Source organism: Leopardus geoffroyi, chromosome X, assembly GCF_018350155.1.
Source record: "Leopardus geoffroyi isolate Oge1 chromosome X, O.geoffroyi_Oge1_pat1.0, whole genome shotgun sequence".
NCBI lineage: Eukaryota > Metazoa > Chordata > Mammalia > Carnivora > Felidae > Leopardus > Leopardus geoffroyi.
In genome coordinates, this window is record NC_059343.1 from 45,822,533 (window position 1) to 45,894,621 (window position 72,089).

Consider the following 72,089-nt stretch of genomic DNA (forward strand, 5'->3'; position numbering starts at 1 on the left):
AGTTTTCTTCCATGAATCTGTTAACGTAATGAGTTTCATACATATTTTCCTATGTTTAATTTTTTTTAATGTTTATTTAGTTTTGAGAGAGAGAGAGAGAGAGAGCGTCAGCCGAGAAGTTGCAGGGACACAGTGAGACACAGAATCTGAAGCAGGCTCCAGGCTCTGAGCTGTCAGCACAGAGTCTGACGTGGGGTTCAAACCCACAAACCGTGAGATCGTGACCTGAGTTGAAGTCTGGCGCTTAACCGACTGAACCACTTAGGCGCCCTAATATTTTCCTATGTTTAAATCAACCATACGCTACTGGGAGGGAATGTTCATGATCTATGATCTTTCTGAATAACCTACATCATATTAATTAGGTTAGAATTTGTATTAATATCTTCATGAGTGACATTAACATCTACTTTTATTTCGTATACACTCTTGGATTTTAGTATCAAGGATATACTGGCTTCATAAAATTTATTGGTATGTAAGACCTCTTTTTCTATCCTCTGGCTCTGAAGACCCTGAAAGGCTGTGAGTAATGTTGGACTAGAGTTTCCCATGTTCAGCTGTCTCTGGATTGCATCTTTCTTGGAAATTGGACCCTACCTAAATGGCGGGGAACCTCCAGATCCGCATCATTTCAAATTTGGTGAGGTGCCCATCTTCCCTGCAAGATGCCTCTAATGATGCCATCACTCCGAAAGCTACCTCCTCCAGTTTCTACGCTGTTATTAATCTTCTATTCCCAGAAAGTTAAAAGTCATGGCTCTGTTAACTAGATAATTTTGATCTGTGCTCTATAATTGTGAATAGCTGGCCATCCACTGATTGTGTGCACTTAGGACAATAGATCCATTTATTGAGTTTTTAAAGAATGAGTTACTATAAAAACTCCTCTATTGATAGCATGTATACTATATGTCAGTGTCTTCTTCCTCCTAGGTTCCGTACATGTATAACTTCATTTAATCTTCACAAAAAGGTGTGTCAGAGTGTATCCACAACTTACTTTTGACTCTAATAAGCAGTAGATTTCTGGATTCAGTTCTAAGAAGCCCTTGGTCATCCTCAAAGTAAATACATCTGGAAATGTTGGCCAGGAAAACTGATGGTGTACATGATGACGATACTGGCAATCTGACGTTTTCATAAAAATTTATAGTAATTTTATAATGTTTGACATGAAGGGCTTTGTCCTTTTGAAGGAAAGGTTTCACAAAATGTGGCACACAGACTTCACATGGTTTTCCAGATGATTTCATTGATACAAAAAAAAAAAAACATTTAAAATTTTAAAATAAGAGCATACTTATTTTACTGTGCTGTAATATAATAACTACAACACCAAAGCTATTTGGAACAGTTTATCCAAAGTCAAAGAATGATGTCACAGGCCCCATGGCAAAAAAAAACACAGATCTGCAAAACTTCTTTCTTCAAAAGTTATTTAATGGCAGGGATATTAGCCATTCTTACAGGTGTGAGGTGATATCTCATTATAGTTTTGTATTTTGTATTTGTATAGACTTGTATTTGACGAGTGATGTTGAGCGTCTTTTCGTGTGTCTGTTGGCAATTTGGAGGTCTTCTTTACAAAAGTGTCTATTCATGTCTTCTGCCCATGTTTTAAATTGGGTTATATGTTTTTTTGGGTGTTGAGTTTTATAAATTCTTTCTATATTTTGGATACTAACCCATTATCAGAAATGTCATTGGCAAATATCTTCTCCCATTCTGTAGGTTGCCTTTTAGTTTTGTTAATGGTTTCCTTCCCTGTGCAGAAGGTGTTTATTTTGATGAAGTCCCAGTGGTTTATTTTTGCTTTTGTTTCCCTTGCCTCAGGAGACATAATCTAGAAAGAAGTTGCTACAGCAGATGTCAAAGAGGTTACTGCCTGTGTTCTCCTCTAGGATGTTGATGGTTTGGGGTCTCACATTTAGGCCTTTGATCCATTTTGAATTAATTTTTTTAATTTATTTAAATACAAGCTAGATAACATACAGTATAGTCTTGGCTTCAGGAGTAGAACCCAGTGATTCATCTCCCCCATGTGACAGCCAGTGCTCATCCTGAGAAGTGCCCTCCTTAATGCCCATCACCCATTTAACCCATCCTCCCACCCACCCACCCCTCCAGCAACCCTGTTTATTCTCTGTATTTAAGAGTCCCTATGGTTTGCCTCCCTCTCTGTTTGCATTTCATTTTTGTGTATGGTGTAAGAAACTGGTCCAGTTTCATTCTTCTGCATGCTGTTGTCCAGCTTTCCTAACCATTTGTTAAGGAGCCTGTCTTTTTCCTTGTGGATATTCTTTCCTGCCTTATCAAAAATGAATTGACCATATATTTGTGGGTTCCTTTGTGACCATATATTCGTGGGTATTTTATTCCGTTCCATTGATCTATGTGTCTATTTTGGTGGCAGTACCATACTGTTTTGATCACTACAGCTTTGTGATACAATTTTATGTCCCAAATAGTGATGCCTCCAGGTTTGCTTTGCTTTTTCAAGGTTGCTTTGGCTATTCTGGGTCTTTTGTGGCTCCCTACCAGTTTTAGGTCTGTGACAAATGCTGGCAGTATGTCGATAGGGATCGCATTAAATACATTTTCCCAGGGTGTCTGGGTGGCACAGTCAGTTGAGCATCTCACTTCGGCTCAGGTCACGATCTTACACTCCGTGAGTTCGAGCCCCGCATCAGGCTCTGTGCTGACAGCTCAGAGCTTGGAGCCTGCTTCGGATTCTGTGTCTCCCTCACTCTCTGCCCCTCCCCTGCTCATGCTCTGTCTCTCTCTGTCTCAAAAATAAATAAAAACATTAAAAAAATTAATTAGAATACGTTTTCCAAATCCTGATATTCTACTTTCAGGGTGAAGTATGAGTGGATGTGTAAGATCAAGATCTAAGTCTAAACAAAGAAAAGGTGATCGAGAGTCTAACCAGCCAGCTGCACCTATGGCTGTGAGTACTTTGGTATTTGATATTTTCTATACCATCAGTTTATTTCTCTGAAAATGTTGTTGAACTACAAACATACAGATACAGCGATAAAAGTTTCTTTGCTGATAAGGGATGGGAAACATTGAACCAGAAGGATTACATACTTGTGTTCCCTGTGGAAATATACCCTATGACTCCTTTGTTATGCTTATTAACAACAGGATATACATATCTATCCCAGCATAGTTTAAAATAGCCTCCCAAGTGCTTGTGGGTACCTCTTCTTAGAGTAGCCACAATATGAGAAAAGTAATTTTTTAAAGTTTAAAGACATTTTTCTTTTTAAAAAAAAAATATTTTTATTTTATTTTTGAGAGAGGGAGGAGGAGAGAGAGAGGCAGAGAGAATCCCTGAAACAGGATTCAGTCTCACAATCCTTGATTGTGACCTGAGCTGAAATCAAGTGTCAGATGTTTAACCATCTGAGCCATCCAGGCGCCCCAGAAGAGTAACTTTTAAGTATAAATATATGGAATCATGTTTTATGTGTGTGTTTATACTTATTTATTATATGATATAAAAATCTGTAATATTTATATTGTTGGCATGTATTAACAATACAACTGTTTATTTGCACACGCGCACACACATACCCGTAGGGCCAGCAGCCCAGTGATAAGCAACCTCAACAAGAGGAGACACCAACTGGAAGTCAGAATATTATACCTGATCAAAAGAAAGAAGTTAAAGAAGCACCTGTGGATCCAGGTGAAGGGAAAGGGGGAAGGAATGTCTATGGGGTCCAGGGTATATGTGTGCATCGTGCATTTTGACATACCATAACAAGATGAAACAAAACATTACAAGAGAATCTCAGTCAATTCCTGAAATTTGGTTGAAAATATGAAGACAGAATAGGTTGCAGCTTCATATGCTCCTTCACTCTAATGAATTTCCCCTTTTTCTTCAAGATTTAATCTGTGTGCTTGAACATGCAATCTTTTTTAAATCAGAGGAAACTGTTAACTACAAAAGTATGCACTGTTGGGGCGCCTGGGTGGCGCAGTCGGTTAAGCGTCCGACTTCAGCCAGGTCACGATCTCGCGGTCCGTGAGTTCGAGCCCCGCGTCGGGCTCTGGGCTGATGGCTCAGAGCCTGGAGCCTGTTTCCGATTCTGTGTCTCCCTCTCTCTCTGCCCCTCCCCCGTTCATGCTCTGTCTCTCTCTGTCCCAAAAATAAATAAACGTTGAAAAAAAAAATTAAAAAAAAAAAAAGTATGCACTGTTTACTAGTTTAATTTTTTCTTAGAATATTCTTGTGTGGCCTTTTCATTCATCTCCTACAAAGTGTAAACAATTTTTAACAGCACATGCAGAGTGCCAAGTGAACATACCATGTAACATCTGGAATAAAGACGATTTGCATAGGGATGGTAGTCTTGTTCTCTCATATAAAGGAGTTTTGTTCTTCCTACCATCTGTGTTGTACAAAAAAGTGAATGGTCTTGTACAAACTGCTTAATACTCAAATTTGTACTTTAAAGAGGCTTAGTACTGGCATAGGAATAATTGAAGTTCAATGGAACAAGAGAGAGACTCCAGAAAAGGGTTCAATGAGTGATAGCCACTGTTTCCATTGATTAATCATTTGATATGGTACATTTAGGGAAAGCTGGATAATTCAGGAAACTGGCATATAGGTAACTATATTAGTATGATTTTTAAGTGGCTTTAAAGGTGTTTAAATACTTTTTTAATGTTTATTTTGAGAGAGAGAGAGATGGGGGGAGGGACAGAGAGAGAGAGAGAATCCCAAGCAGGTTCCGTGTTCAGCACGGAGCCTGACTTGGGGCTCAATCCCACAACCGTGAGACAATGACCTAAGCCGAAATCAAGAGTCAGATGCTTAACCAACTGAGCCAAACAGGTGCCCCAAATGCTTTTATGATTTGGAAAATCAAAAGTATCTTAAAATGATCATGAAATGGAAATTAACAGCTTCCAAATACAGTATTTTCATCAAATACTTGTAATGAATTATTGGCATCATTCAGGTCATGGATTATTTTAGGAATTCACTGTTAAGAGGTTTCTCTAACATGACTGACAACAAAGTCCATTAATTTCTTTCCACCCTACTCTCTTTATTCTCACTGTAAGACAGAAGCTTGACTTTCAGTTACTAACGTTTTGCTGTTATTTTTGTTACTTTGTTCTCTACATGACTTATTTATCAAAAGTGACATAGAGGGATATCGCACCTAAATCTAACTAGTTAATTTTGACAAAATAACCTTCAGGCTGTCCCAGTAGGGGATGCATCTCACTAGTATAGAATTTGTCGTAGGCCCATAAATGTACTCAGCTAATCCTTCAGGAAATTACATTTTAATTTTAATTAAAATCCTATCTATGGTGTATGGATTTCTTAGCTGATGATCTCTACTCTTAGTACACTGTGGTATTACTTGGATTATTATTTGAAATAAGGTTTCATAATACAGAAAAAGATGTGAAGTCCATCTTTCCATCACTATTTTTTATATAAAAACCCTGAACCTACAGGCTTTTATTTCATATAACTGAAATTATGAATATTATCACTTCTTTATTTATATTTTATGTTCACTCTTTAATTGATAACCTCTCTTTTTTAAGAGCCTGAAATTAAAACCGATATCCAGGAACTGGCTCAGCCACAACCTGCAGGTAAAAAGGAAGGTGGTCCTGTTAGGAGGCAGGTGAATTTTTCAGATCTAGAGCCCGTTAAAATGCCAGAAGCAGATATGTTATCCATTAAGAATGTAAATTACATGGTTTCTGTTTTGTTGAATATTATATCTTTGATAATATAGGTTTAATTTTACTTACTTTAATAACAGAATTCACATACAAAGATATTTTGACAAATAGTTTAGACCCTACATACATGACTGACTGACTTATAGACTGTCAGATACAGAAACAAATTGCATCAAAGCCATATTGAATTATAAAGATGGAAACACTTTCTTATTTTTGAGTATCAGTACTTTAACCAACAGGTAATAATTTTCAGAGGTTTTTTTTATAATTTCTCCCTTTTAACCAATACACAATGTATTTGGAATAAATATCAATTTGTATGAAATATGCTAAGGCACTGAAGTAAGTTCTAGTACTAGCTTTAACATAATTTGTGTGATTCTGGGAAAACCCCTTAATTCTAAATCCCATCCTTTATCTTATATAATTAGTGAATTCAAATCAGATATATTACAGCCACTTTTAATACTGATTTTTTCATTCTGTGGTTTTGTTCAAAGAATAACAAAACACTCCATTTTTTAATTTTTTTTTTTTTTTTTTTTTTGAGAGAGAGAAGGAGCAAGCAAGGTGGGGCAAAGAGAGGGTGAGAGAGGATCCGAAGCCAGCTCCTCGCTGACAGCAGAGAGCCAGATATGGGACTCTCAAACTCAAGAACCATGAGATCATGACCTGAGCTGAAGTCAGACGTTTAACCTAGTTACCCAGGTGCTCCACAAAGTACTCCATTTTATATTACTAATTTCTTACAAATAACATCTTGAGTCATATTTTAACATCTGAATGAGATTTCATTGCCACTAAGATAATGAATAAATGCTATGTTTGTTGTTTGTTTTTCTATATGGAGACCTAGATACCCGTTCTTAGGTTCTGTCAAATTCTGGATTATTCTGGCTCTTCAAAAAAACTATTGCATTTTTAAGTTCTGTCCCCATAGAAGGCTCAATAACTGAATAATAAAATGGCGAGAGACAGTCAAGTTTCTAGTTTCTGGGGTTGATCGAGTATAGAGAGTGCATGTAGGGGCACCTGGCTGTCTCAGTTACGCATCTGACCCTCGATTTCAGCTCAGGTCATGATCTCACAGTTTGTGAGTTCAAGCCCCACGCCAGGTTCTGCACTGACAATGTGGACTCTGCTTACCATTCTCTCACTCTCTCTGCCTCTCCCCCATATCTCTCTCAAAAATAAATAAACTTTAATAAAAGAGTGCATGTAGTCACTAATGCTCAAGCCAGCTATAAGATACTTATACTAAGCACACTCCTTGTCTCCACTTTCAGAATTCATGAGCTATGGATGCTATGATATAATCACCTCTAACCATCTCAAACATGGCATATTACAAATTTTCGCATTGAGACATAAATGGACAAGATTTGAAGTCCAAAGACTAGAACCCTAATAATTCCTGACTAATCATCTTAAGTATGTTTTACATGCATATTCTATTAGCTGGGGTGGGTAGGCAAGGTGCACGGGGGCGGGAGGGGCAGGCTTAGCTTGCTTCTCCTTAGGTGATCCACTTCAGGAGGGGCCCTGTGGCAGCGGGAGGGAGTCAGACCCGCTGCCGGAGGGGTGGCTCCGCAGAAGCACAGCCTTGGGTGTTTGCGCGGAGCGAGCAAGTTCCCTGGCAGGAACTGGTTCCCTGTGGGATTTTGGCTGGGGGATGGGCGGGGGAGATGGCTCTGGCGAGCGCCTTTGTTCCCCGCCAAACTGAGCTCTGTCGTCCCGGGGCTCAGCAACTCTCCCTCCCTTTGTCCTCCAGCCTTCCCGCTTTCCGAGCAGAGCTGTTAACTTATGACCTCCCAGATGCTAAGTCGCGCTTCCTGTCGGAACACACTCCGTCCGGCCCCTCCGCTTTTGCAAGCCAGATTCGGGGGCTCTGCTTGGCCGGCAGGCTGCCCCTCCGCCCCGGCTCCCTCCCGCCAGTCCGTGCAGCGCGCACCGCCTCTCCGCCCTTCCTACCCTCTTCCGTGGGCCTCTCGTCTGCGCTTGGCTCAGAGACTCCGTTCTGCTAGTCTTCTGGTGGTTTTCTGGGTTAGGCAGGTGTAGGTGGAATCTAAGTGATCAGCAGGGTGCGCGGTGAGCCCAGCGTCCTCCTAAGCCGCCATCTTCCCCCTACATGCATAGTCTAAATTGTTGACCATTAATTACAAGAGCTTCTGAATTTAAAGGAAGCACTTGATGCTTAGGGTATAAATTACCTTATATTAGTGGACTAACCTTTTTTCTCTACACTGCTGAAGCATTCCTTTAGACTATTTACATTAGGAGATGGTTTTCAGACTGCTTCCGGGAGCCTATTTTACATGGCTGGAATGTACACAGCCTTTAAATGCATGGTTTTAAATAGGTAGTACATTGCATGACCATCCAATATAAAAGATAAGAAAAAAAAGAGCAACGGAACAAACCTAAGGGAAAAAGAAAGAGGTACTTAATAAAAAGTATGAATCATTAGTAAAACAAAAAGTAATGCAACTAATAAATCAGAAAGATTGTGCTTTTTAAAAATACTTATGAAGAGTATCCACTAGTTTACATAATCTTGAGGAAAATGAAAAAAGTCCAAATACATACACCCAAGCATACACAACATTGAAAATGAACAAGACACTGACGGACATTGAGTATTTTTATGTAATTGAAAGTGAATACTATCTTGAACTCTACTATTGTCAAAATACAGATTAAATGGTTGATTTTTTAGGAAAACAGAAATGAATATATTCCGGTAGCACCTAATTATCTGCAGATACCATAGGAAAACTTAATGAAACATGTCAGAGTTGTCCCTCAAAAGTATTTACTTTTAGTAAATAAGATGGTATCGTATACTTGAAAGGTTATGAGAGTACATCTTCAGCGTTCTCACCACAAAAAGAGTTAACTGTGTGTGTGATGCATATGTTAATTACAGCATACATGGAGCACATCATGTACACTTTAAATATATAGTTATATTTGTGAGTTATTCCTTACTAAAATTTTAAAAAAGCACTGACTTTTAGAAACAAATGTGTGACTTTTCTGGGTATCTTACCCCCTGTTTCTTCTCCCTCCCTGTCTCCATTCATTTCTTCCTTTTTTTTTTTCTTGATACCATTTTCTAAAACATGGTATATGTCAGCTTCACATTTTGATGTCAGAAAGGAAGGTAATGACTCAAAACTAGTGTGACCATCTAATTTACTATACAAACTCAACCCTGTCAAGTGTGAAAAAAGGCATTATTCATAATCACACTAGGACTACAGGTGGAAATGGGGACAAATGGTTACCCTACTTTAGCAATCACATTAGCACTAAACTAAACCAAAGAAACATTTTTGCACCTCTGCATGATAGAGAAAAAACTATTGTAGTACTGGAATTTCTATTTACTTCAGCAGTAACAAATGTGACATTGTTTTAATATCTTATATTCAGAATATTTTTTCAAATTATTTTATTTAAATAATACTGATGTGTAAATTTCTTTTGTTTCTTAGGTTGTTTTGTATGTTGTTTGGATTTTTAATAAAAGTACACACAATTTTTCCTTTTGTTTAAAACTAAATTTTATTTTTATTTATTTTTCTGAGAGAGAGAGAGAGAGCATGTTCATGCTTGCCCAAGAGTCGGGGAGGGGCAGAGGGAGAGGGAAAGAATCCTAAGCAGGCTCCATACCCAATGTGAAGCCCAACATGGAGCTTGATCTCACGACCCTGAAATCATGACCTGAGCCTAAATCAAGAGTCAGACGCTTAGCCAGCTGATCCACCCAGGCGCCCCAAAACTACCTTTTTAATAGGTTCATTTCATTTAATATGTTATGAACATGAACAGACTTTTTGTTTCCTTATACCAATAGAAAGAGTGGTGTGTTTAAAATACATTGGTAAATTTAAAATACATTGGTAAAATATGTTTGGAAGTCTATCTTCTAAAAAACTGCGGTGTCCTTTGTATACCATGAATGTCATTAAATAAAATTTTGCTAAATAATGTTCCCAACTATTATTTTATCTTACAGGTGAAGGGCAATCCGGTTTTAAACAAAGACAAGCTGAAACTCTGCAAAATGTTCTTATGTTAGCTACTTGACTATTAAGATTCTCTTAATAAAGTTTTAAAATATCATCAAAAAATCTTGTAATTCTTTTGTTAAACTTATAAGTACTTGATGCTATTAAAAATTATATCACTTTTTTGTATTCTGTTTTTGAAATTTTATATTTTTTTATTTAAAAAAATTGTGTTTATTTATTTTTGAGAAAGAGACAGAGCATGATCAGGGAAGGGGCAGAGAGAGAGGAAGACACAATCCAAAGCAGGCTTCAGGCTCTGAGCTGTCAGCACAGAGCCTGACATGGGGCTCAAACCCACAAACCATGAGATTATGACTTGAGCCAAGGTCGGACGCATAACCAACTGAGCCACTCAGGTGCCCCTGAAATTTTATATTCTGACTGAGGTGGTATATACAAATATATTTGTGCATTCACATTCTTTCCAGCAACCTTGCTAAATGGAGCTTAATTCTAAAAGTTTATGTCTGCGTGTTTTTTGATTTCAGCATACACAATCTTATTATCATTGAATACTAATAGTTTATTTCTGCTATTTTAAACATTATACCTTTTTTTCTCATTTTACATCATTGAACAGACCCACCCAGGACAACGTTGAATAGAATGTGTAATAATGGACATCTTTGTGAAATTCCTGATAGGAATTGGAAAATATTTCATATTTCCCACTGTTGAATGTGAAGTAAAGTAGTTCCATTCTAATTCTAGTTTGCTAAGTGTTTATATCTTCCGTATACATTGAGTTTCATTAAATACCTGTAGTGCATTTGTTGAGATGATTATAGGATTTTTCCTCTGTTAATCTGTTAATGGGGTGAATTACATAGTTAAGTTCCTATGTCTAAACCAAGCTTGCATTACTAGAGACAAAAAATGGTCTTGATATATGATCCTTCTGAATAATCTACCTCTTAATAATTTGTTTAGGATTTTTATGTGTCCTTATTTTTTTATTTTTAATATGAAATTTATTGTCAAATTGGTTTCCATACAACACCCAGTGCTCATCCCAGCAGGTGCCCTCCTCAATACCAATCACCCACCCTCCCCTCCCTCCCACCCCCCATCAACCCTCAGTTTGTTCTCAGTTTTTAAGAGTCTCTTATGCTTTGGCTCCCTCCCTCTCTAAATTTTTTTTCCTTCCCCTCCCCCATGGTGTTCTGTTGTTTCTCAGCATCCACATAACAGTGAAAAAATATGGTATCTGTCTTTCTCTGTATGACTTATTTCACTTAGCATAACACTCTCCAGTTCCATCCACATTGCTACAAAAGGCCAGATTTCATTCTTTCTCATTGCCACGTAGTATTCCATTGTGTATATAAACCACAATTTCTTTATCCATTCATCAGTTGCTGGACATTTAGGCTCTTTCCATATTAGCCTGTACTTTTTATTTCATGTACTCTCTTTATTCAATATGGGTATCAAGGTTATGCTAGCTTTACAAAATTAGTTATGTAAAACTTCTTTTCTCTGGAACTGAAGTCCCTGAAAGGCTGTGAGTAATGTAGGGCTAGACTTTCCCATGTTCAGCTGTTTGGGGGTTGTATCTCTTTTTACAAAGACTACCTAAAGGGTAGTACCTTTGGATAGTACCTAAAGGGCAGTAACAGAAGGGCAGATCCAGGTTCCCATCACTTTAAACTTTGTAAGGCACCAATCTTCCCTGTGAGATCCCATTAATGATGCTGTCATTCTGAGAGCTACCAGTTCATGTTTCTTTGCTGATATTAATCTTCATTACATGGAAAATTAAAAGTTAGGTTCTGTTAACTTGTCTAGATAAATTTGATCTGTACTGTATGGTCATCAATGGCTGACCATTCCAGAGCTGTGTAGTTATGACAATAGTTCCATTTGTTGAATTCTTTAATAATAATGAGTTATTATAAAAATTCATATTTGTAGGGTGTGTACTAACTGTTAGCTACTTTTTTGTCCTAGGATCTACACATTTATGACCTCATTTAATCCTCACCAAAAAAGGTGGGTCAGAGTGTACCCAAAACCTACATCTAATTCCAGTGAGCAGCAGATTTGGGGACACAAGTTCTAAGTTAGAAGCCCTTGCTTTTTCTCAAAGTACATACTTGTGAAAATGTTGAATCCAGGAAAACACAGTGTACATGATGACTATTTCGGCAATCTGATGTTTTCATAAAAACTTAACTAATTTTTTTCAATGTTTGACCTAAAACACTTTGTTCTTGTCTTTAAGGAGAGGTTTCCCAAATTGTGACACAGACATCACATAGTGCCCCTGATGAAATAATTGGTACAGAAATAAACATTTATATTTTTAAAATAATATATTTATTTTACTGTGCTACAGATAAGTATAACTAGTTGAAGCCATTTGGAGTAATTTGTAGGGGAAAAGAAAAAGAAACTGATGTCACACGCCCCATGGCAAAAGGCCACACCATCTGCAAAGCTGCTGGCCTTTCTTCAAAATGTACTTAAAAACAGGGAGGGAAAAACCACAAATCTCTTTCCCTCTACATACACTTCCATCAGCCTGACAATCACCACATCTCAGATGTGCCTCCAGAGGCCTGGCTCTAACCTTATACCCCTATTACTCTATACAAGAATTACATCTCTTAAGATCACATCTGCATCCTCACACCCCAAAAAGTACTTCTGCAACGAAGGGCCCTACTCAGAATTTACCCTGCCTAGGGAATGGCAGAGGATTGCAAGCAACAACTGTTTGCTCCCTTACAGGAAATTTAAAATACTTCCTGGTCAAAAAGACTGAAAATCTAAGGTTCAAATTAAGAGTGAGACTAAAGGGAGGTGTCACAAATATGTGGGCAGTCCCTAGGTTTACAGCCAGATGAAAATATTAGGGTCTAGGTTTAAAAAAAAAAAAAAAAAAAAAACACAGAACAGGCACTTGGGTGGCTTTAGTCAGTTAAGTGTCTGATTCTTTTTTTTTTTTTTTTTTTCAACGTTTATTTATTTTTGGGACAGAGAGAGACAGAGCATGAATGGGGGAGGGGCAGAGAGAGAGGGAGACACAGAACCGGAAACAGGCTCCAGGCTCTGAGCCATCAGCCCAGAGCCTGACGTGGGGCTCGAACTCACGGACCGCGAGATCGTGACCTGGCTGAAGTCGGACGCTTAACCGACTGCGCCACCCAGGCGCCCCTAAGTGTCTGATTCTTGATTTCAGCTCAGGTCACGATCTCACTATCTGTAAGATCATGCCCCACATCAGACTCTGCTGAGAGCAAGGAGCCTGCTTGGGATTCTCTCTCTACCTCTTTGCTCCTCCCCTGCTCTGTTGCCAGTGCGCGTGCGCTCTCTCTCTCTCTCTCTCTCTCGCTCTCGCTCTCGCTCTCTCTCTCTGTCTCTCAAAATAAACATTTTTTTAAAAAACAGGAAAGAAGGGCCGCCTGTGTGGCTCAATCAGTTGAGTGTCTGACTTCAGCTGGGGCCATGATCTTGCAGTTCATGGGTTCAACGCCCACATCCAGCTCTGTGCTGACAGCCCAGAGCCTGGAGCCTGCCTTGAATACTGGGTCTCCCTCTCTCTCTGTCCCTCCCTCGCTCATGCTTGCTCTCTCTCTCTCCCTCTCTCTCTCTCAAAAATAAACATGAAAAAAAATTAAAAACAAAAACAGGAAAGGAACAAGGGGGGCTGACTGAAGCAAAATGAGCTGGGTCCTACTTTGTCTCCTTATAGACAATTGCATGAAATAGCCATGGGTTTCAATCCTGCCTGTGACCCACACTGACTCTGATGGTGGGAAAAGGTATTTGCATCCTTTGGGACTGCCTCTGAATTTCTAAAATAGGAATTATAATATTTACACTAAATGATTGCTATGAAGAATAACAGTATAAAGTAGGCATTACATTACAAATGGATTTGACTTTTTCCTTTTTTAATTTCATCTTTCAAGTAATTTTTATTTCATTTACTATTACAATTTTAACTCTAACAAGTGATACTGATCTTGAATCTCAAGTATGAATGTAAAGCTAACTTTAATGATTTGAGTTTAGAAACTTACCTGATTAAAATAAATAGGTTGATGAAATAGCACTGTAGCTGGTGTCATTCATGGTGCCTGTTATAAATTGGGTTTGTTAATAACTGAGGTCTGTCTAGGCTGATCTAAGTCATGGTATGTGCTGAATATTTCTTGCTGTGTGTGATGTCAAAGAAAACAAGTCAATATCCTGGTCATGCAATCCGCACACTTTGACACCAGAGTCTGTCTGTCAAGCAGTCAGGCAGGCCTTAAGTAACACTGCAAATGATAGTAGGACCATATCATTAACTACAGAAGGTGTTCTTTTTGCTTATTACACTTAACATAGATTTGGCCTGTCAGGGGACAATGAGATCAAATGGTTTCAAATAGTTTATAACTTAAAGACAGCAAAAACAAGATGAGTATGGTGACAGTTCCTTGCGTATGTAATCCACAGTTTGATATGAATTGGAGATGCTGAAGGGCACACACCACAGGTGGTGGGTCTCTGCCAGTGAGAAGTCAAGAGCAGTACCCTAACGCAGTGAGCAGTTCTGTAGTCAATAGCTGGGAGGAGCATTCTTTACTCAAATGAAACCAGCAATGGATGAGTATTGATCTTCTGTCAGCTGCCAGCTAAATATGAAGGCAGGTGAGAAACTACCTGGTGGCAGCTCCTCATCAGGCTTCCTATTAACACCTCCAAGAGGAATCACAGGGTGCTCTGCCAAGGATAAGACCAGCCTGCACTGTAGCTTTGCCTACACAGCCTAAGTGGGGACATGCAAAGTCACCAGAGCACCAAGGCAGAGCTGGTCCTCTGCAGTGTCTGGCACAAGACAAATGGCCATATGCATGGTCCCTAAAAAATAATATCTATCATATTGACTCCCAAATGGAGGAGATGCTTTTCCCGTAAGGATCATTACAAATGGTTAACTAATTCAATACATATACATTGATTCCCAGCATGTTTCAGGAAATATTTGGATGCTAGAACTGAAAGGACTAATGACCTGCAGTACTTATTATAGGGGATATCACACTAATGAGGCAGAAAGACACATAAATAGAAAAGTGGTTGAAATGCAAAATGGAAACAGGGAAAGGACCCAGAAAAAACATCGAGTGGGGTGGCCAGGAAGCAAGAGGAAAACCAGGAAAGGAGAGTCATTGTCAGGGTAAAACACATCGACTTGACTCTGGGTTTACATACATGATCCTGCTGATATGAGGTTATAACTATAGTAATAACTATAACTATAGCTGGGTGACATCTGTGCTTCACATTTAAAACTAAAATAACCAGATTGACCTCAGCATAAAAACAAAATAAAATTGACCCTTGAACCATGCAAAGGTTAGGGGTACTGACACCATGCATAGACAAAAATCTGAATATAACTTTTGACTCTACCAAAATTTAGCTATTAATAGACTACTTTTGACCAGAATCTTTATCAACAGTCTTTAACATAAACAGTCAAGGGGCGCCTGGGTGGCGCAGTCGGTTAAGCGTCCGACTTCAGCCAGGTCACGATCTCGCGGTCCGTGAGTTCGAGCCCCGCGTCGGGCTCTGGGCTGATGGCTCAGAGCCTGGAGCCTGCTTCTGATTCTGTGTCTCCCTCTCTCTCTGCCCCTCCCCCGTTCATGCTCTGTCTCTCTCTGTCCCCAAAAACATAAATAAACGTTGAAAAAAAAAATTAAAAAAAAAAAACATAAACAGTCAATACATATTTTGTTTTCTTATGTACTATGTACAATATTCTTAGAATAAAATATTCTACAGAAAAAATGTTATTAAGGAAATCATAAGGAGGAAAAAATACATTTACTGTATTTTTTAAAAATACAGTATTATTGAAAAAAATGCTATATAAATGGACCCAGACAGTTCAAATCCATGCTGGTCAAGGGTCAGCTGTAATCATAATGGATCATTTTTGTTAAAAAATATATCTATCTATTCAGTTAGTTCCCTTTTATTAAGGATATAACTGAAGATAAAAGAAGATAGGATCTTATTCAAGACCAACACATTAGTCTTTTTAATTCCTTAACCAGTGCTATGATTTTCACTGTATAGTATTTTGCCTCCTTGGTTAAATTTATTTTATTTTATTTTTACAGTATTTTATTCTTTTGATGCTACTTTGAATGGTATACTTTTATTCCCTATCAAATGTTTCATTATTAGTGTGTAGAAATAAAACTGATTTCTATATGTTTTTTTACATCCCGCAACTTTACTGAAATCATTGATTAGTTACAACAGTGTTTGTTTCAGTCTTTGGGGTTCTCTCTATATAAAATCATATCATCTCCAAATAGCAACAGTTTTACTTCTTCCTTTCTGATGTTGATACCTTGTATTACTTTGTCTTGCTTCATTGCCCTAACAGGGATTTCCAGTAATACACTGAATAACATTGGTAGGAGTGGGAATTGTTGCTGATCTTAGTAGAAAAGTTTTCAACTTGTCTCTGTTGAGGATAATATTAGCTGTGTGGGTCTGTTGTAGATGGCCTGGATTGATGTTATTGATTGTTGAGTTATATTCCTTCTATTCCCAGTGTGGTAAAGGCTTTTTATTGTGAAAGGATGTTGAATTTTTCTAATCTTTTCTGCATCTATTACAATAATAACATAATTTTTATTTTTCATTCTATTAATGCCAATATTACATTGGTTAATATATATAAATTGGTTAATAATACATAAATTGATTAGTGTGTGTTGAACCATCCTGGGATGCCAGGAATAAATTCCATTGGTCATGGTATATAATCCTTTTAATGTGTTCTTCAATTCAGAGGGATAATATTTTGTTGAGAAATTTTACATTTATATTCATCAGAAATATTGGTCTACAGTTTGGGGGTTTTTTCTCATGTAGTGTCTTTATTTGGCTTTGGTACAGGATAATTCTGCCATGAAAAATGAGTTTGGAAGTGGACCCTCTTCTTCAAATATTTGGCAGAATTTGAGAAGGATTAGCATTAATTCTTCTTTAAATATTTGGTAGAATAGGGGCACCTGGGTGGCTCGGTCGGTTAAGCATCCAACTTCAGCTCAGGTCATGATCTCACAGTTCGTGAGTTCAAGCCCCACATTGAGCTCTGTGCTGACAGCTCAGAGCCTGGAGCCTGCTTCGGATTCTGTGTCTCCCTCTTTCTCTGCCCCTACCGTACTTGCACTTTATTTCTTTCTCTCTCTCTCTCTCTCTCTCTCTCTCTCTCTCTCTCAAAAATAAATAGACATTTTTAAAAATTAATAAATACATACTTGGTAGAATTCACCAGTGAAGCATCTGGTCGTGGGCTTTCCTTGGGGAATGTTTTTGATTTCTAATTCAACCTCCTAATTCATTTATTGGTGTGTTCATAATTTCTAATTCTTCATGATTCATTCTTGGTAGACAGTATGTTTTGAGAAATTTTTTTATTCATTCTAGGTTATCCAATTTCTTGGAATATAAATGTTCATAGTTTCTCTTTTGGTCCTTTGTATTTCTGTGTCATCCATTATAATGTCTCCTCTCTAGTTTCTAAATTTAATTCAATCTTCTTTACTTCTGCTAAAATTTTATGTAAATGCAAAGAATATTAAACCAAATTTTGAAGAACAAAGTTGTTTATATTATACTATCAGTTATCAAGCATTAGTATAATTCTGTAGTAATTCAGATAGTTGTCTATCAACATAGGAATAAACAAATAGGACAGTGCAACAGAATGAAAAGTCCAGAAACACTTCTTTTTTAAAGTATTTGAATTCCAGTTAGGTAACATACAGTGTAATATTACTTTCAGGTATACAATATATTCATTCAACAATTCCATACAACACCCAATGTTCATCACAAGTGAACTCCTTAATCCCCATCACCTATTTAACCTATCACCCCCACCCTTCTCCCCTCTAGAAACCATCCCATTGTCCTGTATAATTAACAGTCTGTTTCTTGATTTGTCTCTCAATTTTCTTCTCTGTCCCCATTTCTTTCTTTCTTAATTCCACATATGAATGAAATCATATGGTATTTGTTTCTCTGACTGACTTATTTCACTTAGCATGATACTCTCTACTTCCATCCACATAACTGCAAATGGCAAGATTTGGTTCCTTTTTACAGCAGTGCAATATTCCATTCTCTCTATATATACCACATGTTCTTTATGCACTTATCAGTTGATAGACATTACACCTGTTTCTATTATTTGGCTAGTGTAGATAATGCTGCTATAAACATCAAAGTGCATGTACACATTTCAGTTAGTATTTTTATATTCTTGCGGTAAATACCTAGTAGTGTGATTGCTGGATCATAGGGTAGTTCTATTTTTAGTTTCTTTAGGAACCTCCATACCATTCTCCAGAGTGGCTGCACCAGTTTGCATTCCCACCAACAGGGTTGCCCTTTCCCCAAATCCTCACCAACACCTGCTGTTTCTTGTGTTGTTGCTTTAAGCCATTCTGACAGGTGTGAGGTGATACCTCATTGTGCCTTTGATTTGCATTTCCCTTATAATGAGTAATGTTGAGCATCTTTTCATGTGTTTGTTGGCTCTCTGGATCTTCTTCAGAAAAATATCTATTCATGTCTTCTGCCTATTTTTCATTGGATTATTCCTTTTTTGGGTGTTGAGTTTTAAAAGTAATTTATATATATTGTGGATATTAAACCTTTATCAGTTATGTTATTTGCAAATATGTTCTCACATTCCATAGGTTTCCCTTGAGTTTTATTGATTGTTTCCTTGACTGTGCAGAATTTTTTTGTTTTGATTTAGTCCCAAAAGTTTATTTTTCCATTTGTTTCCCTAAGGAGACATCTAGAAATACGTTGCTATGACCAATTTCAAAGAGGTTACTGCCTGTGTTCTCTTCTAGGATTTTTATGGTTTCGGGTCTCACATTTAAGTCTTTAATCCACTTTGAGTTTGTTTTTATGTATGGTGTAAGAAAGCGGTATAGTTTCATTCTTTTGTATGTAGCTGTCTAGTTTTCTCAATGCCATTTGTTGAAAAGACTGTCTTTTTCCCATCAGATATTCTTTCCTGCTTTTTCGAAGATTAATTCACCATATAATTGTGGGCTCATTGCTGGGACTTCTGTTCTATTGACCCATGTGTATATTTTTGTGCCAGTACAACACTCTTTTGCTTATTACAGCTTTGTAATGTAACTTGAAGTCCAGAATTGTGATGCCTCCAGGTTTGCGTTTCTTTTTCAAGATTGGTTTGGCTGTTCATGGTCTTTTGGTTGCATACGAATTTTAGGATTGTTTGTACTAACTCTGAAAAATGCTGTTTGTATTTTGATAGGGATTACACTGAATGTGTAGATTGATTTAGGTAATATAGACATTTTAACAATATTTGTTCTTCCAATCCATGATCATGGAATGTCTGTTTCTTTATGTCCTCTTTGATTTCTTTAATCAGCATTTAATAGTTTTCAGAGTACAGGTCTTTCACCTTTTTGGATAGGTTTATTCCTAATTATATTATTGTTCTTGGTGCAATTCTAAATGGAATTGATTCCTTAATTTCTGTTTCTGTTGCTCCGTTATTGGTGTATAGAAATACAACAAATTTTTGTGCATTGATTTTGTATTCTGCAATATTACTGAATTCACTTATCAGTGCTAGGAGATTTTTGGTGGACTCTTTCAGGGTTTCCACATATAGTATCATATTATATGCATATAGTGAAAGCTTGACTTCTTCCTTGCTGATTTGGAAGTTTTATTTATATTTTTGTCTGATTTCTGTGGCTAGGGCTTCCTGTAATATGTTAAATAGCACTGGTAACAATGGACATCCCTGTCTTGTTCTTGACGATAAAGGAAAATGCTCTCAGTTTTTCCCAAATGAGGATGATATTAGTCCAGAGTTTTTCACAAATGGCCTCTATTATGTTGAGGTATGTTCCCTCTAAACCTACTTTGTTGAGGGTTTTTATCATGAATAGATGTTGTACTTTGTCAAATGCTTTCCATGCACGTATTGAAAAGATCATATGGTTCTTATGCTTTCTTTATTAATATGTTGGATCTTTTTTTTTAAATTTTTTAATGTTTATTTATTTTTGAAGGAGAGACAGAGTGTGAGTGGGGGAGGAACAGAGAGAAGGGGAGACACAGAATCTGAAGCAGGCTCCAGGCTCTGAGCTGTCAGCACAGAGCATGACACAGGGCTGGAACTCACAAGCTGTGAGATCACGACCTGAGCTGAAGTCAGGTGCTTAACCGATTGAGGAACCCCAATATGGTGCATCATTTTGACTGACTTATTGAATATTGAACCACCCTTTCAACCCAGGAATAAATCCCACTTGATTGTGGTAAGTGATTCTTGTAATATACTGTTGGATTTGATTTGCTAGGATTTTATTGAGAATTTTTGCAAAGCAATGGAAAGTACCTGAAATAGTAACTGCATGGGTAGAGGTATAAGATTTTCTTCTTACTATTTAAACTCTTTGAAAGATATTCATGACTCTTCATGAAAAAAATAACAATGTAATGTAGGGATTTAAACATATGTAAAAGTAGGGGCACCTGGGTGGCTGAGTCGGTTAAGCATCTGACTTTGGCTCAGGTCATGATCTCATGGTTCATGGGTTTGAGACCCGTGTCGGGTTCTGTGCTGACAGCTCAGAGCCTGGAGCCTGCTTTGGATTCTGTGTCTCCCTCTCTCTCTGCCCCTCCCCTGCTCGTGTTCTGTCTCTATCTCTCTCAAAAATAAATAAACATTGGGGCGCCTGGATGGCGCAGTCGGTTAAGCGTCCGACTTCAGCCAGGTCACGATCTCGCGGTCCGTGAGTTCAAGCCCCGCGTCGGGCTCTGGGCTGATGGCTCAGAGCCTGGAGCCTGTTTCCGATTCTGTGTCTCCCTCTCTCTCTGACCCTCCCCGTTCATGCTCTGTCTCTCTCTGTCCCAAAAATAAATAAATGTTGAAAAAAAATTAAAAAAAAAACATTAAAATTGTTTTAAACATGTGTAAAAGTAAAATGTATGGAGAAAAACCCACAAAGGTTGGGAGGAGGGAAATGAAATATTAATGTAATGTTCTCATTAAGTTAAATAAAAATAGCTTTATTTAAAAGTATACTGTGACAAAATAAAAGTACATTTTAAGCTCAAGATCAAACCCTCAAATAGCAACCAAAGTTATTGCTAATAAGCCAACAAAAGATAAAATAGAACCAGAAAATATTACCAAAAAGGCAGAAAAAGGCAGAAAAGGAATAAAGTGCATATGGAACAGAAACAAAATCTGCCTCCCAGGAATAGTCTTATCTTATTATCACTGCCACACTCAGTCATGGACTGAGAGCAGCCTGTGGGAAATGTGGTCTAATAAAAATGTGGAGATGGATTTCAGAATGCAACAGCTGGTGGCCTAAGACAATTACCTTCCCTACAGGCAGAGTTATGAGATGTACTTCCTAATGGCAGTCACGCTAATGCCTCTGTCTGGATAACTCTTTCCCTCATCCTGATTAACTTCTATCCCTTCAGTTCTGAGGTTCAGGGCACTTCTTCAGGCAAGCACATCTGACTTCTCTAAAAGGCAAATGCTGACAAAGTCCCCTTTATTCTCTCTAACTTAGGTTAAGTACTTACAAATTTGTTGTAACTGCTCATACAATTATGTATCTCTCCCAAGCCCACTAGAGTGTGACTTCAGAGTTGTAACAGCAGTGCCCAGCTCAGTGTTCTTGGGATTCATAGAATACACACTCCCTCTTCAGGAGTGTGTAGGGTTCTTCTCAATGCCTGCAGCATTGTTCCTCTACATACCCTTGTTCTCTGATCCCTCACCGTCTTCAAGTATCTGCTTAATGTCACCTTCTCAACAAGACTGGCCATGAACACACCATTTAAAACTGCATACCCACCAATCAGCACTCCCATTCCTCCTTTCTTTCACTACTTTTCTAACAGCACATTACCTTTGACTGCATTTCATCGTTTGTTGATTTATTTATATTGCTTATCATTGTCTCTCCCACTAGAATATAAACTCAACAAGGGCAGGCATTTTAGATTGCTTAGTTCACTGGTGCATCCCCTGCTCCAACAACACTGCCTGGCACATAGATTATTCTTAATCAATATTTGTGGCTGAAATGAATTAAGTGCCCAATGCTAAGTAGGTGTTCAGCAAATGGTAGGCTTTATTAACGCTGCTTTCCTGGTTGAGTGATACTGGACAGGAGGTAGTCAGAGAACAGTGCAAATTGCTAAACACAGAGGGAGGAAATTGCTTGGATGTGGTCACCACCATCCACCTAGTGCTACCCAGAGCACAGTCCTGACAGGTGTTTTGGACTAAGTGGGTGCCTCTCACTTCCCCAGAGTACAGGCTGTCCTTATTAGTCAGCCACCCACACCCAGCATGGAGAGGGACGCTGAGGCAGAAAGCAGGAGCTGGATTGTTTGGTAGTTTCCTCTATGACATCACGTCAAACCTCACATTTACATTTGAAGTGCTTAAAATTCCTAGTCATACCATGTTCAACAGTCAATATCAACAACGGATATGTTGCCATGAGAAAGAGAAATGTTTTCACTGCAACCTGATGTGTTTGTTCTGTTAAAGAACAATTAGGAGTACTAAGAATGATTATTATTGACAATCACCAAGTGTCGAACACATAAAACTATAATAAGATTTATTAGGCTTATTTAACTGAGGAGGAACAGACTTAGCAAAGGAACATAACTAGACTAAGGTTAATAGAGTCAATAAGAGGCAATGCACTGATTACCAGATCAACTCGTGAGCTTTCTCTCACACATTTCCAATATTCACGTTTTTAGGAAAACTGTATTATAGATAAACTTCAAAGGATGGGGTTGGGTTCACAGGCAGATATGAATACTTAGCTAGTTTTTTTATTCAACAAACAGAGGTTAAAGCTGCTTGAGAATTCACAGAGCTTCACTGGATAGAATACGATGGAAGCTCAAAAACACTGAATAAAAAATAGTCTAATTTTGGCTCATATGAAGGTAATTAGATAGAATTTTCACATAATTGATATACACAACCTAAGACACAGCATATGAATCTTTAATTTTCTACCAAATAGTATACATTCTATCCTATAAAATAATAAAGGTAGAATATTCAGAGAGTCATATAACTCCAAACACACAGAAAAGAAAATAGATCACGGGCAAACACTAACATTTTTACATATCTCTATCCAACCATTTTGTTTCTATGTGTAGGTATGGATATATGTATATATACTTTACAACATTAAAATGTACTTTATATACATTTTTTGGCCCAGCATGTTTTGTTAAATTGTTTTATTTTTTTTTAAGTTTTAAATGTTTATTTATTATCAAGAGAGAAAGAGAGACACGGTGTGCGAGTGGGGGAGGGGCAGAGAGAGAGGGAGACAGAATCTTAGTCAGACTCCAGGCTCCGAGCTGTCAGCACAGAGCCCGAGGTGAGGCTTGAACTCACAAACTGCGAGATCATGACCTCAGCCATAGTCAGATGCCTAACCAACTGAGCCACCCAGGCGCCCCTAAATTGTTTTATTGTTAAATTGATTTATTTTCTTTTAAAATTCAATAACGTTAAAAGCAAATATTGGGGCGCCTGGGTGGCTCAGTCGGTTAAGCGTCCGACTTCGGCTCAGGTCATGATCTCGCGGTCCGTGAGTTTGAGCCCCGCGTCGGGCTCTGTGCTGACAGCTCAGAGATTGGAGCCTGTTTCGGATTCTGTGTCTCCCTCTCTCTCTGACCCTCCCCCGTTCATGCTCTGTCTCTCCCTGTCTCAAAAATAAATAAACGTTAAAAAAAAAATTAAAAAAAGCAAATATCGAACAGTGGACATGTAGAAAAGGAGAACAATATGGGGAAAATCTGAGATAGTACAAATCTCATATTAAAATCGATGTGAAATAAACAGAGTCACTGGTTGATTGAAAAGACATGATTTTTGTGTATCAATATTATATGCCCACAAAAGCAAGAGAATCACTTGGGAAATATCTTAAAATGAAATACTGAGAAAATCCAAAATGAAATTCGTAGTGTGTCATAGAAGGAAATAATAAAACTTTACTTACCACTCAAAATAGAATTTAAGTGAATGAAGAGAACTTCAAGATAGCTTGGTGGTGAGGATGGTAGTTAGCTGAGCTGGGGATGAAGGGTGATAGTCACCCTGGTCCTCCACCCTTATGAATCCTCTAGGACACAGTGACATCATGGATCTACCTCACAATTACAAGGCTGTGTTGCTATGGCACACTAGGGGTGCCATTTTTGGGACCACATCCTATTACCTCTCTTCCATCCTAATGCCTCCACTTTTACTTTAGTTTACTTCTTTACTTTACTTTACTTTACTTTACTTTACTTTACTTTACTTTTGGGGGAGGGTGGAATAAAAATATCATAGTACATAACAAGGAGTTATGGTATATTCCAACCCCAAATACTATTGACAGAGACTGGACATGTGTCTGGATCAGATGACCCATAAATTATTAATATGTTCACCCTTTAGTGCTTCTGAGGGAATAAGATTTTGGGGACACGGGGATATTTGTCTATTTTGTGTACTGCTGTAACCCAAACATCTAGAACTTTTTTTGGCACATTGTAGGCACTTAATAAATCTTCCTAGATTGAACAGATTGGTCTGGCTCCCCCATGAAACTATAAGGACCTCCAGGGCAAGGACCCTGATCTTTGGAAACCAATTCTCCAGGACACTGCTAAACTCCTGCTAGGTATCACTGAATATTGACTCAATCAAGCAAATAAATTCCCAAACACAGTCAATAAGTGTTTGAATTTTTACTTTAGAGTTATTATTTTCTCTGTAGTGCACCTGAACTGTGACTTAATAATTTTCTTTAAATAAAAAGCACCAGTTAGTTAAAAAAAAAAAAAAAAAACAAGTACGCAACTAATTAAATATAGGAAAAAGAAAATAAAACTATGAAATTTTTACAAATAAGGTTCAGATTGGGTAGTAAAAATGCTATAATTCCCTAAATTTCATAGAGACAGAGTAGAGTGGTTGTTTCAGGGGCTGGGAGAAAGATGAACAAGGAGTTAATTGATAAAGAGTTTCAGTTTTGCAAATGAAAAGGGTTCTGAAGATTGAGTGGGTGACAATATGAATGTACCTAAACTTCCCCTAGAAGTTGAGGGACCAGATGACAGAAGCTTGTGGCAGGAATGATTTAAGAAGAGATTTGGGAAGAAGTCTGGAGAAGATGGCGGCATAGGTGGACACAGGGCTCACCTCATCCTGCTGACCCGCTTAGATTCCACCCACATCTGCCTAAATAACCCAGAAAACTGCCAGAAGACTAGCAGAATGGACTCTCTGGAGCCAAGTGTAGACAAAAGGCCCACGGAAGAGGGTAGGAAGGGCAGAAAGACGGTAGGTGCTATGTGGACTGGCGGGAGGGAGCTGAGGCGGTGGAGGGGCAGCCCGCCCTGCAAAGCAGAGCCCCTGAAGTGTGGCTCACAAAAGCAGAGGGGCCGGATGGAGTGAGTTCTGACAGCCAATGGGACTTAACATCTGGAAGGTTAAAAGTCAACAGCTCTGCTCTCAGAGAGCAGGTAGGCCAAGAGGACACCGGGAGGCAGAGTTGTTGAGCCCCGGGAGACAGAGCTCAGCTTGGCAGGGGAAAAAAGCCCCCTGGGAAGCACCATCTCCCTCTCCCATCCCCCAGGCAATATTCCAAAGGGAACCAGTTCCCGTCACAGAACTTGCTATCACCACGCAAATGCCCAACGTTGTGCTTCCGTGGATCCATCCCTCCACTGGGCCTGCCTCCCTCCTGGTGCTGCAGGGCCCCTCCTGCAGGGGACCACCCATGGAAAAGTGAGCTAAGCCTACACCTCCCGCCCCTATGAACCTTGGATCCACCCTGGCTAATACACCAGGTCCCATTGAAGCAGCACCACAGGCTTGGCAGTGTGCAAGCAGCCCAGACAGGGGCCACATCACTCCACAGTGAGTCCTGCCCCTGGGAGAGGGGAACATAAGGTACACACCAGTTTGACTGTGGCCCCAGCGGTGGGCTGGGGGCAGACATCGGGTCCGACTTCAGCCCCGCCCACCAACACAAGTTACTCCAGACAGCACAGGGGAAGTGCCCTGCAGTTTGGAGCTACCACAGGGACTACGCAAAATGATGAAATGGAAGAATTCTCCTCAAAAGAAACTCCAGGAAGTAGCGACAGATAACGAGGTGATCAAATCCGATTTAAGCAATATAATGGAACAAGAATTTAGAATAATCATCATAAAATTAATCTCCGGGCTTGAAAAAAGCATAGAGGACAGCAGAGAATCTATTGCTACAGAGATCAAGGGGCTAAGAAATAGTCATGAGGAGCTGAAAAATGCTATAAATGAGGTGCAAAATAAAATGGAGGTGGCCATAGCATGGATTGAAAAGGCAGAGGAGAGAATAGGTGAATTAGAAGATAAAATTATGGAAAAAGAGGAAGCTGAGAAAAAGAGAGATAAAAAATCCAGGAGTATGAGGAGAGAATTAGAGAACTAAGTGATGCAACCAAGCGCAACAATATCTGTATCATAGGAATTCCAGGAAAGGAAGAGAGACAGAAAGGGGCTGAAGGAGTACATGAACAAATCATAGCTGAGAACTTCCCTGATCTGGGGAAGGAAACAGACATTGAAATCCAAGAGGCACAGAGAACTCCCTTCAGACGTCACCTGAATCTATCTTCTGCACGACATATCATAGTGAAACTGGCAAATTACACGGATAAAGAGAGAATTCTGAAAGCAGCTAGGGATAAATGGGCCCTAACATACAAAGGTAGACACATAAAGGTAGTAGCAGATCTATCTACTGAAACTTGGCAGGACAGACAGGAATGGCAGGAAATCTTCAATGTGATGAACAGAAAAAATATGCAGCCAAGAATCCTTTATCTGGCAAGTCTGTCATTCAGAATAGAAGGAGAGATAAAGGTTTTCCCAAACAAACAAAAACTGAAGGAATTAATCACCACTAAACCAGCCCTACAAGAGATCCTAAGGGGGATTCTGTAAGTGAAATGTTGCAAGGACCACCAAGTACCAGAGACATCACTACACGCATGAAACCTACAGATATCACAATGACTCTAAACCCATATCTTTCAATAATAACACTGAATATAAATGGACTAAATGCTCCAACCAAAAGACATAGGGCATCAGAATGGATAAAAAAAAAAACAAAACAAAACCAAGACCCATCTATTTGCTGTCTACAAGAGACTCATTTTAGACCTGAGGACACCTTCAGATTGAAGTGAGGGGATGGAGAACTATCTATCATGCTACTGGAAGTCAAAAGAAAGCTGGAGTAGCTATACTTATATCAGACAAACTAGACTTTATTTATTTATTTATTTATTTATTTATTTATTTATTTATTCAATATCTGAAGTTTATTGTCAAATTGGTTTCCATACAAAACCCAGTGCTCATCCCAAAAGCTGCCCTCCTCAATACCCATCACCCACCCTCTCCTCCCTCCCACCCCCCATCAACCCTCAGTTTGTTCTCAGTTTTTAAGAGTCTCTTATGCTTTGGCTCTCTCCCAATCTAACCTCTTTTTTTTTTCCCTTCCCCTCCCCCATGGGTTTCTGTTAAGTTTCTCAGGATCCACATAAGAGTGAAACCATATGGTATCTGTCTTTCTCTGTATGGCTTATTTCACTTAGCATAACACTCTCCAGTTCCATCCACGTTGCTACAAAGGGCCATATTTCATTCTTTCTCATTGCCACGTAGTACTCCATTGTGTATATAAACCACAATTCCTTTATCCATTCATCCAAACTACACTTTAAATTAAAGGCTGTAACAAGAGATAAAGAAGGGCATTATATAATAATTACAGGGTCTATCCATCAGGAAGAGCTAACAATTAAAAGTGTCTATGCGCCGAATACGGGAGCCCTCAAATATATAAAAGAATTCATCACAAATGTAAGCAACCTTATTGATAAGAATGTAGTAATCTCAGGGGACTTTAATACCGCACTAACAACAATGGATAGATCATCTAGATGCAGGATCAACAAAGAAACAAGGGCCCTGAATGATACATTGGATCAGATGGACTTGACAGATATGTTTAGAACTCTGCATCCCAAAGCAAGAGAACATACTTTCCTCTCGAGCGCACATGGGACATTCTCCAAGATAGATCACATACCGGGTCACAAAAAGGCCCTTCATAAGTATACAAGAATTGAGATCATACCATGCACACTTTCAGACCACAATGCTATGAAACTTGAAATCAACCAAAGGAAAAAGTCTGGAAAACCTCCAAAAGCATGGAGATTAAAGAACACCTTACTAAAGAAGGAGTGGGTCAACCAGGCAATTAGAGAAGACATTAAAAAATATATGGAAACAAATGAAGATGAAAAGACAACAATCCAAACGCTTTGGGAAGCAGCGAAGGCAGTCCTGAGAAGAGAATACATTGCAGCCCAGGCCTATCTCAAGAAACAAGAAAAATCCCAAATACAAAATCTAACAGCACGCCTAAAGGAAATACAAGCAGAACAGCAAAGGCACCCCAAACCCAGCAGAAGAAGAGAAATAATAAAGATCAGAGCGGAAATAAACAATAGAGAATCTAAAAAAAAACTGTAGAGCAGAACAATGAAACCAAGAGTTGTTTTTTCGAAAAAATAAACAAAATTGACAAACCTCTAGCCAGGCTTCTCAAAAAGAAAAGTGAGATGATCCAAATAGATAAAATCATGAATGAAAGCGGAATTATTCCAATTAATCCCTCAGAAATACAAGCAATTATCAGGGAATACGATGAAAAATTATATGCCAACAAACTGGACAACCCGGAAGAAATGGACAAATTCCTAAGCACTCACACACTTCCAAAACTCAAACAGGAAGAAATAGAAAACGTGAACAGACCCATAACCAGCGAAGAAATTGAATCAGTTATCAAAAATCTCCCAACAGGGGCGCCTGGGTGGCTCAGTCGGTTAAGCGTCTGACTTCGGCTCAGGTCATGATCTCGCGGTCTGTGAGTTCAAGCCCCGCGTCGGGATCTGGGCTGACAGCTCAGAGCCTGGAGCCTGTTTCAGATTCTGTGTCTCCCTCTCTCTCTGACCCTCCCCCGTTCATGCTCTGTCTCTCCCTGTCTCAAAAATAAATAAACATTAAAAAAAAATTAAAAAAAATAATCTCCCAACAAATAAGAGTCCAGGACCACATGGCTTCCCAGGGGAATTCTACCAAACATCTAAAGCAGAGATAATACCTAACCTTCTCAAGCTGTTCCAAAAAATAGAAAGGGAAGAAAAACTTCCAGACTCATTCTATGAAGCCAGTAGTACTTTGATTCCTAAACCAGACAGAGACCCAGCAAAAAAAGAGAACTACAGGCCAATATCCCTGATGAATATGGATGCAAAAATTCTCAATAAGGTACTAGCAAGTCGAATTCAACAACATATAAAAAGAATTATTCACCATGATCAAGTGGGATTCATTCCTGGGCTGCAGGCTGGTTCCACATTCTCAAATCAATCAGTGTGATACATCACATTAATAAAAGAAAAGAAAAGAACCATATGATCCTATTGATCGATGCAGAAAAAGCAATTGCAAAATTCAGCATCCTTTCTTCATAAAAACCCTCGAGAAAGTCGGGATAGAAGGAACGTACTTAAACATCATAAAAGCCATTTATGAAAAGCCCACAGCTAACATCATCCTCAATGGGGAAAAACTGAGAGCTTTCTCCCTGAGATCAGGAACACAACAATGATGTCCACTCTCACCGCTGTTGTGTAACATAGTGTTGGAAGTTCTAGCATCAGTAATCAGACATGAGAAGGAAATCAAAGGCATCAAAATTGGCAAAGATGAAGCGAAGCTTTCACTTTTTGCAGATGACATGATATTATACATGGAAAACCCGATAGACTCCACCAAAAGTCTGCTAGAACTGATACAGGAATTCAGCAAAGTCGCAGGATGCAAAATCAATGTACAGAAATCACTTGCATTCTTATACACTAACAATGAAGGAACAGAAAGACAAATAAAGAAACTGATCCCATTCACAATTGCACCAAGAAGCATAAAATACCTAGGGATAAATCTAACCAAAGATGTACAAGATCTGTATCCTGAAAACTATAGAAACCTTACGAAGGAAATTGAGGAAGATACAAACAAATGGAAAAATATTCTGTGCTCATGGATTGGAAGAATAAATATTGTTAAAATGTCAATACTACCCAAAGCTATCTACACATTCAATGCAATCTCAATCAAAATTACACCAGCATTCTTCTCGAAGCTAGAACAAGCAATCCTAAAATTCATATGGAACCACAAAAGGCCCCGAATAGCCAAAGTAATTTTGAAGAAGACCAAAGCGGGAGGCATCACAATCCCAGACTTTAGCCTCTACTACAAAGCTGTAATCATCAAGACAGCATGGTAATGGCACAAAAGCAGACACATAGACCAATGGAATAGAATAGAAACCCCAGAATTAGACCCACAAAAGTATGGCCAAGTAATCTTTGACGAAGCAGGAATGAATATCCAATGGAAAAAAGACAGTCTCTTTAACAAATGGTGCTGGGAGAACTGGACAGCAACATGCAGAAGATTGAAACTAGACCACTTTCTTACACCATTCACAAAAATAAACTCAAAATGGATGAAGGACCTGAATGTGAGACAGGAAGCCATCAAAACCCTAGAGGAGAAAGCAGGACAAAACCTCTCTGACCTCAGCCGCAGCAATTTCTTACTTGACACATCTCCAAAGGCAAGGGAATTAATTAAAAGCAAAAATGAACTATTGGGACCTCATGAAGATAAAAAGCTTCTGCACTGCAAAGGAAACAATCAACAAAACGAAAAGGCAACCAACGGAATGGGAAAAAGATATTTGCAAATATCGGACAAAGGGCTAGTATCCAAAATCTATAAAGAGCTCACCAAACTCCACACCTGAAAAACAAATAATCCAGTGAAGAAATGGGCAGAAGACATGAATAGACACTTCTCTAAAGAAGACATCCAGATGGCCAACAGGCACATGAAGAGATGCTCAATGTCACTCCTCATCAGGGAAATACAAATCAAAACCTGGTTTATCTGGTTTTGATCCATATTTTTAAAAATACACTGAGATACCACCGCTTGCCAGTCAGAGTAGCTAAAATGAACAAATCAGGAGACTACAGAGATGCTGGAGACGATTTGGAGAAATGGGAACCCTCTTACACTTTTGGTGGGAATGCAAACTGGTGCAGCCACTCTGGAAAATAGTGTGGAGGTTCCTCAAAAAATTAAAATAGATCTACCCTATGGCCCAGTAATAGCACTGCTAGGAATTTATCCGTGGGATACAGGAGTGCTGACGCATAGTGGCTCTTGTACCCCGGTGTTTATAGCAGCACTGTCAACAATAGCCAAATTATGGAAAGAGCCTAAATGTCCATCGATTGATGAATGGATAAAGAAGTTGTGGTTTATATACACAATGGAATACTACTTGGCAATGAGAAAGAATGAAATATGGCCGTCTGTAGCAACGTGGATGGAACTGGAGAGTGTTATGCTAGGTGAAATAAGTCATACAGAGAAAGACAGATACCATATGTTTTCACTCTTATGTGGATCCTGAGAAACTTAACAAAAGTCCATGGGGGAGGGGAAGAAAAAAAAAAAAGAGGTTAGAGAGGGAGGGAGCCAAAGCATAAGAGACTGTTAAAAACTGAGAACAAACTGAGGGTTGATGGGGGGTGAGAGGGAGGGGAAAGTGGGTGATGGGCATTGAGGAGGGCACCTGTTGGGATGAACACTGGTGTTGTATGGAAACCAATTGGACAGTAAATTTCATATTTAAAGAAATAAAATAAGTAAAACATAATAAAATAATCTCAGCCTCAGGGGTGTCAAGGGAGATAGCCATATATTTAATGAGGGTCTCCTTCAACCTCTGTAGGAAGGCTATTGGGCTCTCATTCTGTGTTTGTAAAATAGTGGCTAATTTTGTATAATTTAGGGGCTGAGTCTTAGATATTTTAATGTTTTTTTAAATACAAGCTTGGAAGTGGCAGCAATACCATTCCCCAATCAGATGGTCATATTCCCAATTAGGATTTTGAGGTGGAACTGCCTGAGTTCTAGTTAGGGAGTTGCAAGTTCCCTATAGGACCTCCAGTCCCATGGTAATTAATGAGTTGCCCATCCCCATATCTCTTAGCTGCTGCCTGAACCCCACAATTTTCTGTCTCATTAAGAGTCTGATTTAACAAACGCATTATATCTTTCCAGGTCAACTCAAAAACATACGTAATATTCTGAAAAACCTCTATATACTTATCCAATGAGAAAATTTATCTACTTCTCCTTTTATCTGTCTTAAACTTCGTAATGTAAAAGGTTTCTCCTTCTGGCATTCTAGCTTCTCATAAGGGAAACATGTCTGTTATATTACAGGGCGGGCCCAGATGAGGTGGGCAGTAGGGAGCAGAACTGCACTTTTTATATAGATTGAGGACCCAAGGAGGTGGAGGTGGAAGACTTCCTTTCCTCCTTCTCTAGGTCTGCTTTGGATACAGGTAAGGGGCCCTTAATTGTTTCCCCTCCAGAAAGGGTTGCCATTAAATCAGGATCCACCTTACAGTACTTACATGTATCTCGATTTTTTAAAAATCTTAAACCAGTGTATATTTAAAATCCATTTAATATAAAATTTCCTTTTAAAGATTTCCCTCATGAACCTTCTAAACTTTCCTTTGTATTCAGATTTTGTCCCAAGCCATTTGTCTCCAAATAGCCAGTCTCATTGAGGACAAAATTACTTTCTTTTACCTTTCACAAAAATGTATTTCCATTCCTTATATTTTTCTTACATACCCATCTTTTTTTACATACGGAGTTGTTTTTTCATTTCCATCAGTCTTAATTACATTTAACAGAATTTTAACTCTTAGAAACCTTAGTCTCCAGGGAAAACTCAGTAGTAATCAATTGTGAACTGTCTGTTACATCAGGATTCCTTAGATGTCAAACTTATGAATCAATTAAGCACAAAACATGTTTTTTTTTAACAGACCCAAATATCCTTAGTTTTTCTGCAACAAGTCAAAAGCACAAACCCACATCTAGTAATTAGTGCTTTTGCCTTTTATCTCATTAGACATACAATGAATTTCATCTTAATTAATCATGCAAGTAAAACTTTAACGTTTTAGGTCACCAAAGACTTTGAAAGCTATTTTAACAATTACCCATGAAAACTATGAGACAGACAACATTAACCATTATTTAAGTTATTCTTTTGCTAACACACTGGAACAGAGATAACATGAGCTTATCTGACCTTCAGCAAATCTAGATAGAATAAAAGTTTTGTTTTGTTTTCCACTAGTGGAATTAGGCAGTCCATGTCAGTCTGGAGCAGACAGGGAATTTCCCTGAAACAGTGAGTTTGGGCAGCTGCTGGGGAATATTTCTTAAGGTCCCCGTTCTGAGGTAGACTGACCAGAGACCGTTGGCTCTAACAGTTGGTTTTGAGGAATTCTCCCCATCCTGGTATCCTACATGGGTCCCTCCCAATGAACACTGTCGCAGGACAAGCATGAGGGAAGAGGTCATTTTGTCCACCTGGCCTCTCCTCTCATGGGGATTTAGACACTTCTTAGCATTGGCAGGTCAGTATAAACCCCAGACTTGTATCAGGCCTCTGCAGACCTGATTCTGCCTTGAGCCATATGAGGTCTTCACGGAATCTCAGGGTAGGACCCACTCAGGCTCCATAGCCGAAAACGTGGAGCACAGGCACTCACACACATATTTAGACAGATTACAGATTTCCACCCAGGATTTCCCTGTCCTATGTGGAGACTATATCACCAGGGAGGTGATCAAGCTCCCCTTCCGCCTCTAGGGCAGGCCTGAATTCCGTCCTAGGTCCCCGGGGACATTTACCCAATCTGATGTCCCATCCTGGCAGAATTTTCCTATTCCCCCTGGAGTCCGTTCAGCGAAGTGGTGGCCAAATATTGTCGGGCCCTGCGAGGGGTGGGGGTGGGGGGATCCAGTGAAATCACCGGTGGCATGCCTTCCTTTCTGTCACAGGGGCCCAAGAAGAGTGGCCTTTTTGCTGGCATCCGACAATGGTGACTCAAGGGGCAAGCGCGGCTGTGGGCTTCCTGACCAATGCACCAAAAATGTTACAGCAGATACTTGGTGGCCAGGAAGAGACAAGCGACACACACTCGGAGGATTGGAAAAGACTATTTATTCTGCACCAGTGCCGGCCCAGTGGAATCAGGTCAGAAGGCTTAGCCCTGAACCCTAGGTCTGGCCTTCTTTTATGTGTGGGATTGTAGGGGTTTAAGGGGAAAAAAGGGGGGTGCACTTATTGATTGTGCTACACAGGAACTTGACAGATGCAGGAGGTAAGCAAGATGACAGAAGACAAAAGCATGCAAGGGAAAATCTGGTCTTGGACATCTAGCTGGCCCCCTTTTTTTATCTGCCCTTCCCAGATTTCCTTCTCACCATGAGCTACATCAACATAACGTTGCTGTCACAAAAATCTCTTGCCTAGGAAGACAAAAGGTGAAAATAACATTACTGTCCCTTCCAGGAACTAACTGAAAGATCCATCAACTCTTCAGTAAAAAGTGCCAAATGACATTTTTCAACCATAAGGAATTTGAAACTTTCGACTTAATATTCTTGCCTTGCTGTGTCCACCAAACCTACACCATTTTAGCCCTATTTTTACTCAGTCTTCATCACAACCTCCCCCAACGTTGAAAGAATTGTTCCACTCCGACTTCACAATTTGAGTACGTATCTCTCCTGTCCGGCCACCTCAAAGACTCTGCTAAGACCCTGTCCAGGTAGTGTTTTCCCTGACAGAGTTATCCAGTAAAGTCAGCTTTACTTATCAAGTCGAGCATAGTCACCATTACTGAACGTAATGAACCAGTGGACTGAGCTTAAACCCCAGGACCAATATCGATAGAAACTTCTGAAATGTGCACTGATTGAAGGACCACAGGTACTTAGAGAAATCAGTTACCAAACCACAGGTTTCAATGTGCAGTAACACAAGCAAAAAAGGTAAAGAAAACAGTTGTTAATGTATTTATTATACAGAGGAGAGCAAATTCACTCAAGTATGACAGCAAATCCAGAAGCATGGAAGGGAATGATTGATCAAAGCATGTATAAAAATAGTATTAAAGTACTTAGTATCTATTTTTGTTACAGATACCTTTCTGAGAAACATTCAGCACTAACGGTGACTTGTAACCGTCTGGCCCCAAAGTATCTGGTTGCAAAAGAGAGCTCGGGCAGGAGGAAAAAGGCCACTCTTCAAGCACCATGTCGGGAACTCTGCGGACACTGCCTTCCCACGCCTTGGCTGCAGGCGTGGGAAGAAGTCCACCAACATTGCATACACCCAGTCAGTACGCACATATCCACGTCAGTACGCACACACGTTGTACCAGGCCTTTCCTGCGCATGCCCGTTGTTAAGAAAGACCGTTGCTGAGCATGCGCCCTGCTGCCCACGCGTCCTGTGAGCAGAGCCGAGGAAGAAGCGGTGGTGTGGACGGTTTCGTGATCTTTCTGGCTGCCTGCCCTCAACCGGTAGGTCCACAAATCAGTCCTTCCAGGACTTTAAGTGTGAGTGACTGTGAGGAGAGTGCCAGTGGGCCTCGGGCGGGTCGGGACGGTAGATCTGTGGCCTCGGAGGAGGAAGTTGCTAGGAGTTAGCGTTCTTCTCCTCACGGGCGTCGCGGCCGCCATGGCCCTCGTCCTCGTGGTGGTGGGACGGGGACAAGTGAGGACAGCTGGCGGCCGAGGACGGGGGAGATGAAGACAGGGTGGGTCTTGGGGGGCGTTCTTTGAGGTATCTGAGTCCTGCAAGCACCTGGAACTGCCGGCGGAGCACTGAAGCCAGAGTGAGTCCTCAGTGGGACCCTGGGTGGGAGGCGGGCCAGGCGGTACAGAACAGGTCTGGAAGGGGCGCCTGTGGGCGGGGGTGGGGGTGGGGGTGGGGGAGGGGGTGCGGTCAGTAGGCAAAGTGGCTGGCTGATGCTGGATCTCAGGTCAGGTCTAGATCTCAGGGTGGTGAGTTCGAGCCCCACCTGGGCTCCGGGATGGCCGTGAAGTCTACTTAAAACAAAAACCAAAAAACGGTGTGTGGGGCTGGAAACGGGGAACGATGTGGGGTTGGAGCTGCGTCCCGGAGATTTGTATCGCACTGTGCAGGGTGTCAAGGGAGGAGCCGGCTCACTGGTCAATATCGAAACTAGACACCTTGAGCCCTTGTAGTGGGAAGACAGCCATAGGCAGTACGCAAACGATTAAGACTTCTCTGTGTTCCAAGGAAACCTTATTTAAGAGGGTAAAATGGGCCCAGTAACTGGGAATGTGAAAACAATGGCGACTCAGGTTTAAATATCCAGCATTGTTTTCTCACATGCCTTTATGATGGGGAATCTAGCTGTGAAACTAAGCCTCGCGTTTTCTCCTGTCCTTAAGGTGATTTGACTGCCAGTTTGGCCGATGTGAATGATCTTGCAGCCCGTTTATTTGGTGTGACCACAGCATGTACACTATCCTTACGCAAGGTTGATTTTGAAAGTATTTTCAAAGTAAAAAAAAAATTAAAATGTTATGCCTTGGAGGTGGTGTACCTAGCCTTTAGAATACATTTTCCAAATCCTGATATTCTACTTTCAGGGTGAAAAATGAGTGGGCGTGTGAGAACAAGATCTAAATCTAAACAAAGAAAGGATGATGGCAAGGCTAACCAGCCAGCTGCACCTGTGGCTGTGAGTACTTCAGCAATTGATGTTCTATACCATCAGTTTATTTCTCTGAAAATGTTGTTGAACTACAAATGTACAGATACAGTGATAAAAGTTTCTTTGCTGGGAAGGGGCAGAAAACATTGAACTAGAAGGATTCCATACTTGTGTTCCCTGGGTAAATATACCCTATGACTCCTTTGTCATGCTTACTAACAACGAGTTGTACGTATCCATCCCAGCATAGTTTAAAATAGCCTCCAAAGTGCTTGTGGGTACCTCTTCTGGGTAGCCACTCTGTGGGAAGAGTAACTCTTTTTTAATTTAAATTTTACTTAGCGTACAGTGCAATATTGGCTTCAGGAGTAGACTTCAGTGATTCATCACTTACGTACAACACCCAGCGCTCATCACAAGTGCCCTCCTTATCACCTGTCACCCATCTGTGCCATCCTCCACCCACCTACCTCCATCAAGCCTCACTTTGTTCTCTATCCTTAAGAGTCTCTTGTGATTTGTTTCCCCCTCTCCTTTATTTTTACTTCCCTTCCCATATGTTCCTCTGTTTTATTATTAAATTCCACATATGAGTGAAATCATAGGGTACTTGCTTTCCTCTGATTGACTTCTTTCACTTAGCATAATACATTCTAGCCCCATCCCCATTGTTGCAAATGGCAAGATTTTAATACCTTTGGATGACTAATATTCCATTATATGTATGTGTATATAAATGGCCATATAACTTTTAGGAATACAATATAGAATTATATTTTATAAGTGTTTTTATGCTTATTTATTATTTGACATCAAATGCGTAACATAGGTTTATATTATTGGCATGCATTAATGCAATTTTTTGTTTACACACACACGCACACCCTAGGCCCAGCAGCCCAGTGATGAGCAACCTCAACAAAAGGAGGCACCCACTGAGTGTCAGGATATTATGCCGGAGCGAGAGAAAGCAGTTGAAGAAGCACCTCTGGATGAAGGTGAAGGGAAAGGGAAAAAGAATGTTTATGGGGGCACAGGGTATATTTTTGCATCACGCATTATGACGTAACAGGACAAAACAAAACCTTAGAAGAGAATCTCAGCCATTTCCTGAAAATTGTTTCAAAATGTGAATAGAGTTTTCAGCTGTATTCACTCTAATGAATTTCCCCTTTTTCTCCAAGATTTAATCTGCTTGAACATGCAGTCTGTTCTAAAGCAGAGGAAACTGTTTACTACAAAAGTATACATTTTTTCACTAGTTGAATTTGTTCTTCTTAGAACATTTTTGCGTGGCCTTTTCCTTCCCTGCATCAAAAGTGTAAGCTGGTTTTAACAGTGTGTGCAGAGTGCCGAGACAGCATATCTTATTACATCAGGAATAAAGAAGATTTGCATAGGGATGGTAGCCTCATTTTATAAATAAGAAAACTAAGGTTCAGGGATTGTGGCTTGCCAAAGACTGCTTGACACATGGAGACATAACTCATATTTCATTACACGGTTTTTGTACTTCCTACCATCTGTGTTGTTATACCAAAATGTGAATGCTTTTGTATAAAATGCTTAATACTCAAATGTGTCTGTACTGTAAAATAGCGTAGTACAGGCACAGGAATAAATGAAGTTCAGTGGAGCAAGAGATAGACTCCAGAAAAAGGCTCAAGGAATGAGAGCCACCATTTCCTTTCCTTAATCATTTGATATGGTACATTTGGGAAACGCTGTATAATTTGGGAGACTGGCATATAGGTAAACTATATTAGTGTGATTTTTAAGTGGCTTTAGGAGGTGTTTAACAACTTATGATTAGGAAAATCAAAAGTATCTTAAAATGATCATGAAACGGAAATTACCAGCTTCCAAAGAAAGTATTTTCATCAGATACTTGTATGGAATTATTGACATCATTCAGGCCATGGATTATTTTAGGAATTCGCTGGTAAGAGGTTTCTACAATAGGACTGATGACAAAGTCCATTAATTTCTTTCCTCCCTGCTCCCTTTATTCTCACTGTAAGACAGAAGTTTGACTATAAGTCACTAATATTTTGCTGTTATTTTTGATACTTGGTTCTCTGCATGATTCATTTATCATAAGTTATAGAGAGAGACTTTGCCCCTAAATCTAACTAGTTAAATTTCACAAAATAGCTTTCAGGTTGCTCCAATAGGAGATGTATGTCACTAGTGTAGGATTTGTCATAGGCCCACAAATGCACTCAGCTAATTGTTCAGGAAATTAAATTTTAATTTTCATTAAAATCCTATCCATGGTGCAGGGTGCCTGGGTGGTTCACTCAGTCAGGTGTCACACTCTAGATTTTGCCTCAGGTCATGATATCGGGGTTCGTGAGCTTGAGCCCCGCATCCAGCTGTGCACTAGGAGTGCAGAGCCTGTTTGTGATACTCTTCTGTCTCCCTCTGTGTGCCCCTCCCCTGATCATTCTCTCTCTAAATAAATAAATAAACTTAAAAAAAAACCCTGTGCATGGTGTACATTTTAGATTTCTTAGCTGATGCTCTCTATTCTTAGTACACTGTGGTAATATAATGCAAATGTACATTTAGTGTGGTTTCTCTTTAAATTGTTATTTGAAGTAAGGTTTCATATTACAGAAAAACAAAGATGGGAAGTCCGTCTTTCCATCGCTTTTTTTGTTACCCTAAGTCTACAGGCTTGTATTTCATATAATGGCAAGAATACATATTATCACTTCTTTCTTTATATTTTATGTTTACTCCTTAAGTTGATTATCTTTTTTTTTTTTTTTTTTTTTTTTTTTTTTGGTAAGACCCTGACCTGGAATCTGGTATCCAGGAACTGCCTGTGCCAAAGACTGGGGGCAAAAGTGAAGATGACAGTGATGTGAAGGGGGCGGATGTCCCAACACTGGAGCCCATGAAGATGCCTGAAGCAGATATGTTATCCATTGAGAATGAAAAGTATGCAGATATTTTCCTGAATATTATATCTTTACTTATGTAGATATGACTTTATTGATACTTTAATGACAGAGTTTACACATAAAGGTAACTTTCATAAGTAGTTCAGACCCTAATTTCCTGACTACCTGACTTATACCCTATCAGATGTAGACTTAAATTGGGTCAGAGCCTTCTTAAATAATAAAAAATGAAACCATTTCCTTTTTTATAAAGTGTAAATACTGGGGCGCCTGGGTGGCTCAGTCAGTTAAGCATCTGACTCTTAATTTGGCTCAGGTCATGGACTCACAGTTTGTGAGATTGAGCCCCACGTTGGGCTCTGTGCGGACAGCATGGAGCCTGCTTGGGACTCTCTCTCTTCCTCTCTCTCTGTCCCTCTCCCATTTGTGCTGTCTCTCTCTCTCACTCTCTCAAAATAAGGAAATAAACTTTAAAAAATAAATAAAATACACTGTAAATATTTTTAACCGATGGCTACTTAAATTCAGAATCTTCTATGATTTCCTCTTTTAAAAACCACAAAATGCATTTGGAGTAAATACCAGTTTGTATGAAATATGCTGAGGCACTGAAGTAGGTTCTAATACCAGCTCTAACATAAGTTGTGTGATTCTGGGAGAATCCCTTCACTTCTGAATGCATCTTGGCTCATATATTTAGTGATTTCAAACCAGATATATTGCAGTCAGTTTTTATTGCTGATTTTTGTATTCTGTGGTTCTATTGGATAATATACATGGAATACACAAATCTTCCATTTTGTATGATTTATTTGTCATCAGATAACATCTTTGGGCAAATTTTAACATCTGAGTTGAGATTTCATTGCTACTGAGAACAAGAAAACACACTGCTTGATGTTGGTTTTTCTCTATGGAGACCTGGATACCTGTTCTTAAATTTTGTCAGACTCTAAATTATTGTGGCTCTTACGAAACACGTGCCTTTTGAAACCTTTCCCCAATGAAGGCTCAAATGACTGAGTGATAAAATGGCAAGAGATAGTCTAGTTTCTAGTTTCTGTGGCACATCAAATAGGGAGAGTGCATGGGTGTTACATGTAAGCGATGAATCCCTAAATTCTACTCCTGAAACCAGTATGACACTAGATGTTAACTAACTTGAATCTAAACATAAAGATAAAAAAATGAAACTACCTTTCAATAGGTTCATTTCATTTTATCTGTTCTGAACCTGAAGTGTTTTTTTCTTTTCTTGTACCTGTAGAAAGTGTGGTGTGTTCCAAAAATGTTGGTAAAGCATATGCTTGGAATTCTATCTTATAAAATAAAAACTATAGTGTCCTCTGTATATCATTAATTTAATGTAAATAAATTCTGCTGAGTAATGTTTCCAACTCTGTGTCTGTCTTACAGGTGAAGGACAACCGAAAGTGTAAGCAAGAAGAAGCTGAAACCATGCAAACTGCTCTCATGTAGGAAGGACACTTCACTGTTAAAAATCCCTCAATAAAATCTTACAACTTTCTCCAAAGACTCTTTCAAACCTTTGTTAAACTTACTCTAAGTATTAGATGCTATTGAAAATTGTGTCATTTTTTGAAATTTTATATTCTGATTGAGCTGGTAAGTGCAGATATATCTGTACATCGATACTCTCTCCAGAAGCCTTGCTACATAGGATTTAATGCCAGAGGTGTATATCAACATCCATTATGAGCTTCAACGTACACAATTCTATCATCTTTGAATACTAACAGTTTGTTCCTGCTGTTTTAAACATTATCCCCCCTCTTTGCTTTCTTATTTCACAATATTGGACAGACCCACCCAGTACAGTGTTGGAAAGTATTGGTAAATAATGGACATCCTTGTCTTACTTCTGATAGGAATTAGAAAATTTTCAGCATTTGACTATATTTACTGTGACATAAAAGATGTTCCATTCTTAGGTTAGTTTCCTAACAACATTTCTATTGAATATATGTTGACTTTCATCAAACACTTGTAGAACGTTTATTGAGATGATTGTAGCAGTTTTCTTCCATGAATCTGTTAACGTAATGAGTTTCATACATATTTTCCTATGTTTAATTTTTTTTAATGTTTATTTAGTTTTGAGAGAGAGAGAGAGAGAGAGAGCGTCAGCCGAGAAGTTGCAGGGACACAGTGAGACACAGAATCTGAAGCAGGCTCCAGGCTCTGAGCTGTCAGCACAGAGTCTGACGTGGGGTTCAAACCCACAAACCGTGAGATCGTGACCTGAGTTGAAGTCTGGCGCTTAACCGACTGAACCACTTAGGCGCCCTAATATTTTCCTATGTTTAAATCAACCATACGCTACTGGGAGGGAATGTTCATGATCTATGATCTTTCTGAATAACCTACATCATATTAATTAGGTTAGAATTTGTATTAATATCTTCATGAGTGACATTAACATCTACTTTTATTTCGTATACACTCTTGGATTTTAGTATCAAGGATATACTGGCTTCATAAAATTTATTGGTATGTAAGACCTCTTTTTCTATCCTCTGGCTCTGAAGACCCTGAAAGGCTGTGAGTAATGTTGGACTAGAGTTTCCCATGTTCAGCTGTCTCTGGATTGCATCTTTCTTGGAAATTGGACCCTACCTAAATGGCGGGGAACCTCCAGATCCGCATCATTTCAAATTTGGTGAGGTGCCCATCTTCCCTGCAAGATGCCTCTAATGATGCCATCACTCCGAAAGCTACCTCCTCCAGTTTCTACGCTGTTATTAATCTTCTATTCCCAGAAAGTTAAAAGTCATGGCTCTGTTAACTAGATAATTTTGATCTGTGCTCTATAATTGTGAATAGCTGGCCATCCACTGATTGTGTGCACTTAGGACAATAGATCCATTTATTGAGTTTTTAAAGAATGAGTTACTATAAAAACTCCTCTATTGATAGCATGTATACTATATGTCAGTGTCTTCTTCCTCCTAGGTTCCGTACATGTATAACTTCATTTAATCTTCACAAAAAGGTGTGTCAGAGTGTATCCACAACTTACTTTTGACTCTAATAAGCAGTAGATTTCTGGATTCAGTTCTAAGAAGCCCTTGGTCATCCTCAAAGTAAATACATCTGGAAATGTTGGCCAGGAAAACTGATGGTGTACATGATGACGATACTGGCAATCTGACGTTTTCATAAAAATTTATAGTAATTTTATAATGTTTGACATGAAGGGCTTTGTCCTTTTGAAGGAAAGGTTTCACAAAATGTGGCACACAGACTTCACATGGTTTTCCAGATGATTTCATTGATACAAAAAAAAAAAAACATTTAAAATTTTAAAATAAGAGCATACTTATTTTACTGTGCTGTAATATAATAACTACAACACCAAAGCTATTTGGAACAGTTTATCCAAAGTCAAAGAATGATGTCACAGGCCCCATGGCAAAAAAAAAACACAGATCTGCAAAACTTCTTTCTTCAAAAGTTATTTAATGGCAGGGATATTAGCCATTCTTACAGGTGTGAGGTGATATCTCATTATAGTTTTGTATTTTGTATTTGTATAGACTTGTATTTGACGAGTGATGTTGAGCGTCTTTTCGTGTGTCTGTTGGCAATTTGGAGGTCTTCTTTACAAAAGTGTCTATTCATGTCTTCTGCCCATGTTTTAAATTGGGTTATATGTTTTTTTGGGTGTTGAGTTTTATAAATTCTTTCTATATTTTGGATACTAACCCATTATCAGAAATGTCATTGGCAAATATCTTCTCCCATTCTGTAGGTTGCCTTTTAGTTTTGTTAATGGTTTCCTTCCCTGTGCAGAAGGTGTTTATTTTGATGAAGTCCCAGTGGTTTATTTTTGCTTTTGTTTCCCTTGCCTCAGGAGACATAATCTAGAAAGAAGTTGCTACAGCAGATGTCAAAGAGGTTACTGCCTGTGTTCTCCTCTAGGATGTTGATGGTTTGGGGTCTCACATTTAGGCCTTTGATCCATTTTGAATTAATTTTTTTAATTTATTTAAATACAAGCTAGATAACATACAGTATAGTCTTGGCTTCAGGAGTAGAACCCAGTGATTCATCTCCCCCATGTGACAGCCAGTGCTCATCCTGAGAAGTGCCCTCCTTAATGCCCATCACCCATTTAACCCATCCTCCCACCCACCCACCCCTCCAGCAACCCTGTTTATTCTCTGTATTTAAGAGTCCCTATGGTTTGCCTCCCTCTCTGTTTGCATTTCATTTTTGTGTATGGTGTAAGAAACTGGTCCAGTTTCATTCTTCTGCATGCTGTTGTCCAGCTTTCCTAACCATTTGTTAAGGAGCCTGTCTTTTTCCTTGTGGATATTCTTTCCTGCCTTATCAAAAATGAATTGACCATATATTTGTGGGTTCCTTTGTGACCATATATTCGTGGGTATTTTATTCCGTTCCATTGATCTATGTGTCTATTTTGGTGGCAGTACCATACTGTTTTGATCACTACAGCTTTGTGATACAATTTTATGTCCCAAATAGTGATGCCTCCAGGTTTGCTTTGCTTTTTCAAGGTTGCTTTGGCTATTCTGGGTCTTTTGTGGCTCCCTACCAGTTTTAGGTCTGTGACAAATGCTGGCAGTATGTCGATAGGGATCGCATTAAATACATTTTCCCAGGGTGTCTGGGTGGCACAGTCAGTTGAGCATCTCACTTCGGCTCAGGTCACGATCTTACACTCCGTGAGTTCGAGCCCCGCATCAGGCTCTGTGCTGACAGCTCAGAGCTTGGAGCCTGCTTCGGATTCTGTGTCTCCCTCACTCTCTGCCCCTCCCCTGCTCATGCTCTGTCTCTCTCTGTCTCAAAAATAAATAAAAACATTAAAAAAATTAATTAGAATACGTTTTCCAAATCCTGATATTCTACTTTCAGGGTGAAGTATGAGTGGATGTGTAAGATCAAGATCTAAGTCTAAACAAAGAAAAGGTGATCGAGAGTCTAACCAGCCAGCTGCACCTATGGCTGTGAGTACTTTGGTATTTGATATTTTCTATACCATCAGTTTATTTCTCTGAAAATGTTGTTGAACTACAAACATACAGATACAGCGATAAAAGTTTCTTTGCTGATAAGGGATGGGAAACATTGAACCAGAAGGATTACATACTTGTGTTCCCTGTGGAAATATACCCTATGACTCCTTTGTTATGCTTATTAACAACAGGATATACATATCTATCCCAGCATAGTTTAAAATAGCCTCCCAAGTGCTTGTGGGTACCTCTTCTTAGAGTAGCCACAATATGAGAAAAGTAATTTTTTAAAGTTTAAAGACATTTTTCTTTTTAAAAAAAAAATATTTTTATTTTATTTTTGAGAGAGGGAGGAGGAGAGAGAGAGGCAGAGAGAATCCCTGAAACAGGATTCAGTCTCACAATCCTTGATTGTGACCTGAGCTGAAGTCAAGTGTCAGATGTTTAACCATCTGAGCCATCCAGGCGCCCCAGAAGAGTAACTTTTAAGTATAAATATATGGAATCATGTTTTATGTGTGTGTTTATACTTATTTATTATATGATATAAAAATCTGTAATATTTATATTGTTGGCATGTATTAACAATACAACTGTTTATTTGCACACGCGCACACACATACCCGTAGGGCCAGCAGCCCAGTGATAAGCAACCTCAACAAGAGGAGACACCAACTGGAAGTCAGAATATTATACCTGATCAAAAGAAAGAAGTTAAAGAAGCACCTGTGGATCCAGGTGAAGGGAAAGGGGGAAGGAATGTCTATGGGGTCCAGGGTATATGTGTGCATCGTGCATTTTGACATACCATAACAAGATGAAACAAAACATTACAAGAGAATCTCAGTCAATTCCTGAAATTTGGTTGAAAATATGAAGACAGAATAGGTTGCAGCTTCATATGCTCCTTCACTCTAATGAATTTCCCCTTTTTCTTCAAGATTTAATCTGTGTGCTTGAACATGCAATCTTTTTTAAATCAGAGGAAACTGTTAACTACAAAAGTATGCACTGTTGGGGCGCCTGGGTGGCGCAGTCGGTTAAGCGTCCGACTTCAGCCAGGTCACGATCTCGCGGTCCGTGAGTTCGAGCCCCGCGTCGGGCTCTGGGCTGATGGCTCAGAGCCTGGAGCCTGTTTCCGATTCTGTGTCTCCCTCTCTCTCTGCCCCTCCCCCGTTCATGCTCTGTCTCTCTCTGTCCCAAAAATAAATAAACGTTGAAAAAAAAAAATTAAAAAAAAAAAAAGTATGCACTGTTTACTAGTTTAATTTTTTCTTAGAATATTCTTGTGTGGCCTTTTCATTCATCTCCTACAAAGTGTAAACAATTTTTAACAGCACATGCAGAGTGCCAAGTGAACATACCATGTAACATCTGGAATAAAGACGATTTGCATAGGGATGGTAGCCTCATTCTATAAATAAGAAAACTAGGGTTCTGGGATTGTGGCTTGCCAAAGACTGCTTGACACATGGAGACATAACTCAGATTTCAGGAGTTTTGTTCTCTCATATAAAGGAGTTTTGTTCTTCCTACCATCTGTGTTGTACAAAAAAGTGAATGGTCTTGTACAAACTGCTTAATACTCAAATTTGTACTTTAAAGAGGCTTAGTACTGGCATAGGAATAATTGAAGTTCAATGGAACAAGAGAGAGACTCCAGAAAAGGGTTCAATGAGTGATAGCCACTGTTTCCATTGATTAATCATTTGATATGGTACATTTAGGGAAAGCTGGATAATTCAGGAAACTGGCATATAGGTAACTATATTAGTATGATTTTTAAGTGGCTTTAAAGGTGTTTAAATACTTTTTTAATGTTTATTTTGAGAGAGAGAGAGATGGGGGGAGGGACAGAGAGAGAGAGAGAATCCCAAGCAGGTTCCGTGTTCAGCACGGAGCCTGACTTGGGGCTCAATCCCACAACCGTGAGACAATGACCTAAGCCGAAATCAAGAGTCAGATGCTTAACCAACTGAGCCAAACAGGTGCCCCAAATGCTTTTATGATTTGGAAAATCAAAAGTATCTTAAAATGATCATGAAATGGAAATTAACAGCTTCCAAATACAGTATTTTCATCAAATACTTGTAATGAATTATTGGCATCATTCAGGTCATGGATTATTTTAGGAATTCACTGTTAAGAGGTTTCTCTAACATGACTGACAACAAAGTCCATTAATTTCTTTCCACCCTACTCTCTTTATTCTCACTGTAAGACAGAAGCTTGACTTTCAGTTACTAACGTTTTGCTGTTATTTTTGTTACTTTGTTCTCTACATGACTTATTTATCAAAAGTGACATAGAGGGATATCGCACCTAAATCTAACTAGTTAATTTTGACAAAATAACCTTCAGGCTGTCCCAGTAGGGGATGCATCTCACTAGTATAGAATTTGTCGTAGGCCCATAAATGTACTCAGCTAATCCTTCAGGAAATTACATTTTAATTTTAATTAAAATCCTATCTATGGTGTATGGATTTCTTAGCTGATGATCTCTACTCTTAGTACACTGTGGTATTACTTGGATTATTATTTGAAATAAGGTTTCATAATACAGAAAAAGATGTGAAGTCCATCTTTCCATCACTATTTTTTATATAAAAACCCTGAACCTACAGGCTTTTATTTCATATAACTGAAATTATGAATATTATCACTTCTTTATTTATATTTTATGTTCACTCTTTAATTGATAACCTCTCTTTTTTAAGAGCCTGAAATTAAAACCGATATCCAGGAACTGGCTCAGCCACAACCTGCAGGTAAAAAGGAAGGTGGTCCTGTTAGGAGGCAGGTGAATTTTTCAGATCTAGAGCCCGTTAAAATGCCAGAAGCAGATATGTTATCCATTAAGAATGTAAATTACATGGTTTCTGTTTTGTTGAATATTATATCTTTGATAATATAGGTTTAATTTTACTTACTTTAATAACAGAATTCACATACAAAGATATTTTGACAAATAGTTTAGACCCTACATACATGACTGACTGACTTATAGACTGTCAGATACAGAAACAAATTGCATCAAAGCCATATTGAATTATAAAGATGGAAACACTTTCTTATTTTTGAGTATCAGTACTTTAACCAACAGGTAATAATTTTCAGAGGTTTTTTTTATAATTTCTCCCTTTTAACCAATACACAATGTATTTGGAATAAATATCAATTTGTATGAAATATGCTAAGGCACTGAAGTAAGTTCTAGTACTAGCTTTAACATAATTTGTGTGATTCTGGGAAAACCCCTTAATTCTAAATCCCATCCTTTATCTTATATAATTAGTGAATTCAAATCAGATATATTACAGCCACTTTTAATACTGATTTTTTCATTCTGTGGTTTTGTTCAAAGAATAACAAAACACTCCATTTTTTAATTTTTTTTTTTTTTTTTTTTTGAGAGAGAGAAGGAGCAAGCAAGGTGGGGCAAAGAGAGGGTGAGAGAGGATCCGAAGCCAGCTCCTCGCTGACAGCAGAGAGCCAGATATGGGACTCTCAAACTCAAGAACCATGAGATCATGACCTGAGCTGAAGTCAGACGTTTAACCTAGTTACCCAGGTGCTCCACAAAGTACTCCATTTTATATTACTAATTTCTTACAAATAACATCTTGAGTCATATTTTAACATCTGAATGAGATTTCATTGCCACTAAGATAATGAATAAATGCTATGTTTGTTGTTTGTTTTTCTATATGGAGACCTAGATACCCGTTCTTAGGTTCTGTCAAATTCTGGATTATTCTGGCTCTTCAAAAAAACTATTGCATTTTTAAGTTCTGTCCCCATAGAAGGCTCAATAACTGAATAATAAAATGGCGAGAGACAGTCAAGTTTCTAGTTTCTGGGGTTGATCGAGTATAGAGAGTGCATGTAGGGGCACCTGGCTGTCTCAGTTATGCATCTGACCCTCGATTTCAGCTCAGGTCATGATCTCACAGTTTGTGAGTTCAAGCCCCACGCCAGGTTCTGCACTGACAATGTGGACTCTGCTTACCATTCTCTCACTCTCTCTGCCTCTCCCCCATATCTCTCTCAAAAATAAATAAACTTTAATAAAAGAGTGCATGTAGTCACTAATGCTCAAGCCAGCTATAAGATACTTATACTAAGCACACTCCTTGTCTCCACTTTCAGAATTCATGAGCTATGGATGCTATGATATAATCACCTCTAACCATCTCAAACATGGCATATTACAAATTTTCGCATTGAGACATAAATGGACAAGATTTGAAGTCCAAAGACTAGAACCCTAATAATTCCTGACTAATCATCTTAAGTATGTTTTACATGCATATTCTATTAGCTGGGGTGGGTAGGCAAGGTGCACGGGGGCGGGAGGGGCAGGCTTAGCTTGCTTCTCCTTAGGTGATCCACTTCAGGAGGGGCCCTGTGGCAGCGGGAGGGAGTCAGACCCGCTGCCGGAGGGGTGGCTCCGCAGAAGCACAGCCTTGGGTGTTTGCGCGGAGCGAGCAAGTTCCCTGGCAGGAACTGGTTCCCTGTGGGATTTTGGCTGGGGGATGGGCGGGGGAGATGGCTCTGGCGAGCGCCTTTGTTCCCCGCCAAACTGAGCTCTGTCGTCCCGGGGCTCAGCAACTCTCCCTCCCTTTGTCCTCCAGCCTTCCCGCTTTCCGAGCAGAGCTGTTAACTTATGACCTCCCAGATGCTAAGTCGCGCTTCCTGTCGGAACACACTCCGTCCGGCCCCTCCGCTTTTGCAAGCCAGATTCGGGGGCTCTGCTTGGCCGGCAGGCTGCCCCTCCGCCCCGGCTCCCTCCCGCCAGTCCGTGCAGCGCGCACCGCCTCTCCGCCCTTCCTACCCTCTTCCGTGGGCCTCTCGTCTGCGCTTGGCTCAGAGACTCCGTTCTGCTAGTCTTCTGGTGGTTTTCTGGGTTAGGCAGGTGTAGGTGGAATCTAAGTGATCAGCAGGGTGCGCGGTGAGCCCAGCGTCCTCCTAAGCCGCCATCTTCCCCCTACATGCATAGTCTAAATTGTTGACCATTAATTACAAGAGCTTCTGAATTTAAAGGAAGCACTTGATGCTTAGGGTATAAATTACCTTATATTAGTGGACTAACCTTTTTTCTCTACACTGCTGAAGCATTCCTTTAGACTATTTACATTAGGAGATGGTTTTCAGACTGCTTCCGGGAGCCTATTTTACATGGCTGGAATGTACACAGCCTTTAAATGCATGGTTTTAAATAGGTAGTACATTGCATGACCATCCAATATAAAAGATAAGAAAAAAAAGAGCAACGGAACAAACCTAAGGGAAAAAGAAAGAGGTACTTAATAAAAAGTATGAATCATTAGTAAAACAAAAAGTAATGCAACTAATAAATCAGAAAGATTGTGCTTTTTAAAAATACTTATGAAGAGTATCCACTAGTTTACATAATCTTGAGGAAAATGAAAAAAGTCCAAATACATACACCCAAGCATACACAACATTGAAAATGAACAAGACACTGACGGACATTGAGTATTTTTATGTAATTGAAAGTGAATACTATCTTGAACTCTACTATTGTCAAAATACAGATTAAATGGTTGATTTTTTAGGAAAACAGAAATGAATATATTCCGGTAGCACCTAATTATCTGCAGATACCATAGGAAAACTTAATGAAACATGTCAGAGTTGTCCCTCAAAAGTATTTACTTTTAGTAAATAAGATGGTATCGTATACTTGAAAGGTTATGAGAGTACATCTTCAGCGTTCTCACCACAAAAAGAGTTAACTGTGTGTGTGATGCATATGTTAATTACAGCATACATGGAGCACATCATGTGTACACTTTAAATATATAGTTATATTTGTGAGTTATTCCTTACTAAAATTTTAAAAAAGCACTGACTTTTAGAAACAAATGTGTGACTTTTCTGGGTATCTTACCCCCTGTTTCTTCTCCCTCCCTGTCTCCATTCATTTCTTCCTTTTTTTTTTCTTGATACCATTTTCTAAAACATGGTATATGTCAGCTTCACATTTTGATGTCAGAAAGGAAGGTAATGACTCAAAACTAGTGTGACCATCTAATTTACTATACAAACTCAACCCTGTCAAGTGTGAAAAAAGGCATTATTCATAATCACACTAGGACTACAGGTGGAAATGGGGACAAATGGTTACCCTACTTTAGCAATCACATTAGCACTAAACTAAACCAAAGAAACATTTTTGCACCTCTGCATGATAGAGAAAAAACTATTGTAGTACTGGAATTTCTATTTACTTCAGCAGTAACAAATGTGACATTGTTTTAATATCTTATATTCAGAATATTTTTTCAAATTATTTTATTTAAATAATACTGATGTGTAAATTTCTTTTGTTTCTTAGGTTGTTTTGTATGTTGTTTGGATTTTTAATAAAAGTACACACAATTTTTCCTTTTGTTTAAAACTAAATTTTATTTTTATTTATTTTTCTGAGAGAGAGAGAGAGAGCATGTTCATGCTTGCCCAAGAGTCGGGGAGGGGCAGAGGGAGAGGGAAAGAATCCTAAGCAGGCTCCATACCCAATGTGAAGCCCAACATGGAGCTTGATCTCACGACCCTGAAATCATGACCTGAGCCTAAATCAAGAGTCAGACGCTTAGCCAGCTGATCCACCCAGGCGCCCCAAAACTACCTTTTTAATAGGTTCATTTCATTTAATATGTTATGAACATGAACAGACTTTTTGTTTCCTTATACCAATAGAAAGAGTGGTGTGTTTAAAATACATTGGTAAAGGGGCGCCTGGGTGGCGCAGTCGGTTAAGCGTCCGACTTCAGCCAGGTCACGATCTCGCGGTCCGGGAGTTCGAGCCCCGCGTCGGGCTCTGGACTAATGGCTCAGAGCCTGGAGCCTGTTTCTGATTCTGTGTCTCCCTCTTTCTCTGCCCCTCCCCCGTTCATGCTCTGTCTCTCTCTGTCCCAAAAATAAATAAACGTTGAAAAAAAAATTTTTTTAAAATACATTGGTAAAATATGTTTGGAAGTCTATCTTCTAAAAAACTGCGGTGTCCTTTGTATACCATGAATGTCATTAAATAAAATTTTGCTAAATAATGTTCCCAACTATTATTTTATCTTACAGGTGAAGGGCAATCCGGTTTTAAACAAAGACAAGCTGAAACTCTGCAAAATGTTCTTATGTTAGCTACTTGACTATTAAGATTCTCTTAATAAAGTTTTAAAATATCATCAAAAAATCTTGTAATTCTTTTGTTAAACTTATAAGTACTTGATGCTATTAAAAATTATATCACTTTTTTGTATTCTGTTTTTGAAATTTTATATTTTTTTATTTAAAAAAATTGTGTTTATTTATTTTTGAGAAAGAGACAGAGCATGATCAGGGAAGGGGCAGAGAGAGAGGAAGACACAATCCAAAGCAGGCTTCAGGCTCTGAGCTGTCAGCACAGAGCCTGACATGGGGCTCAAACCCACAAACCATGAGATTATGACTTGAGCCAAGGTCGGACGCATAACCAACTGAGCCACTCAGGTGCCCCTGAAATTTTATATTCTGACTGAGGTGGTATATACAAATATATTTGTGCATTCACATTCTTTCCAGCAACCTTGCTAAATGGAGCTTAATTCTAAAAGTTTATGTCTGCGTGTTTTTTGATTTCAGCATACACAATCTTATTATCATTGAATACTAATAGTTTATTTCTGCTATTTTAAACATTATACCTTTTTTTCTCATTTTACATCATTGAACAGACCCACCCAGGACAACGTTGAATAGAATGTGTAATAATGGACATCTTTGTGAAATTCCTGATAGGAATTGGAAAATATTTCATATTTCCCACTGTTGAATGTGAAGTAAAGTAGTTCCATTCTAATTCTAGTTTGCTAAGTGTTTATATCTTCCGTATACATTGAGTTTCATTAAATACCTGTAGTGCATTTGTTGAGATGATTATAGGATTTTTCCTCTGTTAATCTGTTAATGGGGTGAATTACATAGTTAAGTTCCTATGTCTAAACCAAGCTTGCATTACTAGAGACAAAAAATGGTCTTGATATATGATCCTTCTGAATAATCTACCTCTTAATAATTTGTTTAGGATTTTTATGTGTCCTTATTTTTTTATTTTTAATATGAAATTTATTGTCAAATTGGTTTCCATACAACACCCAGTGCTCATCCCAGCAGGTGCCCTCCTCAATACCAATCACCCACCCTCCCCTCCCTCCCACCCCCCATCAACCCTCAGTTTGTTCTCAGTTTTTAAGAGTCTCTTATGCTTTGGCTCCCTCCCTCTCTAAATTTTTTTTCCTTCCCCTCCCCCATGGTGTTCTGTTGTTTCTCAGCATCCACATAACAGTGAAAAAATATGGTATCTGTCTTTCTCTGTATGACTTATTTCACTTAGCATAACACTCTCCAGTTCCATCCACATTGCTACAAAAGGCCAGATTTCATTCTTTCTCATTGCCACGTAGTATTCCATTGTGTATATAAACCACAATTTCTTTATCCATTCATCAGTTGCTGGACATTTAGGCTCTTTCCATATTAGCCTGTACTTTTTATTTCATGTACTCTCTTTATTCAATATGGGTATCAAGGTTATGCTAGCTTTACAAAATTAGTTATGTAAAACTTCTTTTCTCTGGAACTGAAGTCCCTGAAAGGCTGTGAGTAATGTAGGGCTAGACTTTCCCATGTTCAGCTGTTTGGGGGTTGTATCTCTTTTTACAAAGACTACCTAAAGGGTAGTACCTTTGGATAGTACCTAAAGGGCAGTAACAGAAGGGCAGATCCAGGTTCCCATCACTTTAAACTTTGTAAGGCACCAATCTTCCCTGTGAGATCCCATTAATGATGCTGTCATTCTGAGAGCTACCAGTTCATGTTTCTTTGCTGATATTAATCTTCATTACATGGAAAATTAAAAGTTAGGTTCTGTTAACTTGTCTAGATAAATTTGATCTGTACCGTATGGTCATCAATGGCTGACCATTCCAGAGCTGTGTAGTTATGACAATAGTTCCATTTGTTGAATTCTTTAATAATAATGAGTTATTATAAAAATTCATATTTGTAGGGTGTGTACTAACTGTTAGCTACTTTTTTGTCCTAGGATCTACACATTTATGACCTCATTTAATCCTCACCAAAAAAGGTGGGTCAGAGTGTACCCAAAACCTACATCTAATTCCAGTGAGCAGCAGATTTGGGGACACAAGTTCTAAGTTAGAAGCCCTTGCTTTTTCTCAAAGTACATACTTGTGAAAATGTTGAATCCAGGAAAACACAGTGTACATGATGACTATTTCGGCGATCTGATGTTTTCATAAAAACTTAACTAATTTTTTTCAATGTTTGACCTAAAACACTTTGTTCTTGTCTTTAAGGAGAGGTTTCCCAAATTGTGACACAGACATCACATAGTGCCCCTGATGAAATAATTGGTACAGAAATAAACATTTATATTTTTAAAATAATATATTTATTTTACTGTGCTACAGATAAGTATAACTAGTTGAAGCCATTTGGAGTAATTTGTAGGGGAAAAGAAAAAGAAACTGATGTCACACGCCCCATGGCAAAAGGCCACACCATCTGCAAAGCTGCTGGCCTTTCTTCAAAATGTACTTAAAAACAGGGAGGGAAAAACCACAAATCTCTTTCCCTCTACATACACTTCCATCAGCCTGACAATCACCACATCTCAGATGTGCCTCCAGAGGCCTGGCTCTAACCTTATACCCCTATTACTCTATACAAGAATTACATCTCTTAAGATCACATCTGCATCCTCACACCCCAAAAAGTACTTCTGCAACGAAGGGCCCTACTCAGAATTTACCCTGCCTAGGGAATGGCAGAGGATTGCAAGCAACAACTGTTTGCTCCCTTACAGGAAATTTAAAATACTTCCTGGTCAAAAAGACTGAAAATCTAAGGTTCAAATTAAGAGTGAGACTAAAGGGAGGTGTCACAAATATGTGGGCAGTCCCTAGGTTTACAGCCAGATGAAAATATTAGGGTCTAGGTTTAAAAAAAAAAAAAAAAAAAAAAAAACACAGAACAGGCACTTGGGTGGCTTTAGTCAGTTAAGTGTCTGATTCTTTTCTTTTTTTTTTTTTTTCAACGTTTATTTATTTTTGGGACAGAGAGAGACAGAGCATGAATGGGGGAGGGGCAGAGAGAGAGGGAGACACAGAACCGGAAACAGGCTCCAGGCTCTGAGCCATCAGCCCAGAGCCTGACGTGGGGCTCGAACTCACGGACCGCGAGATCGTGACCTGGCTGAAGTCGGACGCTTAACCGACTGCGCCACCCAGGCGCCCCTAAGTGTCTGATTCTTGATTTCAGCTCAGGTCACGATCTCACTATCTGTAAGATCATGCCCCACATCAGACTCTGCTGAGAGCAAGGAGCCTGCTTGGGATTCTCTCTCTACCTCTTTGCTCCTCCCCTGCTCTGTTGCCAGTGCGCGTGCGCTCTCTCTCTCTCTCTCTCTCTCTCTCGCTCTCGCTCTCTCTCTCTGTCTCTCAAAATAAACATTTTTTTAAAAAACAGGAAAGAAGGGCCGCCTGTGTGGCTCAATCAGTTGAGTGTCTGACTTCAGCTGGGGCCATGATCTTGCAGTTCATGGGTTCAACGCCCACATCCAGCTCTGTGCTGACAGCCCAGAGCCTGGAGCCTGCCTTGAATACTGGGTCTCCCTCTCTCTCTGTCCCTCCCTCGCTCATGCTTGCTCTCTCTCTCTCCCTCTCTCTCTCTCAAAAATAAACATGAAAAAAAATTAAAAACAAAAACAGGAAAGGAACAAGGGGGGCTGACTGAAGCAAAATGAGCTGGGTCCTACTTTGTCTCCTTATAGACAATTGCATGAAATAGCCATGGGTTTCAATCCTGCCTGTGACCCACACTGACTCTGATGGTGGGAAAAGGTATTTGCATCCTTTGGGACTGCCTCTGAATTTCTAAAATAGGAATTATAATATTTACACTAAATGATTGCTATGAAGAATAACAGTATAAAGTAGGCATTACATTACAAATGGATTTGACTTTTTCCTTTTTTAATTTCATCTTTCAAGTAATTTTTATTTCATTTACTATTACAATTTTAACTCTAACAAGTGATACTGATCTTGAATCTCAAGTATGAATGTAAAGCTAACTTTAATGATTTGAGTTTAGAAACTTACCTGATTAAAATAAATAGGTTGATGAAATAGCACTGTAGCTGGTGTCATTCATGGTGCCTGTTATAAATTGGGTTTGTTAATAACTGAGGTCTGTCTAGGCTGATCTAAGTCATGGTATGTGCTGAATATTTCTTGCTGTGTGTGATGTCAAAGAAAACAAGTCAATATCCTGGTCATGCAATCCGCACACTTTGACACCAGAGTCTGTCTGTCAAGCAGTCAGGCAGGCCTTAAGTAACACTGCAAATGATAGTAGGACCATATCATTAACTACAGAAGGTGTTCTTTTTGCTTATTACACTTAACATAGATTTGGCCTGTCAGGGGACAATGAGATCAAATGGTTTCAAATAGTTTATAACTTAAAGACAGCAAAAACAAGATGAGTATGGTGACAGTTCCTTGCGTATGTAATCCACAGTTTGATATGAATTGGAGATGCTGAAGGGCACACACCACAGGTGGTGGGTCTCTGCCAGTGAGAAGTCAAGAGCAGTACCCTAACGCAGTGAGCAGTTCTGTAGTCAATAGCTGGGAGGAGCATTCTTTACTCAAATGAAACCAGCAATGGATGAGTATTGATCTTCTGTCAGCTGCCAGCTAAATATGAAGGCAGGTGAGAAACTACCTGGTGGCAGCTCCTCATCAGGCTTCCTATTAACACCTCCAAGAGGAATCACAGGGTGCTCTGCCAAGGATAAGACCAGCCTGCACTGTAGCTTTGCCTACACAGCCTAAGTGGGGACATGCAAAGTCACCAGAGCACCAAGGCAGAGCTGGTCCTCTGCAGTGTCTGGCACAAGACAAATGGCCATATGCATGGTCCCTAAAAAATAATATCTATCATATTGACTCCCAAATGGAGGAGATGCTTTTCCCGTAAGGATCATTACAAATGGTTAACTAATTCAATACATATACATTGATTCCCAGCATGTTTCAGGAAATATTTGGATGCTAGAACTGAAAGGACTAATGACCTGCAGTACTTATTATAGGGGATATCACACTAATGAGGCAGAAAGACACATAAATAGAAAAGTGGTTGAAATGCAAAATGGAAACAGGGAAAGGACCCAGAAAAAACATCGAGTGGGGTGGCCAGGAAGCAAGAGGAAAACCAGGAAAGGAGAGTCATTGTCAGGGTAAAACACATCGACTTGACTCTGGGTTTACATACATGATCCTGCTGATATGAGGTTATAACTATAGTAATAACTATAACTATAGCTGGGTGACATCTGTGCTTCACATTTAAAACTAAAATAACCAGATTGACCTCAGCATAAAAACAAAATAAAATTGACCCTTGAACCATGCAAAGGTTAGGGGTACTGACACCATGCATAGACAAAAATCTGAATATAACTTTTGACTCTACCAAAATTTAGCTATTAATAGACTACTTTTGACCAGAATCTTTATCAACAGTCTTTAACATAAACAGTCAAGGGGCGCCTGGGTGGCGCAGTCGGTTAAGCGTCCGACTTCAGCCAGGTCACGATCTCGCGGTCCGTGAGTTCGAGCCCCGCGTCGGGCTCTGGGCTGATGGCTCAGAGCCTGGAGCCTGCTTCTGATTCTGTGTCTCCCTCTCTCTCTGCCCCTCCCCCGTTCATGCTCTGTCTCTCTCTGTCCCCAAAAACATAAATAAACGTTGAAAAAAAAAATTAAAAAAAAAAAACATAAACAGTCAATACATATTTTGTTTTCTTATGTACTATGTACAATATTCTTAGAATAAAATATTCTACAGAAAAAATGTTATTAAGGAAATCATAAGGAGGAAAAAATACATTTACTGTATTTTTTAAAAATACAGTATTATTGAAAAAAATGCTATATAAATGGACCCAGACAGTTCAAATCCATGCTGGTCAAGGGTCAGCTGTAATCATAATGGATCATTTTTGTTAAAAAATATATCTATCTATTCAGTTAGTTCCCTTTTATTAAGGATATAACTGAAGATAAAAGAAGATAGGATCTTATTCAAGACCAACACATTAGTCTTTTTAATTCCTTAACCAGTGCTATGATTTTCACTGTATAGTATTTTGCCTCCTTGGTTAAATTTATTTTATTTTATTTTTACAGTATTTTATTCTTTTGATGCTACTTTGAATGGTATACTTTTATTCCCTATCAAATGTTTCATTATTAGTGTGTAGAAATAAAACTGATTTCTATATGTTTTTTTACATCCCGCAACTTTACTGAAATCATTGATTAGTTACAACAGTGTTTGTTTCAGTCTTTGGGGTTCTCTCTATATAAAATCATATCATCTCCAAATAACAACAGTTTTACTTCTTCCTTTCTGATGTTGATACCTTGTATTACTTTGTCTTGCTTCATTGCCCTAACAGGGATTTCCAGTAATACACTGAATAACATTGGTAGGAGTGGGAATTGTTGCTGATCTTAGTAGAAAAGTTTTCAACTTGTCTCTGTTGAGGATAATATTAGCTGTGTGGGTCTGTTGTAGATGGCCTGGATTGATGTTATTGATTGTTGAGTTATATTCCTTCTATTCCCAGTGTGGTAAAGGCTTTTTATTGTGAAAGGACGTTGAATTTTTCTAATCTTTTCTGCATCTATTACAATAATAACATAATTTTTATTTTTCATTCTATTAATGCCAATATTACATTGGTTAATATATATAAATTGGTTAATAATACATAAATTGATTAGTGTGTGTTGAACCATCCTGGGATGCCAGGAATAAATTCCATTGGTCATGGTATATAATCCTTTTAATGTGTTCTTCAATTCAGAGGGATAATATTTTGTTGAGAAATTTTACATTTATATTCATCAGAAATATTGGTCTACAGTTTGGGGGTTTTTTCTCATGTAGTGTCTTTATTTGGCTTTGGTACAGGATAATTCTGCCATGAAAAATGAGTTTGGAAGTGGACCCTCTTCTTCAAATATTTGGCAGAATTTGAGAAGGATTAGCATTAATTCTTCTTTAAATATTTGGTAGAATAGGGGCACCTGGGTGGCTCGGTCGGTTAAGCATCCAACTTCAGCTCAGGTCATGATCTCACAGTTCGTGAGTTCAAGCCCCACATTGAGCTCTGTGCTGACAGCTCAGAGCCTGGAGCCTGCTTCGGATTCTGTGTCTCCCTCTTTCTCTGCCCCTACCGTACTTGCACTTTATTTCTCTCTCTCTCTCTCTCTCTCTCTCTCTCTCTCTCTCTCTCTCAAAAATAAATAGACATTTTTAAAAATTAATAAATACATACTTGGTAGAATTCACCAGTGAAGCATCTGGTCGTGGGCTTTCCTTGGGGAATGTTTTTGATTTCTAATTCAACCTCCTAATTCATTTATTGGTGTGTTCATAATTTCTAATTCTTCATGATTCATTCTTGGTAGACAGTATGTTTTGAGAAATTTTTTTATTCATTCTAGGTTATCCAATTTCTTGGAATATAAATGTTCATAGTTTCTCTTTTGGTCCTTTGTATTTCTGTGTCATCCATTATAATGTCTCCTCTCTAGTTTCTAAATTTAATTCAATCTTCTTTACTTCTGCTAAAATTTTATGTAAATGCAAAGAATATTAAACCAAATTTTGAAGAACAAAGTTGTTTATATTATACTATCAGTTATCAAGCATTAGTATAATTCTGTAGTAATTCAGATAGTTGTCTATCAACATAGGAATAAACAAATAGGACAGTGCAACAGAATGAAAAGTCCAGAAACACTTCTTTTTTAAAGTATTTGAATTCCAGTTAGGTAACATACAGTGTAATATTACTTTCAGGTATACAATATATTCATTCAACAATTCCATACAACACCCAATGTTCATCACAAGTGAACTCCTTAATCCCCATCACCTATTTAACCTATCACCCCCACCCTTCTCCCCTCTAGAAACCATCCCATTGTCCTGTATAATTAACAGTCTGTTTCTTGATTTGTCTCTCAATTTTCTTCTCTGTCCCCATTTCTTTCTTTCTTAATTCCACATATGAATGAAATCATATGGTATTTGTTTCTCTGACTGACTTATTTCACTTAGCATGATACTCTCTACTTCCATCCACATAACTGCAAATGGCAAGATTTGGTTCCTTTTTACAGCAGTGCAATATTCCATTCTCTCTATATATACCACATGTTCTTTATGCACTTATCAGTTGATAGACATTACACCTGTTTCTATTATTTGGCTAGTGTAGATAATGCTGCTATAAACATCAAAGTGCATGTACACATTTCAGTTAGTATTTTTATATTCTTGCGGTAAATACCTAGTAGTGTGATTGCTGGATCATAGGGTAGTTCTATTTTTAGTTTCTTTAGGAACCTCCATACCATTCTCCAGAGTGGCTGCACCAGTTTGCATTCCCACCAACAGGGTTGCCCTTTCCCCAAATCCTCACCAACACCTGCTGTTTCTTGTGTTGTTGCTTTAAGCCATTCTGACAGGTGTGAGGTGATACCTCATTGTGCCTTTGATTTGCATTTCCCTTATAATGAGTAATGTTGAGCATCTTTTCATGTGTTTGTTGGCTCTCTGGATCTTCTTCAGAAAAATATCTATTCATGTCTTCTGCCTATTTTTCATTGGATTATTCCTTTTTTGGGTGTTGAGTTTTAAAAGTAATTTATATATATTGTGGATATTAAACCTTTATCAGTTATGTTATTTGCAAATATGTTCTCACATTCCATAGGTTTCCCTTGAGTTTTATTGATTGTTTCCTTGACTGTGCAGAATTTTTTTGTTTTGATTTAGTCCCAAAAGTTTATTTTTCCATTTGTTTCCCTAAGGAGACATCTAGAAATACGTTGCTATGACCAATTTCAAAGAGGTTACTGCCTGTGTTCTCTTCTAGGATTTTTATGGTTTCGGGTCTCACATTTAAGTCTTTAATCCACTTTGAGTTTGTTTTTATGTATGGTGTAAGAAAGCGGTATAGTTTCATTCTTTTGTATGTAGCTGTCTAGTTTTCTCAATGCCATTTGTTGAAAAGACTGTCTTTTTCCCATCAGATATTCTTTCCTGCTTTTTCGAAGATTAATTCACCATATAATTGTGGGCTCATTGCTGGGACTTCTGTTCTATTGACCCATGTGTATATTTTTGTGCCAGTACAACACTCTTTTGCTTATTACAGCTTTGTAATGTAACTTGAAGTCCAGAATTGTGATGCCTCCAGGTTTGCGTTTCTTTTTCAAGATTGGTTTGGCTGTTCATGGTCTTTTGGTTGCATACGAATTTTAGGATTGTTTGTACTAACTCTGAAAAATGCTGTTTGTATTTTGATAGGGATTACACTGAATGTGTAGATTGATTTAGGTAATATAGACATTTTAACAATATTTGTTCTTCCAATCCATGATCATGGAATGTCTGTTTCTTTATGTCCTCTTTGATTTCTTTAATCAGCATTTAATAGTTTTCAGAGTACAGGTCTTTCACCTTTTTGGATAGGTTTATTCCTAATTATATTATTGTTCTTGGTGCAATTCTAAATGGAATTGATTCCTTAATTTCTGTTTCTGTTGCTCCGTTATTGGTGTATAGAAATACAACAAATTTTTGTGCATTGATTTTGTATTCTGCAATATTACTGAATTCACTTATCAGTGCTAGGAGATTTTTGGTGGACTCTTTCAGGGTTTCCACATATAGTATCATATTATATGCATATAGTGAAAGCTTGACTTCTTCCTTGCTGATTTGGAAGTTTTATTTATATTTTTGTCTGATTTCTGTGGCTAGGGCTTCCTGTAATATGTTAAATAGCACTGGTAACAATGGACATCCCTGTCTTGTTCTTGACGATAAAGGAAAATGCTCTCAGTTTTTCCCAAATGAGGATGATATTAGTCCAGAGTTTTTCACAAATGGCCTCTATTATGTTGAGGTATGTTCCCTCTAAACCTACTTTGTTGAGGGTTTTTATCATGAATAGATGTTGTACTTTGTCAAATGCTTTCCATGCACGTATTGAAAAGATCATATGGTTCTTATGCTTTCTTTATTAATATGTTGGATCTTTTTTTTTAAATTTTTTAATGTTTATTTATTTTTGAAGGAGAGACAGAGTGTGAGTGGGGGAGGAACAGAGAGAAGGGGAGACACAGAATCTGAAGCAGGCTCCAGGCTCTGAGCTGTCAGCACAGAGCATGACACAGGGCTGGAACTCACAAGCTGTGAGATCACGACCTGAGCTGAAGTCAGGTGCTTAACCGATTGAGGAACCCCAATATGGTGCATCATTTTGACTGACTTATTGAATATTGAACCACCCTTTCAACCCAGGAATAAATCCCACTTGATTGTGGTAACTGATTCTTGTAATATACTGTTGGATTTGATTTGCTAGGATTTTATTGAGAATTTTTGTATCCATTTTCATCAAGAATACTGGCCTATTGTTTCCTTTTTTATTTTCTTTAAATATGAAATTTATTGTCAAATTGGTTTCCATACAACACCCAGTGCTCATTCCAACAGGTGCCCTCCTCAATACCCATCACCCACCCTCTCCTCCCTCCCACCCCCCATCAACCCTCAGTTTGTTCTGAGTTTTTAAGAGTCTCTTATGCTTTGGCTCTCTCTCTCTCTAACTTTTTTTTTCCCTTCCCCTCCCCCAGGGTCTTCTGTTAAGTTTCTCAGGATCCACATAAGAGTGAAAACATATGGTATCTTTCTCTCTATGACTTAATTCACTTAGCATAACACTCTCCAGTTCCATCCACATTGCTACAAAAGGTCAGATTTCTTTCTTTCTAATTGCCACATAGCATTGCATTGTGTATACAAACCACAGTTTCTTTATCCATTCATCAGTTGCTGGACATTTAACCTCTTTGCATAATTTGGCTATTGTTGAAAGTGCTGCTACAAACATGGGGGTCCAAGTGCCCCTCTGCATCAGCACTCCTATATCCCTTGGGTAAATTCCTAGCAGTGCTATTGCTGGGTCATAGGGTAGGTCTATTTTTAATTTTCTGAGGAACCTCCACACTGCTTTCCAGAGCGGCTGCACCAATTTGCATTCCCACCAACAGTGCAAGAGGGTTTCCGTTTCTCCACATCCTCACCAGCATGTATAGTCTCCTGATTCGTTCATTTTAGCCACTCTGACTGGCGTGAGGTGGTATCTGAGTGTGGTTTTGATTTGCATTTCCCTGATGAGGAGCGACGTTGAGCATCTTTTCATGTGCCTGTTAGCCATCCGGATGTCTTCTTTAGAGAAGTGTCTATTCATGTCTTCTGCCCATTTCTTCACTGGATTATTTGTTTTTCAGGTGTGGAGTTTGGTGAGCTCTTTATAGATTTTGGATACTAGCCCTTTGTCCGATATTTGCAAATATCTTTTTCCCATTCCGTTGGTTGCCTTTTCGTTTTGTTGATTGTTTCCTTTGCAGTGCAGAAGCTTTTTATCTTCATGAGGTCCCAATAGTTCATTTTTGCTTTTAATTAATTCCCTTGCCTTTGGAGATGTGTCAAGTAAGAAATTGCTGCGGCTGAGGTCAGAGAGGTTTTGTCCTGCTTTCTCCTCTAGGGTTTTGATGGCTTCCTGTCTCACATTCAGGTCCTTCATCCATTTTGAGTTTATTTTTGTGAATGGTGTAAGAAAGTGGTCTAGTTTCAATCTTCTGCATGTTGCTGTCCAGTTCTCCCAGCACCATTTGTTAAAGAGACTGTCTTTTTTCCATTGGATATTCATTCCTGCTTCGTCAAAGATTACTTGGCCATACTTTTGTGGGTCTAATTCTGGGGTTTCTATTCTATTCCATTGGTCTATGTGTCTGCTTTTGTGCCATTACCATGCTGTCTTGATGATTACAGCTTTGTAGTAGAGGCTAAAGTCTGGGATTGTGATGCCTCCCGCTTTGGTCTTCTTCAAAATTACTTTGGCTATTCGGGGCCTTTTGTGGTTCCATATGAATTTTAGGATTGCTTGTTCTAGCTTCGAGAAGAATGCTGGTGTAATTTTGATTGAGATTGCATTGAATGTGTAGATAGCTTTGGGTAGTATTGACATTTTAACAATATTTATTCTTCCAATCCATGAGCACAGAATATTTTTCCATTTGTTTGTATCTTCCTCAATTTCCTTCGTAAGGTTTCTATAGTTTTCAGGATACAGATCTTGTACATCTTTGGTTAGATTTATCCCTAGGTATTTTATGCTTCTTGGTGCAATTGTGAATGGGATCAGTTTCTTTATTTGTCTTTCTGTTCCTTCATTGTTAGTGTATAAGAATGCAAGTGATTTCTGTACATTGATTTTGCATCCTGCGACTTTGCTGAATTCCTGTATCAGTTCTAGCAGACTTTTGGTGGAGTCTATCGGGTTTTCCATGTATAATATCATGTCATCTGCAAAGAGCGAAAGCTTGACTTCATCTTTGCCAATTTTGATGCCTTTGATTTCCTTTTCATGTCTGATTACTGATGCTAGAACTTCCAACACTATGTTACACAACAGCGGTGAGAGTGGACATCATTGTTGTGTTCCTGATCTCAGGGAGAAAGCTCTCAGTTTTTCCCCATTGAGGATGATGTTAGCTGTGGGCTTTTCATAAATGGCTTTTATGATGTTTAAGTACGTTCCTTCTATCCCGACTTTCTCGAGGGTTTTTATGAAGAAAGGATGCTGAATTTTGCAATTGCTTTTTCTGCATCGATCAATAGGATCATATGGTTCTTTTCTTTTCTTTTATTAATGTGATGTATCACACTGATTGATTTGAGAATGTGGAACCAGCCTGCAGCCCAGGAATGAATCCCACTTGATCATGGTGAATAATTCTTTTTATATGTTGTTGAATTCGACTTGCTAGTACCTTATTGAGAATTTTTGCATCCATATTCATCAGGGATATTGGCCTGTAGTTCTCTTTTTTTGCTGGGTCTCTGTCTGGTTTAGGAATCAAAGTACTACTGGCTTCATAGAATGAGTCTGGAAGTTTTTCTTCCCTTTCTATTTTTTGGAACAGCTTGAGAAGGATAGGTATTATCTCTGCTTTAGATGTTTGGTAGAATTCCCCTGGGAAGCCATGTGGTCCTGGACTCTTATTTGTTGGGAGATTTTTGATAACTGATTCAATTTCTTCGCTGGTTATGGGTCTGTTCACGTTTTCTATTTCTTCCTGTTTGAGTTTTGGAAGTGTGTGAGTGCTTAGGAATTTGTCCATTTCTTCCAGGTTGTCCAGTTTGTTGGCATATAATTTTTCATAGTATTCCCTGAAAATTGCTTGTATTTCTAAGGGATTGGTTGTAATAATTCCGTTTTCATTCATTATTTTATCTATTTGGGTCATCTCCATTTTCTTTTTGAGAAGCCTGGCTAAAGGTTTATCAATTTTGTTTATTTTTTCAAAAAACCAACTCTTGGTTTCATTGATCAGCTCTACAGTTTTTTTAGATTCTCTATTGTTTATTTCTGCTCTGAACTTTATTATTTCTCTTCTTCTGCTGGGTTTGGGGTGCCTTTGCTGTCCTGCTTTTATTTCCTTTAGGTGTGCTGTTAGATTTTGTATTTGGGATTTTTCTTGTTTCTTGAGATAGGCCTGGATTACAAAGTATTTTCCTCTGAGGACTGCCTTCGCTGCATCCCAAAGCGTTTGGATTGTTGTCTTTTCATTTTCATTTGTTTCTATATATTTTTTAATTTCTTCTCGAATTGCCTGGTTGACCCATTCATTCTTTAGTAGGCTGTTCTTTAACCTCCATGCTTTTGGAGGTTTCCCAGACTTTTTCCTGTGGTTGATTTCAAGTTTCATAGCATTGTGGTCTGAAAGTGTGCATGGTGTGATCTCAATTCTTTTGTACTCTTGAAGGGCTGTTTTGTGATCCAGAATGTGATCTATCTTGGAGAATGTTCCATGTGCACTCGAGAAGAAAATATATTCTGTTGCTTTGGGATGCAGAGTTCTAAATAGATCTGTCAAGTCCATCTGATCCAATGTATCATTCAGGGCCCTTGTTTCTTTATTGATCCCCTGTCTAGATGATCTATCCATTGTTGTAAGTGGAGTATTTAAAGTCCCCTGCAATTACCACATTCTTATCAATAAGGTTGCTTATGTTTGTGATTAATTGTTTTATATATTTGGGGGCTCCCATATTCGGCACATAGACATTTATACTTGTTAGCTCTTCCTGATGGATAGACCCTGTAATTATTATATAATGCCCTTCTTCATCTCTCATTACAGCCTTTAATTTAAAGTCTAGTTTGTCTGATATAAGTATGGCTACGCCAGCTTTCTTTTGACTTCCAGTAGCATGATAGATAGTTCTCCATCCCCTCACTTTCAATCTGAAGGTGTCCTCAGGTCTAAAATGAATCTCTTGTAGACAGCAAATAGATGGGTCTTGTTTTTTACCCATTCTGATACCCTATGTCTTTTGTTTGGAACATTTTGTCCATTTAATGTCCGTGTTGTTATAGAAAGACATGGGTTTAGAGTCATTGTGATGTCTGTAATTTTCATACTTGTAGTGATGTCTCTGGTACTTGGTGGTCCTTGCAACATTTCACTCACAGAATCCCCCTCAGGATCTCTTGTAGGGCTGGTTTAGTGGTGATGAATCCCTTCGGTTTTTGTTTGTTTGGGAAAACCTTTATCTCTCCTTCTATTCTGAATGACAGATTTGCTGGATAAAGGATTCTCAGCTGCATATTTTTTCTGTTCATCACACTGAAGATTTCCTGCCATTCCTTTCTGGCCTGCCAAGTTTCAGTTGATAGATCTGTCACTAGTCTTATGGGTCTCCCTTTATATGTTAGAGCGTGTTTATCCCTAGCTGCTTTCGGAATTTTCTCTTTATCCTTGTATTTTGCCAGTTTCACTATGATATGTTGTGCAGAAGATTGATTCAAGTGACGTCTGAAGGGAGTTCTCTGTGCCTCTTGGATATCAATGTCTGTTTCCTTCCCCAGATCAGGGAAGTTCTCAGCTATGATTTCTTCATGTACTCCTTCAGCCCCTTTCTCTCTCTCTTCCTTTTCTGGAATTCCTATGATACAGATATTGTTCCATTTGATTGCATCACTTAGTTCTCTAATTCTCCCCTCATACTCCTGGATTTTTTAATCTCTCTTTTTCTCAGCTTCCTCTTTTTCCATAATTTTATCTTCTAATTCACCTATTCTCTCCTCTGCCTCTTCAATCTGAGCTGTGGTCACCTCCATTTTATTTTGCACCTCATTTATAGCATTTTTTAACTCCTCCTGTTTCTTAGTCCTTTGATCTCTGTAGTGATAGATTCTCTGCTGTCCTCTATACTTTTTTCAAGCCCAGCGATTAATTTTATGACTATTATTCTATATTCATGGTCTGTTATATTGCTTAAATTCGTTAGCTGTTGCTACTTCCTGGATTGTCTTTTGAGGAGAATTCTTCCATTTCATCATTTGGGATCGTCCCTGGAGTGGCGCGGAACTGCGGGGCACTTCCCCTTTGCTGTCTGGAGTAACTTGTGTTGGTGGGCGGGGCTGCAGTCAGACCTGATGTCTGTCCCCAGCCCACCACTGGGGCCACAGTCAGACTGGTGTGTACCTTATCTCCCCCTCTCCCAGGGGCAGTGCTCACTGCGGAGTGGTGTGGCCCCTGTCTGGGCTACTTGCACACTGCCAGGCTTGTGGTGCTGCTTCAGTGGGATCTGGTGTATTAGCTGGGGTGGATCCGCAAGGTTCACAGGGGTGGGAGGGGCAGGCTCAGCTCACTTTGCTGTCAGTGGTCCCCTGTGGGAGGGGCCCTGCAGCACCAGGAGGGAGGCAGACCCGTCGAAGGGATGGATCCACAGAAGAACAACGTTGGGTGTTTGCGCGGTGCAAGCATGTTTGGTGACAGGAACTGGTTCCCTTTGGGATTTCGGCTGGGGGATGGGCGAGGGAGATGGCGCTTGCCAGCACCTTTGTTCCCCTCCGATCTGAGCTATGTCTTCCGGGGCCCAACACCTCTCCCTCCCATTGTCGTCCCTCCCTCCCGCTCTCCGAGCAGAGCTGTTGACTTATAACATTCCAGATGTTAAGTCCTGCTGGCTGTCAGAACTCATGCAGTCCAGTCCCTCCGCTTTTGCAAGCCAGACTCAGGGGCTCTGCCTTGTCAGGCGGGCTGCCCCTCCACTGCCCGGGATCCCTCAAGCCAGCCTGTGTAGCGCACACCGCCTCTCCGCCCTTCCTACCCTCTTCCGTGGAGGTCTTGTCTACGCTTGGCTCTGGAGAGCCCATTCTGCTAGTCTTCTGGCGGTTTTCTGGGTTATTTAGGCAGATGTGGGTGGAATCTAAGTGGTCAGCAGGACATGGTGAGCCCAGCGTCCTCCTATGCCACCATCTTCTCCCCTCTAGCTATTGTTTCCTTTTTTATGGTGTCTTTATCTGGCTTTGGTATCAGGGTAATGCTGGCCTCCTAAAATGAATTTGGAAGTTTCCCTTCCTTTTCAATTTTTTGGAATAGTTTGAGAAGACTAGATATTAACTCTTCTTTAAATGTCTGGCGGAATTCCCCCATGAAGCCATCTGTCCCTGGACTTTTGTTTGTTGGGAGTTTTTTAAATTTTTTTCTAGTTATCTAGTTTGTTGGGAGTTTTTAAAATTTTTTTTCTATTTCTTCTTGTTCCACTTTTGGTGGTTTATATGTTTCAAGGAATTTTTTCATTCCTACAGGTTGTCCAATTTGCTGGCATATTGTTTATCATAATATTCTCTTATAATTGTTTGTATTTCTGTGGTGTTAGTTGTTATTTCTCCTCTCTCATTTATGATTTTATTATTTTGGTTCCTCTCTCTTTTCTTTTTGATATGTCTGGCTAGAGGTTTATCAATTTTATTAATTTTTCAAAGAACCATCTCCTGATTTCATTGATCTGTTCTATTGTTTTTTAGTTTCTACATCATTTCTTTCTGCTCTAATCTTCATCGTTTCCCTCTTTCTGCTGTTCTAGGCTTTTCTCTTGTTCTTTTTCTAGCTCCTTTAGGTGTAAGATTAGGTAGTTTATTTGAGATTTTTCTTGCTTTTTCAGGTAGGCCAGAACTGCTATATACTTCCTCTTTGGACCACTTTTGCTTCACTTTAACAGTTTTGAACTGTTGTGTTTTCATTTTTATTTGTTTCCATGTATTTTTTATTTCTTCTTTGATTTCCTGGTTGGCCCATTACTTGCTTGGGACCATGTTGTTTAACCTCCATTTATTTGTGTTCTTTCCACATTTTTTCTTATGATTCACTTCTAGTTTCATAGCATTGTGGTCAGAAAAGTTGCATGGTATGACTTCAGTGTTTTTATATTTGTTGACACCTGATCTGTGAACTCATATGTGATTTATTCTGGAGAATGTCCTGTGTGCGCTTGAAAAGAATGTGTATTCTGCTATTTTAGGATGGAATGTTCTGAATATGTCTGTTAACTCCATCTGTTCTAGTGTGTCCATCAAAGCCATTGTTTCCTTCCTTATTTCTGTTTAGATGATCTGTCCATTGAAGTAAGTAGGATATTAAAGTCCTCTAGTATGATTGCATTATTATCAATTACTTCCTTTATGTTTGTTACTAAATATGTGGGCGCCTTCATGTTGGGTGCATAAATATTTACAATTGTTAGATCTTCCTGTTGGATTGTCCTTTTTATTATGATATAGTGCCCTTCTTTGACTTTTGTCGCACGTTTATTATTTTTAATTTTTATTTACATTCTACTTATGTAACAAACAATACAATATTGATTTCAGGAGTAGAATTAAGTGATTCTTCCTATACATACAGTACCTCGTGCTCCTCATAACAAGTGCCCTCCTTAATACCCATCACCCATCTAACCCATCCCCCACCCACCTCCCTCCATCACCCTCAGTTTTGTTCTCTATCATTAAGAGTCTCTTATGGTTTGTTTCCCTCTCTCTTTTTTCCCCCTTCCCATGTATTCATCTGTTTTGTTTCTTAAATTCCACATATGAGTGAAATCATATGTTATTTGTCTTTCTCTGACTGACTTACTTCATGTAGCATAATACCCTCTAGCTCCACCCACATCATTGCAAATGGCAAGATTTCATTCTTTTGATGGCTACTCTGAGTAATAGTCTATTGTATACACACAACATCTTCTTTATCCATTCATCAGTTGATGGACATTTGAGCTCTTTCAATAATTTCGCTATTGTTGATAATGCTGCTTTAAACATCGGAGTGCATGTACCCCTTTGAATCTGTATTTTTGTATTCTTTGGGTAAATACCTAGTAGTGCAATTGCTGGGTTGTAGGGTAGGTCTATTTTTAACTTTTTGAGGAAACTCCATTCTGTTCTCCGGAGTGGCTGCACCAATTTGCATTCCCACCAACAGTGCAAGAGGGTCCCCCTTTCTCCGCATCCTCACCAACACCTCGTTTTCTCTGTTGTTAATTTTAGCCATTCTGACAGGTGTGAGGTGGTATCTCATTGTGCTTTTGATTTGTATTTCCCTGATGATGAGTGATGTTGAGCATCGTTTCATGTGTCTATTAGCCATCTGGATGCCTTCTTTGGAAAAGTGTCTATTCATATCTTCACCCCATTTTTTAACTATATTATATGTTTTTTGAGTATTGAGTTTTGTAAGTTCTTTATAGATTTTAGATATTAACCCTTAATCACGTGTGCCATTTGCAAATATTTTCTCCCGTTCCATAGGCTGCCTTTTAGTTTCATTGATCATTTCCCTCACTGTTCAGAAGTTTTTTATCTTGATGAAGTCCCAACAGTTCATTTTTGCTTTTATTTCCCTTGCCTCTGGTAATGTAAGAAGTTGCTGCAGCCAAGGTCAAAGAGGTTGCTGCCTGTGTTCTCCTCTGGGATTTTGATGGCTTCTTGTCAAACATTTAGGTCTTTTATCCATTTTGGATTTATTTTCCTGTATGGTGCAAGAAGTGGTCCAGTTTGGGGGCACCTGGGTGGATCAGTCGGTTAAGCATCCGACTTTGGTTCAGGTCATGATCTCACAGTTCGTGAGTTCAGGCCCCGTGTCAGGCTCTGTGCTGACAGCTCAGAGCCTGGAGCCTGCTTGAGATTCTGTGTCTCCCTCTCTCTCTGCCCCTCCCCCGCTCATTCTCTCTCTCTCTCTCTCTCTCTCTCTCTCTCTCTCTCCCTCTCTCTCTCAGAAATAAACATTAAAAAAATAAGTGGTCCAGTTTCATTCTTCTGCATGTTGCTGTCCAGTTTCCCCAACACCATTTGTTGAAGACCCTGTCCTTTTTCCATTGGATATTCTTTCCTGCTTTGTCAAAGATTAGTTGACCATATAGTTGTGAGTCTATTTCTGAGTTTTCTATCCTGTTCCGTTGATCTATTTGTCTGTTTTTGTGCCAGTACCATACTGCCTTGATGACTACAGCTTTGTAATATGGCTTGAAGTCTGGAATCATGATGCCTCCAACTTTGTTTTGCTTTTCAGGATTGCTTTGGCTTTTCTGGGTCTTTTGTGGTTCCATACAAAATTTTGGATTGTTCTAACTCTGTGAAACTGCGGGTGGTATTTTGATACAGATTGCATTAAATGTGTACATTGCTTTGGGTAGTATACATATTTTAACAATGTTTGCTCTTCCAATCCATAAGCATCAAATGTCTTTCCATTTCTTTGTGTCCTATTCTATTTTTTTCATAAGTGTTCCATAGTTTTCAGAGTACAGATATTTTATATCTTTGATTAGGTTTATTCCTAGGTATCTTATGGGTTTTGGCGCAATTGTAAATGGGATCAATTCCTTGATTTATTTTTCTGCTGCTTCATTATTGGCATATAGCAATGCAACAGATTACTGTATGCTGCTTTTATATCCTGCAACTTTGCTGAATCCCTGTATCAGTTCTAGTAATTCTTGGTAGAGTATTTTGGGTTTTCTTAATAGAGTATCATGTTGTCTGCAAATAGTGGAGGTTTGACTTCTTCCTTGCTGATTTGGATGCCTTTTATTTCTTTTTGTTCTCTGATTGCTGAAGCTAAGTCTTCTTATACTATATTAAATAATAATGCTGAGAGTAGATATCCCTGTGTTGTTCCTGACCATAGAGGAAAAGCTCTCAGGTTGCCTCATTGAGGATGATATTAGCTGTGGGTCTTTTGTATATGGCCTTTATGATGTTGAGGTATGTTCCATCGATCCCTACTTTCTTAAGGGTTTTTATCAAGAAAGGATACTGTATTTTGTCAAATGCTTTTTCTGCATCTATTGAGAGGATCATATGATTCTTATCCTTTCTTTTATTAATGTGGTGTATCTCGTTGTTTGATTTGTGAATATTGAACCACACCTACAGCCCAGGAATTAATCCCACTTGATTATGGTGAATAAT

At 38.9% G+C, this 72,089-nt stretch overlaps 1 protein-coding gene across 3 annotated transcripts; it reads left to right on the top strand.

Annotated features, from left to right (window-relative positions):
- Positions 1 to 35,383: 35,383 nt before the first annotated feature.
- On the top strand, positions 35,384 to 41,107 carry LOC123594204 (P antigen family member 3-like). Of its 3 annotated transcripts, none has more exons than XM_045470923.1 (5): positions 35,384 to 35,507; positions 36,606 to 36,697; positions 37,560 to 37,668; positions 39,466 to 39,616; positions 40,996 to 41,107. In XM_045470923.1, the coding sequence occupies exons 2-5, from the start codon at positions 36,614 to 36,616 to the stop codon at positions 40,997 to 40,999; spliced, it is 348 nt and encodes a 115-aa protein (XP_045326879.1). In that variant the 5' UTR covers positions 35,384 to 35,507; positions 36,606 to 36,613; the 3' UTR covers positions 41,000 to 41,107. The 3 variants fall into 3 exon arrangements, with proteins under 3 accessions (XP_045326879.1, XP_045326881.1, XP_045326880.1); XM_045470925.1 differs by lacking the exon at positions 35,384 to 35,507 and adding an exon at positions 35,779 to 35,821; XM_045470924.1 differs by lacking the exon at positions 35,384 to 35,507 and adding an exon at positions 35,913 to 36,493.
- The last annotated feature ends 30,982 nt before the right edge of the window (positions 41,108 to 72,089 follow it).

Excerpts from the sequence above, each read along its gene's own strand:
- LOC123594204 (XM_045470923.1), top strand. The coding sequence starts at position 36,614 with ATGAGTGGGCGTGTGAGAACAAGATCTAAATCTAAACAAAGAAAGGAT. Across the intron at positions 36,698-37,559 it reads AGCCAGCTGCACCTGTGGCT|GCCCAGCAGCCCAGTGATGA; the intron begins GTGAGTACTTCA and ends CGCACACCCTAG. Across the intron at positions 37,669-39,465 it reads AGAAGCACCTCTGGATGAAG|ACCCTGACCTGGAATCTGGT; the intron begins GTGAAGGGAAAG and ends TTTTTTGGTAAG.